Source organism: Berghia stephanieae, chromosome 5 (genome assembly GCF_034508935.2).
Source record: "Berghia stephanieae isolate SIO BIC M18660-M18661 chromosome 5, UCSD_Bste_1.3, whole genome shotgun sequence".
NCBI lineage: Eukaryota > Metazoa > Mollusca > Gastropoda > Nudibranchia > Aeolidiidae > Berghia > Berghia stephanieae.
The window spans coordinates 57,516,861-57,588,949 of record NC_088364.1 but is presented as its reverse complement, the minus strand read 5'-3'; the positions used below and the strand labels follow the sequence as shown (position 1 = coordinate 57,588,949).

The 72,089-nt window shown below is 36.7% G+C and overlaps 3 protein-coding genes across 7 annotated transcripts; 2 read left to right on the top strand and 1 right to left on the bottom strand.

Moving 5' to 3' along the window:
* Nucleotides 1-1,414: 1,414 nt before the first annotated feature.
* On the bottom strand, nt 1,415-18,551 carry LOC144973288 (centrosomal protein 20-like). Of its 2 annotated transcripts, none has more exons than XM_078915551.1 (5): nt 18,504-18,551; nt 12,099-12,293; nt 7,358-7,442; nt 6,017-6,141; nt 1,415-4,233 (listed from the first exon to the last, which is right to left on the bottom strand). In XM_078915551.1, exons 1-5 carry the CDS (start codon nt 18,529-18,531, stop codon nt 4,184-4,186), a joined length of 483 nt encoding a protein of 160 aa, XP_078771677.1. In that variant the 5' UTR covers nt 18,532-18,551; the 3' UTR covers nt 1,415-4,183. The 2 variants fall into 2 exon arrangements, with proteins under 2 accessions (XP_078771677.1, XP_078771678.1); XM_078915552.1 differs by having other exon boundaries at nt 4,042-4,233; nt 6,044-6,141.
* Nucleotides 18,552-33,703: 15,152 nt separating this feature from the next.
* On the top strand, nt 33,704-64,522 carry LOC144973292 (uncharacterized). 4 transcript variants are annotated; one of them, XM_078915562.1, is made up of 3 exons: nt 33,705-34,398; nt 45,573-46,394; nt 55,992-58,485. In XM_078915562.1, exons 1-2 carry the CDS (start codon nt 34,354-34,356, stop codon nt 46,380-46,382), a joined length of 855 nt encoding a protein of 284 aa, XP_078771688.1. In that variant the 5' UTR covers nt 33,705-34,353; the 3' UTR covers nt 46,383-46,394; nt 55,992-58,485. The 4 variants fall into 4 exon arrangements, with proteins under 4 accessions (XP_078771689.1, XP_078771688.1, XP_078771687.1 ...); XM_078915563.1 differs by lacking the exons at nt 45,573-46,394; nt 55,992-58,485 and adding an exon at nt 59,536-64,522 and having other exon boundaries at nt 33,704-34,398; XM_078915561.1 differs by lacking the exon at nt 55,992-58,485 and having other exon boundaries at nt 45,573-48,851.
* On the top strand, nt 61,220-64,522 carry LOC144973293 (uncharacterized). Its single transcript, XM_078915564.1, has one exon. The coding sequence runs from the start codon at nt 61,220-61,222 to the stop codon at nt 62,021-62,023; it is 804 nt and encodes a 267-aa protein (XP_078771690.1). The 3' UTR covers nt 62,024-64,522.
* Nucleotides 64,523-72,089: the final 7,567 nt, after the last annotated feature.

Below are 72,089 nucleotides of genomic sequence, written 5' to 3'. Positions count from 1 at the left end.
TTCAACACATTTGTCATCATTCCCTTTCATCCATATCCTATGACAGCTGCTCTCTGTGGTTTTAATAAGGGTTCTGATTTTTTTTTCCATCATCACTTGCCGGAGATATTTAGCTGGTAAAAGTAAAAGAGCTTCCTCGTGCTCCGACATCAACAGCAACGACTTTATAAACATTTCGAGTAAGTACTTTGGGCAAGTATGTGTAAACCTCAAGTCTGATTGATGTGAGAACCATCAATTCTGCTTTTATATGGCACTCTCAGTTCGATCATAATAAGTTTAATTTGTTTAGATGATTCAGAGTAAGTCACAATGCTTGTTTTCCTTCTTATGTGATTGATAATTTTGGGTGATCTTCCCGTGAAGGCAGATCAGCTGACCACGGATGCCCTTTGCTAACGTCAAAAAAGCCTTGTAATTTTTCTCGTAAAGAGCATGTATATATATGAAAGTATTTTGTGCAAAGCTTCCATTCATCAAATGGTATCACCTTTTAATCATAGAAAAGGATACCTATCCATCTGGTATCCCCTTAACAGTTGCCTTTAAACAGCGGATGTTTTCATCTCTTTAAAAAATCAACTCATCAATACCGAACAAGGCCAGCCGGAAATTTCAAAAAGTGGGTTCTCCGTCTTTAGCCGGAAAAGGGGCGTTCCTGGCTGACACCCCCCAGTCATGATGTCCATTCAGAAGCATTCTTTTCTCAACAGATACATTACTTTACCCAATCATTTCTTTGCAATCAAATAATTAATTGATTAAATATAATTTAAGGGTTTTACGGCGCTTGCAACCCATTTAGGTTATATCAGCGCCAGTAAATAGGAAGAAAATGAGATAGTAGAAAGTTCTAGAATTACAATTAAAGCACCCAAGAGAAAGTAAGACAAAGAGGAATCAGGAACACATAGGGATCAGACGTAGATTCCAAGAGCAAACCATCAATGTACTTAGTCTGATATCACCTATAAGTCTCACCCAGACACAAGCACAAGATCCGACAAAGAGGAATACACTCAAATGCTTCCATTTCATTTTACATTAAAAATAACAAATATAATAATACGTAACAGAGAGATGATTTACAAGGAAAAAAATATGCATTTGACTGTTTCCCTCCCAGCCAAGGACTCCGGTCAGGGTCGGGACAAAACCAAGCAATCTCATACCAAGACAAAGACAGAAAGCATGTTGGAAAACATATATAAGGGGATAGAAGACACTGTATGTACCTCCCTGCCCACTGTGGAGGTAGGGAACCCCACCCAGATTTCTTTGTACCAATTGTGGTACTAAAGAATGGGAGCTACTACTTTGCACATGTTGGTATTGCCTTGTGCTGCAGGATACATATTTTCATAGAATATTTCCTACTTCCGTTTTAATGAATGCGAACACTAAAGCATATATATTTTAATTTTGAATTTCTTGAGTTATATTTATTAAGGGTTAAATTTCTTGTCAATATTATACAAGGATCTTTCAAAATATTATTTCAATGAACTCTTGTCAATTTCAATTGGAAAAGTCAAAGAGTAGATATATTTTTGTTTACTACATTGTAAAACTACTAAGTTAATAACAAATTGAATAGGGAAAAAATAAAAAAAATAAAAAAGAAACAAAAAAGAAAAAACAAAAAAACAACAACCCCCCCCCCCCCCCCCCCCACTTACCACCCTAAAAAAAAACAATTCCCAAAAGAAAACAAAAACAAAAAAATCAAAAATCAAATAAACGTGATGGTAGGATTAAGGTACATCAAAATGATATTAACTATCTTTTTTTATTATTAAAATTTTAAGTTCAAACAGTTTCAACTGTACCATTTTAAATCTGAGAATTTGATTTTAGACTGGAGCAGCACTATAATTACACATGATAATATCCAGTGCATTGCACTACACAATATATTATGACATGCAACATCCAGGCGACTTTTGCAACCTTGGAAGCTATATAATCTTTCTAGTTTACTAGAATCGCTTTATATTTTGCTCAATTCTTCATACAGTTGAACCCCAGTATAACAGGTCCAACCCCCGGTTATAAGAGGAGTCTTTCAAATCCCCGTTTGTTTTCTCTACCTCTTTGCTATTAGTAAAATTTACCGGCTATAGAAGGATTTTTAAGAGCCTAATCGGTTATAACAGGGGTGTGGAATTCACTTAGTATCTCCATTGCATTAGCCTACTTATGCTCAGCTAAGCCTACATCTAAAGGCGACAGAGAGCTAGGCTAGACTTAGTTCATGACTGCTCTCTCTTTCTCTCTCTCTCTCTCTCTCTCTCTCTCTCTCTCTCTCTGTGTGTGTGTGTGTGTGCCTGTATAGGCTACATCATTTGAAATAGAGATTTAGGCCATTTGGGATATTTCCCTTAAACTTTGGCTATAAAAGGACTCGAATATGACAGGGATTTTAAGTTGGTCCCATCATCACTGTTACACCGAGGTTCGACTGTTATGGTGACCCTAATGTGTACAACACTGTTGGTAAATTCTAGGTAAAATACTTATCATTTTCCTAGAACATGAAAATTGATAGTCATGGTTCCCAGAAACCAAACATTCACTCTGATTTTTAAAAAAAAGATAAAATAAACTAACGTTTAGTCAGTTGTAGCTCAATTGACAGAGCGAGGCATTACCCTTATACCTGACTTCACTCTATCAGCCCATCTAATCCAATTGTACATAGAGTGGCTATGTGATCTAGGGGTATGACACTAACCTTCGGATCGGAAGGTCCTGGGTTCGAGTGCCACTCTGAGCAGTGCATAGTTGAGACCTTCAAAAAGGCTCTTTGCTCACATTCTCTCATCGTACTCAGGTGTAAAATGAGTACCTGGCAATTAGTAGTCTAACAGTAACAGGCGTCATATCTCGTCCTACATGTTAAGTGTTGCTGTTGGTTCAGGACTCCTTATAAAGCGTTTAGAAGATATCAGTGTTAAAATATTCAAGGCCTATAATTGGATTTTTACTAATTATTAAGTAGTTAAGGGGTCATGACATCCATGGAGTCCAGGTTTATTCAAGTGTCAGTAGCATTAAATCGACAATAGCAACTGCTTCTCAGCCTTTGGATTGGACGCTAGTCAAATGCAAAATACTTCCAGTCAGATCCATTATAGAAGGGTGGGGGGTGGGGGGGGGGGAGGGTGTCAGAACAAATATCGCTTGTACCCAAGATTGAGACTAGTCCTTTGCATATGAGACACAAGTTCTCCAATCAGGACTCTGATTCTATGTTTGCTTTGTTTTTAAGGGTTTTACAGCGCTTGCAACACATGTTGGTCATATCAGTAGCGCCAGTAAAAAGAAAAAAAAATGGAATAGTCAAAATATTTTAGATTTACAATTAAAACACCCAAGAAAAAGTAAGACAAAGGGATATTGGTTCAAATAGGGTACAGATGTAGATTCTAAGAGCATGCCATCAATGTACTTAGTTTGAGATCACCTTAAAGTCTCACCAAGTCACCAGAACAGGATCCCACTAAGATGAACACACTCAAAAGTTTACAGAATACATAACTAACAATACATAACAGAGAGATGATTTACAAGGAAAAAAATATCATCTCCCTAAACTATAACTATACATTTGACTGTTTCCCTCCCAGTCAAGGATTCCAGCCAGGGCTGGGACAAAACTTAGTAATCCCATTCCAAGACAAAGACAGAAAGCAACTCGGAAAACAGAAAAAAGGGGATAGAAGATACAACGTGGGAGATCAAAGACCCCGCCCAGAGGACTCTGATTAATTATCAAATGACACATTTGTGGAGAATGGGCAATATTGTCTTTAGCAGATCAATTACTTAAATCCTGTTTAAATAATACAGGTTGAAAAAAAAACAACAAGTATTTTGTTTTGATCTTTGGTTATATATAATTACAATCTGACAGTAAAAATGTAATGTCTTAATACATTCAATCAATATTACAGCTTATAAATAAGATGCTATATTTTGATATATACCTCAGAATCATAAATAACCTGACAACGAAATTAAAAATAGACAAGCTACAAACGGGTGCAAATTACATAAATACTGGTAGGAACTAAAAGCCATCTGTAGAAGTTTGTCTGATTTTAAATATGCTGCCTCCAAGGAGAAGCCATTTGTCTCTGGTAAGTAATCAAACGCAGTTTAAGTTGACATCTTGGATATTCTATAAGTGACCACCATTAACAATCACTGCTTTTGGACCATCCCCATTATCTGAAATAGATTGCGTTTTAGATTATTTATATAAAAGAATTGCACTAGAATCGTGAGATTTTATATTTTAACCTACGGAGGAAAAATTGGCTTAAATGAAAATGATAACAGTTATAAACTACAACAACAACAACAAAACAAGACGAAAAAAACCCAAAAAATAAGACAACAAAAAAACAACAAATAAACAACAAACAAAAAACAACACCCAAAACAAAACAAACAAAATACGTATCTTTAATGAAAATAATTCAAAATCTTGTCATTTTCAAAAATTGAAAATGAACTTTAAAAAATCTTAAAGGGATAAATCTTGTATTGTCAAGACTAAACCACAAAAGAACCGCGTCTTGCTCATTGTTTTAAAAAAAAGAAGAAATTGAACATTTACATAGCACAATTATCCACTAAACGTGCCAAAACGGTATCCCAAGCCAACAGCACAACATTTAACATCTAGGACGAGACATGACATCTTTGAGGGTTTATAACAATTTTTGTTTTAATTTGACAAGGCAAAAAGTTAAGAAAAAGAAGGGGAAAAAAGGAAACAAAAGAAAAAGAAAAGAAAAAAAAAAGAAAAGAAAAAAAGCAAACAAAAATAATAAATAAATAAGGATTGTTACCCAAGAACAAAAATACTTGGCTCTACTACTACTAACACATAATTATTTGCACTATTCAAGCCTGCAAAAAGTACTAATACCGGGTATAGTTTTTTGTTTTGTTGTTTTTTTTTTTCTTTTTAGTTTATCACAAAAAGGAGGCAACTCAATAATAATAAATTAAAGTAGCCTATTCATATATGAGAACTTTATTTTCTTCTGATTTTCAGTCACTACAACTCTTGAACCAACTGATATCTTGATCCAAATATTAGTCAAGGCCCTTAAGCGTCATTTTCTTTTTCACAGAAACATTTTCACAAAGTAAAAGTCACTGAGGCAACCTCCTTGAATTGGCACTCTTACAATGTCCGTCAATACACGAAGCCTACTAATCATTCTGGGGGTCCCAATAGCTCCTTTGGTAAAACACTCGCCTCACGAGCAAACCGGCTGAAGTCGAGATTTATTTTTCTGATCCACTTGTCCATCCAGCACTGATTGGGTAACTGGGTCTGTTAGCTCTGGTGAAAAGTACTTTGCGGTAGACTAGAATCCTATCCAAAGGGTAACAAGAACTTGCTATTGTCAAACTCAGGCAATAGAAACTGGGATAAATTCCGGTCCCATGAGCCTAATGGCTCTGAAGGAACGCTATTCATTCTCATTGAATCGAGTGGGAAATATAAGTTAAGTGACTTACTTGTGAACTTATTACTTGGTCCTAAGTTTGCTATCATTCATCCAATCAATAAGCTTACTCATTTTAGTTTGACCATAATAATATGATGGAAAGGTGGACTATTGAACAAAGCTATCTCACATTGCTTGAAGTGATCTTAATAATTCATGTGCTGGCGGGCACACTAAACAAAATTGATGAAAGAATTAGTTTTATAAAACCGAGCTCTGGCTGCTATTAGACATTTAGGCGATGTCACTATTCATAACCTACAGTTAGAGAGATATTTCACAATACAATAATTTGAATAAACGAAAGAGGCATTGAGAGGTTATTTAAGTAGCAAAGTGACAGCATTGTTCTTATATAAAATTTGTAGTATTTTAAAGACTAGCAGGTGGGGGGGGGGGGGGGCATATTTATTGAGAAGCCTGGTGTCTATATACAGTCATAATTAACATCCAACAAACATTCTGTTGTGTTAAAACATACACACCCTCATCTTTTTCACTTTGAAAAGCACCTCTGATGTTGCCTGGGATACCTAAGGATGGCTGATTCAGGTTTCCTTGTCTCTTGTGATTTTCTTTATAACTTGATATAAGGCTGTACAATAATGGCCTGGGGAACGAAAAACGAAAGATACAGACGTCTGACCGGTTAAAATCTATTACATATTCAACTACTTCAGCCACTACTACTACTACTACTTCTAATACACTACTACTACTACTACTACTACTACTACTACTACTACTACTACTACTACTACTACTACTACTACTACTACTACTACTACTACTGCTACTACTACTACTACTACTACTACTACTACTATACTACTACTATTATAATACTAAAATAATAATAATAATAATAATAATAATAATAATAATAATAATAATAATAATAATAATAATAATAATAATAATAATAATAATAATAATAATAATAATAATAATTCATAATAATAATAATAATATCATAATAATAATAATCATAATAATAATAATAATAATAATAATAATAATAATAATAATAATAATAATAATAATAATATTAATACTAATAAAAGCAATAATAATCACAACTACGATAATGATGATGATGATGATGATGATGATGATGATGATGATGATGATGATGATGATGATGATGAAGAATGATTTTCTGCACATTGATATCCACTTGTCTTGAAAGACAAAAACGAATGATGTTTACAATGAACATGTTCAAACTAATACATGTTGCTTCTCCAAATCATCAAGTCAAGTTAGATATTTAAAATTGTAGTAATATCACTGTTTTGTTACCCCTTGATATACAATAATCAGTATCCATCCGGTAAATCCAGTCGCTATTGAATTTGACTTTAAACATTGAGACACAATTAACCCCTAGGAAAATGAAAAGGTATTGTAGCAAACATTGATATAGCTCATAGTCGTTGACTGCCATACATCTGTGACGCACTAACCAAGCACTGGCGTGGCAGGTAGTGTGGCAACAACTTTCGACCAGGTGTTACTACTAGGTTTGTGTTGTTCATATGGTATTTTGATCTAAATAAATATAAATTGGAAAAGATTTCAATTAAATATTCAAAATACATTTCAGAATTAGAGCATTTCGGTTCAATAAGCTGAGGACCTTGTCCAAATCAGAGGGGACAATTGATCAGGTTGAGAAAATTATATTTCCTGGAATTTCACTACAATTAGCCAGGTTTTTTAAGAACAGATATTTCTGATTTTGAGATCCCACTAAAAACACAGATTATTTATTAATTTAAAAAGACAAATCTATTGATCAATACAGATATATGAAGGTAACTTACACTTGTTTGGAAGTTGAACTTTCTGTAATGTTAAGTTCATTGCGTAAAAACTCTCTGTCCAATGGGCTTCTTGACAACCCGGTTTCTGGAGAAAAAAATGAACAAAGTAAAGTGTTAAAACAAAGCAATCCTTTTTGCATCCACAGAATTACAACTCTTTCATTGAAGTAAAAATTAAAAAAAGATATTTTATGATTAAAAATTATAAAAGCTATCTTGTTAAAACAAAAGATATCTTTCATAATTTTACAATAACACTTTATTTAAATATAAACTTTAGTTGAAACAAAGTAATTAAAAAAAAGAATTGTTTACAAAGTTGCTGTAAAAGTAAGATAATTGCAAGCTTTGAGTATTTGTTGAAGAAAAATCTTATATTTAACCCACTTGAATCAGTGTCCGTTTCAATTGAACTTGAGCAATATCAATATTAATTTTAAAGTACTCAAAAGGCTTTACAAGGGGTCTAAAGCTAACAGCAACACTTCACTTGCCGGAAAGGACAAGACGCTATTACAATTTTTTAACAGATAACAATATTGCTACTGGCCTTTGATCATTTTTCACAACAGTATCGTGAGAGAATGTGAGTAAAGAGCCTTTTCCAAATAACTGAACTTTGCATAGATCAGAGCAGGACTTGAACAAGAGACTAACAGAGCTAAAGTGAGTGCCATACACAAAGCCAAACAGATTTTTAAAAAAAGACCGTGGGATCTCCTAGTTTAAGGGATGAATGCTGAATTTGAGTTATTAGGAAACAAATAAAAAACCAACACTTCAAAATGACTTTGTGGTACAGGACTGGGAATGAGTGTGGTTTTCCGATCCAAAACATACATAAATACACATGCACGTTTTAGGCTGTAAACTGAGTGCATTCATTTTTGTCTCCTGTTCGTGAATAACCAAAGTGTCATAGACACTACACATTTCTGTAATTTACTCACAACAAACTCATGAAACATACCAGTAAACAAAATGTTTATATTATTCAAACATCTATTTAGTGAGAACTGATAATCCAAAGGTGTTCTAAACACAATAACAAAGAAACTCTGAGTGTAGTGTCACTTTGTTGGGAGTAAACTGAAAGAAATTTTAATTCTGAGATAAAACATTTGCGTTTGGTTTCTGTTAGGTTTTGGTAACTAAAAACGAGTGAGTTGCACTCACTTTGCTACCGGATCAGCACGTTGCCGTTGTGCAGGAGCTTGCGTGACCCAATGACCCTGAAGGTGATACCGGGTTGGATGCAATCGTGCTGGAACAGCAACAGGATAGGGACCAGACGAAGGATGATCCAACCCGGCGTTCAGACAAGGCTTACCTTTTCCAGACCCACACTTCTAATCATGAAAGGTACAAGTAGGAAATTTATTCATACTGGCTCGGACGGCCCCCAGCATAAAAAGGTCTGCGTAGCTGCTGAACGAAGTCCTGCAGCCGCGAAAAATAAACAAGACTTCAACCACATATTACAAAACAACATCGTACTAGGAGAAAGATTGAGAATAATGTCTCTTAATGTGGAAGGCATTTCAATGCAAAAATGTGACTATCTCAGTAGACTTCTTAAAGACCATAGTATTGATATCCTGCTTCTGCAAGAAACACACTTGGATCATCAGTCAGCTCTATCCAGATCCAACATTGCGGGATATACAGGTCAACAAACAATCCCACCCAAAATATGGCATAAACACATACGCCAGAAACCCAGAACAAGTGTACGACTTTGGAGGTACAACTGATGACACTGGTACACAGAGAAGCACAATAAAAGTTGGGAACCTGGAGATCACAAACATCTACAAACCTCCATCGATCAAATGGTCTGAACCACCAAAACAACATCTGCAACATCCTGCATTGATTAGTGGATATTTTAATAGCCACCACAATAACTGCGGCTACAAAGAAGCCAACTCACCAGGCATCGAACTACAGGCACGGATAAACCAAGTCGATGCTCATCTTCTTTACACCCCAAATCGCTGTGGAACCTTCAGATCAGCTCGCTGGAAGAAAGAATACAGCCCTGACCTGGCACTTGTGACGAAAAACAAGAATCACAAACCACTTGAAGCAGCTAGAGAAGTCCTTGGAGCATTTCCAAATAGCCAGCATAGGCCTGTTGTCATAACAACTGGAATAGAAATCGCCAGAACTAAAGCTAATCCCAAACCAAGGTGGAACTTCAAAAAAGCAAACTGGGAGGAGTACACGTCATACATAGAGAAAGTATGCTCAAGAATTCCATCATCGGCTGATAACATACAGAGATTTAGCAAACTGATACTGACAAGTGCTAAAAAATACATCCCAAGAGGAGTCAGGCAGTGGCACATTCCATGCTGGTCAGACGCGAGTGAAAAACTTCTCAAACAATATGAAAAAACCCAAGACCAGGATGTAGTAGAACAGCTATTAAATACCCTTCAAGAGTACAGAAGACAAAGATGGATTGATACAGTAGAAAACTTGGATATGAGACGCTTAAGTCGACATGCTTGGCAACTGATTAGGAAACTTAACCCTGAAAACAACGGAACCAAAACCGCTCCACTCGTGTCCGCAGATATTGTGGCACAAGAAATTAAGCAATGCGGACAACACGTTCCAGATCAGATGTTCGAAAGAAATATCCGCAAGGAATACAGAAAAATTCTTGACTCTCTCCCATCATCTGGCTCAATGTGGACCTTCTCAATCAGTCATGAAGAAATACATGAAGGTATCAAAAGTATGAAGAATGGGAAAGCAGCAGGGATCGATGGCATATATCCAGATATGATAACACACCTTGGACACAACGCAAAGAACTGGTTGGCTGCCGTAATGTCTGACATACTTGACAAAGGAAGATACCCACAAACATGGAAACATGCTGAGTTATAGCCATCCTCAAACCAGGAAAACCAGCAACAGAGCCATCTAGCTATAGACCCATCTCTCTACCGTGTTGCCTCTACAAACTACTAAGAAAAATAATATTAACAAGAATAACCCCTTACTTGAATACTATACCCAATTGAACAGGCAGGGTTTCAACGAAATAGATGCACAACCGAGCAGGTCCTTGCCCTCACCTCCCTAACTGAAAATGGATTTGAAAAGAAATTCAAAACAGGCACAGTGTTTATTGATCTCTCTGCTGCGTATGACACAGTGTGGACTGGTGGCTTGATGCTGAAACTTGCAAAAATAATCCCATGCAGAAAAATCTTGAAACTGCTCTCATACATGACAGGACCTAGGAATATCCATGTGGTACTTGGTGGCAACACCAGCAAAGTCAGAAGAATAAAAAATGGAGTACCACAAGGCTCAGTCTTAGCACCAGCATTGTTTAACGTCTACATAAGCGACATGCCTCAAACAACTTCCACAAAACTAGGATATGCAGATGACTGGGCCTTAGCATACCAATAAAAAAACTGGGAAGATATAGAAACAACTCTTAGGAAAGACACCACTGCCATGAAAAGGTATTTTGACAGATGGTATTTAAAAATGTATACGACAAAAACAGTTGCAACTGCATTTCATCTTAACAGCAGGGAATCACAACGAAAAGTGATGATCAAGATTGATGACACAACACTACCAACTGATCAAAATCCAAAATACCTCGGAGTGACACTGGATAGATGGCTGAGCTATAGAACCCATCTTGAGGGTACAGCAAGAAAGATAGGGAAAAGAAATTGTCTACTCAGAAAACTGGCAGGAACAACATGGGGAGCATCGCAAACTCTTCTCAGAACATCAACCCTGGCCCTTTGCTACAGTGTGGCAGAATATTGTGCTCCTGTTTGGTTGAGAAGTGCCCATACAAACCTTGTTGATGTGAAATGAAGAGATTCGAAACGAATAATAACTGGATGCCTGAAATCAACCCCAACACAATGGCTGCCAGTCATGAGCGCTATAGCACCACCCCACTTGAGGAGAGAGGATGCAACACAGAAATGGATATCCAGAGCTGAAGAAGATAGTGGAACTCCTCTGCAAACCATATACAAAACTGCGCCCCCAACATCAAGACTAAAATCTCGTTCACCTCTCTACCTATCAAAGAGAGAAAACTACAACACGCAAGAAGCCTGGTGCGAGGAATGGAAAAGGAATAAGCCAACAGGAGGGCAACTAATTGAAGATCCCTGTAAAAGTCTCCCAGGTCTACAGGATCAACCAAAAAAATACTGGGTAGCTGCAAATAGACTACGGTCAAAACATACAAGAACAGCTGCCAACATGCACAAATGGGGGCTCCAAGAATCACCAACATGCCCAAAGTGCAACCAAGCACCACAAGATGCAAACCAGCTCGTACTAGATTGCCCAGAGACAAAACTGGAAGAGGGATTTGAAACCATCAACAAATGTGATGATGACTTCCGAACCTGGATTGATACCTTGAACATAGAAGTGTAGCCGAACGATACTACTACTACTACTACTACTTTGCTATGATAAAACAAGAAACCAACTGAGAGGGAAGGTCAATACGGACCGGAGAGGAAAATTAATACACTCAGTTTGCAGCCTTAGCATATGATATGCATTTATAACACATTCATTTTGTATTTAAAAAAAAAGATTTCTTATGTAGATTCTCACTGCTTTGATAATTGTACCCACTTTTATAAAGTTATTTAGTTTTGATACTTGAGACAATGTTTTAAACATTGCTCAATTAAGAAGAGCATTGCAACTTAGGCAAAAATTATCATACCTGAAACCATAACAGAAGATGTATACTTGCACATGTTAAAGTCCAAAAACTCTCGTACCAGCTCAAAAATTAGGACATTTTCATTGCTGAGTTGTGGTTTATCTGACTGTTCATCTAAAGCCGAGAAGACTTCAGCCCTTATCCTCGCTCTTATTTCAGAAAGACTTCCTCTGTTTTCAAGAGTTTCCTTCAAAACTGAAAAAAAGTACACAAAACAAAATTCCAGTATGTCTTAATTATAATAATCACGCGTCATGGTGTAGATTACTACACCAGTCTGACTAGCACTCACATTTACTGTCAGATCAATAAAAGTAATTAATCTAGAGTGGTAAAATTTTACCTGGACTACGGTATATTTATCTATCTATATTTTAAAATGTTTGTGTGCCGATTTCATTTTTTGTCATTAAAATCGGGATAAAACTCAAAACATAAGATATGTTTGCAGCTGAATCATGAGAGGTATATTTTCACCAAGATTGTAAAGTCACACATTAACTTTTATATGTCTAGAGATATCAATATGATAATACTCCAGCTGGAATATGTGACACATATGGAACATTTCCATAATCATGCAAGACCTCAAGGATTTAAACAATATATAACTTGAATAAAAATCTTAAATACTGAAAATAGAGAGAGCTAATCACTACATATACAAAACAAATTATCTATCAGCACATACTCTACACCAAAAATATAACCTTTCTAACTTTCTATATTAAGATGCTATGTGATGAGTTCGCAATACATAGTGGGAAGCTATGACAGTAGAAAAACCTGTAAAGCTTCCAGATAAAGCCAAAAATGAATCATTTATGTTGGCTGTCTTGTTAAAATCCGCAATGCATTGACCGTTTTGGAGAATCTTACTCAATGATTCCTTTTTTTTTTTTTTTTTTTAACCTCAGGAATGAGAGACATCCAATGTTTACTGTCACTTGCCAGTTTACTTTTATCTTCTTCATATATATTATACTACACACAGGTTTACCTTTAATATAAAAAGAGAAAATATAATTTAAACAATTATATAAATATATTTGAGTAAATAAGTAAAAGGAATAAAAAGGCATAATAAAATAAAATAAAATTAAAACTAAATAAATAAACCTAAAATACTAAATACTGATAACTGATGAAAGAAAAATAATTCAACACAGATTTAAAATGACTAATAACCCTTGTACACTCATAGATAGGGGGATTATTATTATTTTTATTATTATTAGTATTATTATCAATATTCTCCTTCTTCTTCTTCTTCTTCTTCTTCTTCTTCTTCTTCTTCTTCTTCTTCTTCTTCTTCTTCTTCTTCTTCTTCTTCTTCTTCTTATAATTATCATTATTATTATTATTATTATTATTATTATTATTATTATTATTATTATTATTATTATTATTATTATTATTATTTTTATCATTTTATTAGTTTATTATCATTCATATTATTGTAATTATTATTATTTTATTATCATTAATATTATTGTAATTATTATTATTATTATTATTATTATTATTATTATTATTATTATTATTATTATTATTATTATATTATTATTATTATTATTATTATTATTATTATTATTATTATTATTATTATTATTTTATTATTATTATTATTACTATTATTATTATCATTATCATCATCATCGTCATCATCATTATTATCATTATTATTATCAATACTATTTTTGTTATATTTTTCATTGACTGATTAACCCAAGTCGTTGCCGCAATGATTTATTGATATGACCTGGTCAGCTGATTGAAAACTTTGCTACCACTGGGGCGGTTGAGAAAGAGATTACCTCCATGGTGAAGACCGATGCAATTGGGTAGGTTTGAGATTGAGTGGACACATGCTATCCCATTGTGATTGTTCTGGATTAATCAGTCCTCCTCCTTCTCCTCCCCCCCCCCCCCCCCCCCCCCCCCCAAACAAAAACAAAAACAAAACAAGATTAAACATAAGCCAAATAAAAAAATAAAAAGAATCTAAGCGACTGAAATAAACACAGAAGAGGACAGGCCTCTTCTTAACTCTTCTCTTAGTTAAAAATCGAGGCGGGGAGGGGAGGGGGAACAATTCAATGATCATTTGGCTCCATAATTTCAGATAGTCAAATTTTGGGTTATGTCCCTTGGAAATGTACAAGCACGTTACAAATACAAATATCTGCATAGCGCCCTTTTAAACAATAAACAGGCTCTCGGCCTAAGTGCTTTAAAAAATAGACTAGGACAAGGAGACCATCCTTGACTGGAACATGCAATCACAAAATAATAAAAGCATGATTAGACATAAACAATATGCCTCAAGAAAAGTTGTCTGTGTAATATTTATTGTTATTGTTATTATTGTACAGTTGCAATCCAGACCACAACAACTTTTTACTTTGTCTTTACATAGATAATTCCTGAGTCATGAATAGATTTTTACACCTTGTTCATGACGATATAAAGCATAATAATAATTAAATCTCAACTGAAGTGGGCTGTCACTACCGAGGTGGGGTTCTCCATTTCGAGTAATTAAATAGGCGTTGCCACCTAATCTAAGACTAGGTGGAAATCTACAAAGACATATGTGACCCATCGTCTCAAAACGGTATTATGTCAGAACAAACTACATGCTTAAAAGCCGAATTTAATGTTAAACTGGTCAAAAATATAAAATGTTGGCATCAGCACCCTAAAATATGGTTGCCATTCTCCTCAATAAATTGTATAAACTCAACAAAAGTCTGATATTTCTGGCTATAAATTCAATTTTCAACAACTTTACGAACCCGACTTAATACCGTTTTGAAACGAAGGGTCATATATGAATACATTAATGAGCATCTCCATACTGAATTTATGGACACCTCCATAATGCCTCTATGACCATACTACCATGCATATTATGGGCATAACAATAGACTAAATCTGTTGACAATAACGCAAATCATTCTGGTCCCAGCCGGTAAGATTAAACAACCTAAGACCAAATGAAGTTAATACAGATGATGAATCTAGTAGTCCTTGCAGAAAGAGGAAGAATAAAAGCTGACAGAGGTTTTATACCCACATGATGTCACAGACTAACGTAAGAAGAAACAACACACGAGACTCAAAAATCCACAGTGCTTCACAGACATCAAACAGCTCACAACACAGTTGGGAATAACAACAAACCAGAACACACAACAAATATGTTTCCTACATTCCCCTTCCAAAATGTAGCTTCCACTCCTAAAAGATGGACATGACATGTATTTGATATTAATTGGAAAGCTTTTATCTTTGTTAAGGAGTCAAACCTGTCTGGTCCACCAGTGTAGCTAAAATGATTCACACTTGTGCATGGTACTTGTTAAAATAGGGGCTTCAAATAAGTATGACAAGAGGAGTGTAAAATATAAAATTTTGAATGATATCAGAGGTCGTAGAATTTAAGCTTAATAGAACATTCGGGTCTTGATTATTACTCTTGAAGTGGTGGATATTTAACATTATACTATGGTTATCAATGGGAGATTAATAGGCATTTCTTTAAAAGGAAAGTTACTTTACCTAAATTACCAGGTGGCACCGACTGGGGATTTTTAGAAAATAAATACACTCCAGTACGGTTTCCTCGAACTCATTCGAATGTCCTGAATTTTTTCTTTATTATTCTTTGTCATCATTCCATTCCTTCATCGAACAATTCTTTACCTCGAACACGGTTTCCTCGACTAATTTCACCCAGCCAATGTATAAAATAATTTTTTTTATTAAAGGTTGTTTTTTAAAAAAATGCGCCCCCTGTGATTTCAACTACTGATGACTTACTGTGATATTGACAGTTACTTATGGGTGAATCGTGTGTAATACACACAGAGACACAAACAGTCACTCACACACTATCGCCATCTCGATAAAATACACCTCTCTGCTATTCCTATCACTTCCCCATTAGTTCCAATTCCAATATCACGCACCATGATGTGCTCATAGTTGGCTATGGCGGTAAATGAATGTTGTGATGCAGCAATCTTCTCCCCCCCCCCCCCCCTCTCTGACACTCACACACACACACACACACACACACACACACACATACACACACACTTGTGATATATCAAAATAAGGTTTCCTATATTAATTCTCATGCAGAAATTTGTCTTAGGGTTTATTCAAATTGAAGACTAGAATTTCCCTGGTGTCAGTTGCAAATTGAGCAAGCCACCTACATAAGACGGTGGGTATTCAAGCTAGGTATCTTTCGGGTATGAAGCAAGGACCACACCAGTGAGCCACACTGCCCTCCTCCCCTCCCCATCAAACATCATGGCAATGTACGGTTTAAACCTTGAACTACGGTTTCTTCTAATGTTTTTGCTTGTCCAAAGGAGTTCGAGGAAACCATGCTGTAGTGTATATCTGTAGACATGACATTTACCAACCCATTGCATTGTGATCCATCATCTTCAATTGAAGTTTGCTTCTCGTCACCACATGGATCCCTACCTCGCCAGGTTGAAGTGGCATCCTTTGTGCTCTTCAATTCTTCATATATTTTGATGTAGAACACATACTTCTGTGTGTTCATGATATTGGATACTTAAGGGGTACCACTGCCATGGTTTCCTGCCTCCTATGGTCAAGGTGATATCCTCTCCATCCCATCTTCAGTCTATTCCTGAATCCATTAGGTTGGATTTTGCATCTTTATTTGGGATTTTAAGGGATGGTTCGTAAGGACTTGAGAGAATCCCTTCATCACTGAATTAGTTGGTGCCATGTTGACAGTGATGGTCTTGACCCTTTTGTCTGTTGGGTTGACAAGAGACTGCAGTACCACTCAATGCAAGTATCATATTTGAGGCAATATAATGTTACTTGCACAGTGGTCTCTTTCAATCGAATGCTATGCATTTTTTATCCACAGCAGTGGAGACGAGTCAATACAGAGTTTGTGGCTGTCCTATAGTGGACTATTCTTAAGCATGTTTCTCAATAACAGTACCCAAGAAAGGAAACTCAAAGAATACCAACAGGTCTGGTTCATATTGACTGCAGTTTTTCAAAACCTTGTTTTGTTTTGTTTTTCAACTTAACATTTCCATAAGGTACTGCTTCATATGTCAGCCATAATTTAAAATATTTAAATTCTGTCTTATATAGTTTATGAGCAAGTTTGTAAGCTCTTTTTTTATTTTTAAAAGTCGATGGATATCTAAGTCGGGGTGTCTGTTCATATATTTTTTGATGCCTCGCATATATATTTTTAACTGCACTAGAGATGGTAAAAGTAATTAGTGAAATTGAAACCACTCCTTTCAAGTGTATTTAGTTTTTGAACATCCGAGGCTTTTTACCGTTGCTATCAATATGTAGCTTTTCTTATTGGCTTCGTCAGTTGCAAGTTATCAGAAGGGTCTATTTTATTCAAATACCTATATAAAAACTGCTATATGTTAGTTCATTCTTAGAAGAAATTGTAAGTAATTTGTCTGAGGAAATTTAACTGCTGCTCACAATATCACTTCCCAGTATTCGTGGAAGTATTAAGAGGGCAATAAAATGATGGTTCATAATCATCAGGATGTATATATTTCCACTTGTGTCTTTGTCAAGAACCATAAACCACGTCTTTTACCTCATGAGATGCAGGTGGATACTGGCCCTTAAGATTCCCATTCATTCAATAACATGAGGAGCAGCTTTGAGAATTTCATTTGACATTGAGCAAGAGTCTCTAAAATATAAATATAAATATTTGCTCATCCTCTATCATATATTTCATTGCTTCTTGGTTAACAGTGCTGGATATGCATTTGCACAAATAATCCTTACAATTGAAGTCAAAGGTTGTGGTCATGTTCTCTTCCTCTACCAATTGTGCAGCATCTGCATGACTGATGTTTGATTGACAATCATCTTTGAGACCAAACGAAGTTGTAACACAACATGTTGATGAATCTCGTTTCCATGCAGAAAAGGAAAAATGATAGCTGACGACAGATGTTTTATACCCACACGACGTCACAAACACACACAAGAAGAAATAACACATAATACTAATGATAATGAACCCACAGTGCTTCACGGACATAAAACAGCTCAAAACAACAACCACAACACCAACCCGTTGGCGTTGGGAATATATAACAACCAGAACACACAACAAATTCAGTGATAGTAATAATAGTAGCTAGAATAATATTAAAATTAATATTATAATAATTCGAGCCTAATTCGAATTGTTTCCTACATCAGCTACCAATTGTCATTTCCATAAATAAAATGATTGATATAACGCCAGGATTTGTAAGGATGTTTCTATCACGTCTGCACTATTAATAAATCTAGTCAATGTGTATAATAGTATGATATATGATTTCTTCACTCCCACTACCATTGCTATACCTTCTTTCAAGTCTTGATTCGACGCCATTTTGATGCTTAAATTATACAAATAAAGAACTACATAGTAACTATGGAGAAACGAAACAATTGTTGCATCTTTGAAATTATTATTATTATTATTATTATTATTATTATTATTATTATTATATTATTATTATTATTATATTATTATTATTATTATTATTATTATTATTATTATTATTATTATTATTATTATTATTATTATTATTATTATTATTAAACATACTAAATTTTAAAAATTTTAATTGAGCTTTATATAGAGCAATATCCAATAAATGTGCTCAAAGCGCCTTACAAGGGGTCCCTGGTAAACAGCAACATGTAGGACGGGACATGACGCCTGTTAGGCGATATTACAGTTTTTCGGACAAAGACAACGCTGTTAACGACCAGGTACTCATTTTACACCTGAGTACGGTGAGAGAATGTGAGTAAAGAGCCTTTTCAAAGGAGTCAACTATGCGCCGGTCGCGAGGCTCGAACTCAGGACCTTCCGATCCGAAAGCGAGTGTCATACCACTAGACCACATAGCCGCACACTACTACTACTACTACTACTACTACTACTACTACTACTACTACTACTACTACTACTACTACTACTACTACTACTACTACTACTACTACTACTACAGTGTACTACTACACTACTACATGAAAGCGTGTAGTTCGCCTAACCGGCAGCCGTGTTGTTATTTCTCTCCCGAATTGTGTGATATTTATTGATTTCTAAAACAAAAGTCTGGAATATTTTTATACAGTCGTTTTAATAAAGTTTTATTCTACATTGTGATATATATTTCTCGGAAATTCATAAGAGGATTTTTAGATAAATTAACATTTTAGTGGTGTAGATCCCATTGTTTGAAGTATTGTACTAGCCATTTATTGTTTACACTTACGTTAAGATTTTTAGTCACGATGTGCCATATCTATTTTTATCCTTATTACGACAACATTTATTGGAATGACACAGAATCGTCTTGGTATCACGGTAACAATAATAGCAGTAATAGCCAGCGGCTACGACCAAGTCGTGGTGGTGTGCGGAAACGAAGAAAAATAAATATTCAAATAGGTCACAGACCACCGCCCTTTCATACTAATCTCATCTCATGTAGTTCCATATCTGAAGCAGACGTCGGAGGTCATCTTCCGCCAAGCTGATCTATCTCTTGCCAATTCTATTAAAGCAGCGCCACCTTTCTCAGCTTCATCTGTCCAAGTTCTTATCCCTTTCAAATACGTTATTCTTTGTCTTCCTCTTATTCTTTTTCCATTCATCTTTCCAGTCAAGGCGAGTATTTCCAAACCAGGGTGGCGGATAATGTGTCCTAAAAATTCCATTTGGCGTTTGATGATTTTTGTTATCAGTGATCTTTTTTTTTTTTGCCATTTCTAAAATTTCTTCATTTCTTTTCCTTTCCATCCATGACACCCTCATCATTCTTCTGTAAAACCACATTTCCACTGCCTCCAGTCTTTTAACCATGGTCTTGTTTATGGTCCAGCTCTCACAACCATATAGCAGCACAGACAGTACATAGCAATCCAGGACTTTGATTTTTGTTTTCATGCTAATATTCCTGTTTTTCATAATTGTATGCAGCTGGTTGAATGCATTCTTCGCCATACCTATTCTTTTCTTTATTTCACAATCTGATTTTCCATTGGATGTTACATTGAAGCCTAAATATTTGAAACATTCAACTTGTTGTATTGTTTGTCCTCTGCTTGTTATTACACAGGCTGGTGGGTTATTATTTTTAGATACCGTCATACATTCTGTTTTAGATATATTCAGTTCCAGTCCCATATTTTCACTACTCCTGACTACAACATCCAGTAATTCTTGTAGTTCATGTTCAGATTCTGCCAGTAGAACCGTATCATCTGCATACCTCAGATTTGTTACATTCTTTCCTCCAATACACACCCCCTTCTTATGTTCGATATCTCTTAATATCATTTCACTATAGAGGTTGAATAAATCTGGAGACAAAACACACCCCTGCCTAACTCCTCTTCTAATAGGTGTAAAACTGCTTAGTTCGTTGTCAACACGCATTGCTGCTTCTTGTTCCCAGTACAAATTCCGTAATATTCTTAAATCTTTACCATCAATGTCCAAGGATGATAGAATTTTGAATAGTTTTTCGTGTTGTACTTTATCAAAGGCTTTTGAATAGTCGATGAAACACATATACAGATCTTTATTTACTTCAATACATCTTTCCATCAGCATTGATAATGTGAATATTCCATTTCTGGTACCCTTGTCCTCAACAAAACCAAATTGCATCTCCCCAATTTCAGGTCGTATTTTATTTCTTATTCTTAGTAAAATTATCTTCAAAAGAATTTTTGTGAGGTGGCTCATTAGGCTAATAGTTCTGTGTTGTTCACAATCAACTGCCCCTGGCTTTTTTGGTAGTGCTATAAAAATGGATCGTTTCATATCAGTTGGCATTTTTCCTGTGTCATACACTTGATTTAGAAGGTTTGTGATGAATTCAATCCCCCATTCACCCAGGCCAGTCAAGGCTTCAATTGTTATGGCATCAGGTCCTGCAGCTTTTCCATTTTTCATGCTTTTCATGACGTTCCTAACTTCATCTTTCATTATAGAAGGCCCTTCCAGTTCTTTTATCATAGGCATTTCTCCTCGATTATCAAAAAAAAGTTCTTCAATATATTCTGACCATCTGTTTAGAATGCAGTCTTTGTCCATGATGGTGTTTCCACGCTTGTCTTTGATGCATCCACTTTTAGCACCTGATTTAGTTTTGTTTGTCACTTCTTTGATTTTCTGATGGAAGAATTTGCCATTTTTTTCTTTGCAGGACATTATATAGTGACATTGTTCATTTATCCAGTCTTCTTTAGCTTCGTTGCATTTTCTTTTTATCTGCCTGTTCAGAGTCTTGTATTTTTCTTCCTGATTTTTGGCCTTTCTTCTCTCATTCATTAATTCTAATATCTCTGGAGTAATCCATTTCTTCTTCTGCAACTTAAGTGTGGTTGGAACATTTTCTTCTAATGATGCAGCAACACTGTCTTTAAACTGCTCATATTTCTCTTCTATATCTGTTAGTTCTCCAAGCACTTCAAACTTGTTTCTTACTGATAGTTCAAATTTTTCTTGTATCTTCTGTTCCTCCCGGAGAATGTCTAGTTGGTATTTAGGTTTAGCCTTTGCTCTTTTGCAGATTTTCAATTTAACTCGTATGGGGCATAGCACAGGTATATGATCGCTGTTACAGTCAGCCCCCGGCATAGATTTGGCATACAAAACCGAGTTTCGGAAACGTTTGCTGATGAGTATGTAATCTATTTGGTTTCTCACTCCATCTCCAGGACTTTTCCATGTCCACTTCCTTCTATTGTGGTTTGTTGACCAAGTATTTGTGATTGTCAGATCATGTTGACGGCACCATTGAATAAGACGATCACCTCTGTCATTTTTGTCTCCCAGACCATGTGGGCCCACAATATCTTCTATTCTTTCTCGGCCCACCTTGGCATTAAAATCGCCCATGATGAGTTTTATGTCTGAAGACTTAAACTGATGCATTGCTTTATCTATTTGTTGATAGAAATTTTCCACTTCTTCATCATCGTGACTGGTGGTTGGGCGTATATTTGTAAAATATCAAAATCAAAAGGTTTTGCTTGTAGTTTGATTGCCATTACTCTGTCTGATATGGGCCAGAATCCTTTGACTGCTCGCGCCGTTTTATTATCTAGTATAATTCCAACTCCCCTTTGGTGTTCTCCTCCTCCTGAGTATATAATTTTACAGTCATCATAATTAAGTTCTCCTGCTCCTTTCCATCTAACTTCTGATAATCCTAAAACATTGATATTCAATCTCTTCATTTCCATAACTACATTTGCTAATTTTCCTTTCTGGTACAGACTTCTTACATTCCATGTTGCTGTTCGTAATGTTTGGTGGTGCACAGTAGCTGGATGACGGTCGAGAGTCACCTGTTCACCTGCATGACTATCTCTACCGGACGAGGCTGTAATCGAGTTGCTCGAAAAACATCCATTGACGTCGTTGACTAGATTCGCTTGGACGGACATCATGACGATCTTGGGATGATACGTCAGTGGTTTCCCGTTGCCTTCTGACGGATTTTTATCTGGTTTACTCCATAGCCTTTTGACTAATAGAGCACTCAAAGTACATAACACACAACGGTGCCCAAGGTCTCTGATCAACATACCACTCAACGACACTCACAACAACATGCCAATAGTAAACGACACATCAACATATCAACAAAACATAATGACAACACCTGATCATTTTGATGAGATGCATAAACATAATGAGAACGTGGCTTGTGAAAATAAGACAATAACAACAAAGGGGGGAAGAAGGGTCAATATGAGGCCAAATGAAATAAAAAGAATCAATCACCAAATCAACTCAAATCATAACACGCTTAAAATAGCAAACAGGCAAACTAACATTGACCGTAATGGTGAACCGAGAAACATGTTGAGAACTATGACCATAAACTTCCAAAGTTTAATTCCAAAACTACCGGAATTTTGGAAATTGATATCAGAAATAAAACCAGACATAATCATAGGTACGGAAACATGGCTACATTCCGAAATAAAGGACAGTGAAATATTTCCACCAGAGACATATTTCAACGTGTTCAGGAAAGACCGAGAAGATAGGTATGGTGGGGTGCTGGTTGCAACAACAACGAACCTCTCAGTAATAAAGCTTGACATTCAAACAAAATCAGAATCGGTGATCGTAAATTATATCAAAACAGAACAAGGCCTACTCACTGTGGGCGCTATGTATAGAACACCTTCAAACTCAACTATGGAACAAATGACTGAGATAACACGCTGTATTGATAGCCTAGACCCGAAAAATGTACTCTGGTTAAGCGGAGACCTGAACCTACCTGATATCAATTGGGAACAAGAAAAAATAATCAGTTACCAATATCCTTCATTTATAAACCAAGCATTTATTAACAAATTGCAAGATTTTGGCCTGAGTCAAATAAACAAAAATCCAACAAGGGGTACAAATATCCTCGACTTATTTATCACAAATCGACCAAATTTAATTGTCAAGTGTACAACCATTCCAGGCATTAGTGACCATGACATTCTCATCACGGAAAGCACTATCAAAGCAAACAAAATCACACAAAAATCACACCCTATTACAATTTGGAAAAAGGCAAATATCGCCGAAATGCGGACAGACACACGTCTTTTTAGTGAAAACATAATTAATCAACATCTAGAAAGCACTGAGGATGTTTGGACTGCCATCAACGACCACCTAAACAAAATGATGACCAAACATGTACCAACGAAGAAAAGCTCAAGGAAATTTCACCAACCATGGATAAACACCACCGTCAAACGATTATCTAGACGGAAACAAAAGGCATGGAGCAGAGCGAGAAAGTCCAACAGTAAGAAAGACTGGTACAATTATGCCCGACTGAAAAAAGAAACACAAAAAGAGAGTAGAAAGGCCTATCATAATCATGTTAAGGAACTTGTTAGTGAAGACTCAAACAAAAAGCTCTGGAAATTTATAAAAAGTAGGAGGTGCGATTCGGTTGGTATAGCGCCCCTTGAGCATGATCGTGTATTATACTCTGATGCAAAGGAAAAAGCAGACATACTTAATAACCAATTCTGCTCTGTTTTTGCTTCAAAAGCTCATACCAAAATTACCACTCAACAACTACAAGGCGAAGAAAACGATTCCAACACTATGGCCGAAATCAATGTGACAGTAGAGGGCGTTTCCAAACTCCTCGCCACTCTAGATCCAAAGAAAGCATGTGGCCCAGACAAAATACCATCCCGTCTCTTAAAGATATTGAGTAACGAATTTGCACCTGCCCTCACACATTTGTTCAAACTCTCTCTTGAAACGGGAGACATACCAATTGTTTGGAAGCACGCTCTTGTCCAACCCATCTACAAGAAAGGTGATAGAAGCAGGGCTCAAAACTACCGTCCAATTTCATTAACCTGCATTTGCTGCAAACTGTTGGAGCATATAGTGAGATCCTCAATAACTGAATATCTCGAAACTAACAGTATTTTTTGTGATGAACAGCACGGATTTAGGAAGCACCACTCATGTCAAACTCAACTTCTATCATTAACACATGATCTGTCAGCTGCTATTGATAAAGGTGGTCAAATTGATCTAGTACTACTGGACTTTGCCAAGGCCTTCGACAAGGTCCCTCACCATCGGTTAATCCAGAAATTGTATGACGTTGGTATCAGGAACAAAACCTTACAATGGATTGCACCTTTTCTGGACAATCGCACCCAACAAGTTCTTGTCGACGGCGAGACTTCCACTATCGGGATGGTGACATCGGGCGTACCTCAGGGCTCAGTCCTTGGGCCCATCCTATTTTTAGTGTACATAAACGATCTTCCACGAGGTATAAGGTCAAAAGTGCGCCTCTTTGCTGACGACACAGCATTATATAATCAGATAAAAACAACAGACGACTGTAAAACACTAAATGACGATCTAGCTAAATTACAAGAATGGGAAACAATAAATCAAATGGAATTTAACGTATCAAAGTGCACTGTTCTAACCATCACAAATAAGAAAGCACCTATAACATTTGAATACCAACTTCATGGTCAAAACCTGGAACATGTAAAGACAGCAAAATACCTTGGCATCGAGTTTGCTAAAAACCTCAAATGGAATGACCACATATGTCACCTGGCTTCAAAGGCAAATCAAACAAGCGCTTACATCACCCGCAATTTAAAAAGATGCCCAATCACAACTCAAACCCTTGCTTTTAAAACTATTGTTAGACCAATTTTGGAGTATGGCAGCTCAATTTGGGACCCATATACAAAGAAAAACATCGACACCTTAGAAAACATCCAAAGAAAAACAGCAAGACGCATCACAAACACATTCGATCCTTTCTCAAGTGCGTCTGAAATATCACAACGGATTGGCCTTGAACCTCTGGAAAAGAGAAGAAAGATAGATAAACTTAAATTGTTCAACAAGATCTACTACAAAAATTCGTGCCTTAAACTTCCAAACGACATCAAAGATATCGGCACAAGAAATACGAGGGGACACACAGCAAGAGTAACCATCCCAACATCAAAAACAGACGCCCACATGTATTCGTTTTCCCCTTCCACTGCCCGACTATGGAATAGCCTCCCAGCTGAAGTGGCTGAAAACGGTTGCCAACATGCCTTCACGCGATTGCTGGAGTTCACAACGTGACTTTTTAATCTATGTGGTTTTAGTATTATGTGCAGAGTTTTAGCAAGTTTAAAATGTAAAACACTACAAACTGTGGAGTGATCCTCGACAATATTGGAGGTTTCCACAAGACGAAGAAGAAGAAGAAGAAGAAGACTACTACTACTACTACTACTACTACTACTACTACTACTACTACTACTACTACAACAACAACAACAACAACAACAACAACAACAACAACTACTACTACTACTACTACTACTACTACTACTACTACTACTACTACTACTACATACTACTATTATTATTATTATCATTATTATTATTATTATTATTATTATTATTATTATTATTATTATTATTATTATTATTATTATTATTATTATTATTATTATTATTAATTATTATTATTATTATTATTATTATTATTATTATTATTATTATTATTATTATTATTATTATTATTATTATTATTATTATTATTATTATTATTATTATTATCATCATCATCATCATTATCATCATCATCATCATCATCATCATCATCATCATCATCATTTTTATTATACAAAAATAAACAAAAGCCGGGAAAGATTTCTGCACCAAAATACACATATTTTGTATATCAGTGGTACCTGTTGCCGCGTACCTGACGAAAATTTCTTTCCACTTAATAGCAAGAGAAGAATGCTTGACGGATGATCTATGAACAATGGCATGAATGGAGACAAGGGGTTTATAAACAGCTTGCACATAATAGAAAGCAATCAACGCTTCACGATTCTATTCTTACAAACTATGTCACATTTTGTTGTCGATAATACATAAAAAGAAAAGAAAAAAGAAACAATCCCCCCCCCCCCCAAAAAAAAAAAAAAAAAAAAAAATAGATAAATAAAATACCCCCCCCCCAAAAAAAAAAAAATAATAAAATAATACTAAACAAAACCAAAACCAAAACAAACAAACCTCTAATGCAGGAATGTCCCAAACCCGTAGAAAATTCAGAGGGACAGGTCCTATATGAATGAATGGCACATGAAAACTAGTGCTTAGACGCTATATTTTAGGCTTCTCCGCTTAATCGACACACTAACCCGAGCTTGCGAGGGTGTGCTATTAAACGATAGAATAAGTTGAAAAGGAGGGAGGACGGAATTATATATATATATATATATAATATATATATATATATATATATATATATATATATATATACATACAGTGTGTGCGCGTGCGCGTGCGCGCGCGCGTGTGTGTCTGTCTGTGTTATTTTATAAACATTAGAAAATTATTTTTGTATTTTTTGTTATAGATAGACCATAGAATTAAACGAATGAGAATACGTACGGAGCCTAAAAAGTGTCCACCAATGAAAGCATTCAGCGCCATTATATCTTGGGCTGGGAATGTACCATTACCATTCATTCGGTTTCTATGTCAACATAAAGACACAACAAAAACAACAACAATATCAAAAGCCACGATAAAATAGTTCAGAACTGTTGCGTATATTTATGCTTCAATAAAGCTGTCAAAAAATTAAGTTAGAGAATGTGTGTAATCGTGTATTATAATAACCTATAATGTGTTTTCCAACCACCACATCATCACTGTCACTACTACTACAACCACCATTACCACTTCGTCACTACCACAACTACTACAACAACCACCACTATATCATTATCACTTTCACTAGGGTTCACCACCTCTACATCATCATCAATATTACAACCACCACCACTCCATCATCATCACTACCACTACTACTACACCATCACTAGAAATTAACACGCACAATCGACACATCCTCCACATGATTGAGGCATCGTACTTATCATAGCCATACACTTTACAAAACCATTAGGTTATTCATACATTTATGTAATCAACACTACCATGCATGCTTAAATTATGTCAAAACCAGTAAATAAGATGCTCTCTTTCCAAACAGAATTATACATCTTGACGATAACCTCCCTTCTCATTCACCCATTGAACCTTCCTCTGGCCACACTGCTCTCAATGGCACCCATAACCAGCCAGTCGCCATTGGTGGTTTGGGAGTCCCTCCAACAGCCGGGGACCAGTCTGGAAGCGATCAATTCACCCCACCCACCAGCGAACCCACCCAGGTGATTGATAATGTTGGAGCTATCCCCCCCAGTAGGAACCACAACAACCACCGGCTGGTGGTTTATGTCCCCCCGACCATCCAGTTGAGCAGTGCAGAGGAATCGGTCTTAAGGAAAGGTCTCAAGTTCATCCCACTGCGAAGAACGTCCGACCAGTCCCGCATTGAGTCGGATGTACGTCGCTTCATGCGTATTTTACGCTTGAAGTATCACTTCAAAGATGATGAACGTGACCATGACTATGACCGTGACCCTGAGGATCCGTTTGCCGCTTTCTCACGACGTAAAAGAAACTGGACTCCTAGTCCTGGCAAGTCCCCTACACTCGACCTGTTTATCCAGACGTGTCTTAGACAGATCGAGGCACTACAACCCACACCTATCAAGAGGTCTAACCTCACCCGTCTTGAATGGGCTGCGTACGATCACTTAGATCACGTCGTGATATAGTGATCAAAGCGGCTGATAAAGGAGGGGCCGTAGTTGTTTGGGACGCTGAGCTCTATAGAGCTGAGGGCCACAGGCAATTGAGTGACCAGATATTTTATGAGAAAGTGACTTCGGACCCAACACTTGCTAACAACACCAGAGTCCACCAGACAATCCAGTCTTTGGTATCGCAGGGAGAAGTACCTAGTAGAGCAGAGGTCCTTAAACACGACCCCAGCGACCTAGGTAATCCATGTTTTTACATGCTCCCTAAGATACACAAGATCCGGGAATTGTCTGACACTCCACCTGGAAGGCCGATTGTGTCGGCTATCTCATGCCCCACTGAGAAGGTATCGCAGTTCCTCGATGCGGTATTTCAACGTATAGTTCCCACCCTGCCATCGTATATCAAGGACACTAACCATGCTCTTGGTGTCATTGACGAAATTCGATTCCAGGATGAACGTCCACGGCTGATTTTCACCATTGATGTGAAGGCACTGTACACATCCATACCGCATCCTGACGGACTGCGTGCCATCAGGCATTTCGTCGACCGTCATCCATTACCAGGGATTTCCAGCAACAGAATTGTGAGGCTCACCGAACTTGTGCTCACACTCAACACTTTTGAGTTCAATGATGTATTTTTCCATCAGATCTCAGGTGTTGCGATGGGCACCAAGATGGGTCCCTCATATGCTAACCTCATCATGGGCTACCTTGAGGAAACTTTCTTCCGTCAGTACAGTGGACCTGCCCCCGAGCTGTTCAAAAGGTACATTGACGACTGTTTCGGCATTACGTCATTGATCCACAGCCAGTTGAAAGGGTTCATCCTAGCGATGGACTCCTTCCACCCGTCCATAGAGTACACTTATGAGATTTCAACCTCTCAGGTGAACTGTTTGGACATCAAGGCTGTATTGACCAGCACGGGAGTACGGACCACTGTACACTACAAGGAAACGGACAGTCACAGCTACCTGCTCTATCGGTCATCCCATCCGGTGAAGTGCAAAGACTCCATCCCATTCAGTCAGATACTCCGCTTGCGGAAACTCTGTCTGGAAGATGATGAATTTGCGCTTCAACGTGATCGCATGCTCGATTTTTTTAGGGCACGGGAATATCCCGAAAGGGTTTTGCTTAAGGCTGTCCGGAAAGGCAGCCTCGTGTCGAGAGAAGCAGCAATGAGGCCTCGCAATGCCAGGAAGCAGGAGACACGGCGTCCCATTTTAGTCCTCACGCATCACCACCATGCCGATCAAGTGAGGAACATCCTATTGCAGAACTATGGGATCCTCCAGGCGGGCGAAGACACCCACAGAGTTTTCCCAGAACCCCCGTTGGTAGCATATCGACGGGATCGTAACCTGAGGGATCTCCTTGTCAGAAGCCGCCTGGAACCCATACCCAGGGATGGACCTAAAGCCAAATCGTGTATGCGACCCCGATGCAAGACTTGTGGGCACCTGTGTGAGTACGACAGAGTCAGCTTTCCAGACAAGATTTGGGACATCAGGCGGCCGTTTACTTGCACTGATCGTAATCTAGTCTATGCGATTACGTGCTCCCTGTGTGGGATTGCTTACGTTTGTGAGACCGGAAAGAGGCTGGGTGACAGATTCGTGCAGCACTTGCGTGACATATCGAACTGTGCAGACACAGCAGTGGCCAGACACTTCAATCTGCCAGACCACTGCGATGTACAGTTTGTGCGTGTGTGTGTGCTAAGTTTTTGCCATTCGGACACTTCCGCCCGTAGGGAAACTCACCTGATCAAGTTGTTGGGAACGCTGACTCCACGCGGACTCAACACCAGGATTGACCACCACTAGATGTCAACGTCACCCATATTCATCACCACTGCTGCTCTCACTACTGCCACTACAGCTACTGCTGCTGCTGCTACTACTACTACTACTACTACTACTACTACTACTACTACTACTACTACTACTACTACTACTACTACTACTACTACTACTACTACTACTACTACTACTACTACTACTACTACTACTACTACTAATACTGCTACTACTGCTATTATTATTACTACTACTACTGCTACCACTGCTACTACTACTACTACTACTACTACTACTACTGCTACTGCTGCTACTACTACTACTACTACTACTACTACTACTACTACTACTACTACTACTACTACTACTACTACTACTGTTCATACTACTAAAACTACAACTCTACCTATCTATCTATCTATCTATCTATATCTATCTATCTATCTATCTATCTATCTATCTATCTATCTATCTATCTATCTATCTATCTATCTACTGATTATCCACCAATTCATAGTCATCTACCTTCCTAGCTATCTCTCATTATGTCCACTCATCCACTTTTTTATCCATTAATATACATATAGACCCAGCTATCACTCGGCTGTTTACTCGCCCTCTCTCACCCCCCCCCTTTTCTCTCTCTCTCTCTCTCTCTCTCTCTCTCTCTCTCTCTCTCTCTCTCTTTCTTTCTTTCTTTGTCCTCCCCACCTCTCTCTCTTTCTCCCTCCCCACCTCTCTCTCTCTCTCTCTCTCTCTCTCTCTCTCTCTCTCTCTCTAATTCCCCCTCTCTACCGGTCCGCCTCAAACAACCCTCCCCCTTTCTCTCTCTCTCTCTCTCTCTCTCTCTCTCTCTCTCTCTCTCTCATCTCTCCCCTCTTTTCTATCTATCTACCTATCTATCTGTCTATCCATCAATCTATCTATCTATCTATTTATCGGTGTATTCCACTTTACTATCGCATCGCCACCCGTATTTCTTTCGCGAAGATTCGACCTTCGCTCATCCAACAAACCCCCCCACCCCCCCCCCCCACCTCCGCCGTGACCCTTTCACCTCGCCCCCTCCACCGCCCCCTACTGTTCCACTACAACTTTCTACTACTACTACTACTACTACTACTACTACTACTACTACTACTACTACTACTACTACTACTACTACTACTACTACTACTACTACTACTACTACTACTACTACTACTACCCATATGTCTTTTATCTTCCATTATAGTCTGGAAAGTTCTGTTCCCTGTCGATGACCTTTGCTTATCAATTAGATCACCCCCCTGGGGCACCCTATCCTCTACCCACGCCACGCTAACATTTCATTCATACTGCAACCACCATTGAGTACAGACGATACAAGTTATTTTTCATTATATTTTATTTGTTTTCCACGTTTATTTGTGTATTGTTGTGCTGACGAAGGGTTTGTACCCGAAACGTCCATTGTCTGTTTTGTTCCCATACGAAGCCTTTTCCATTTTCACTCTGTCGTTAGTATTTTACACCATCACTACCACCACTATTACAACAACCACCACCACATCATCATCACTACCTCTACTACTACAACCACCACCACAATATCATCACTACCACTACTACTACAACCACCAGCACCACATCATTATCACTACCACTACAACTATACCACCACTATCACATCATCATCACTACCACTACTACTACAACCACCACAACCACATCGTCATCACTACCACTACTACTGCAACCACCACCACCACCATATCATTATCATTACCACTACTACTTCAACCACCACAACCACATCGTCATCACTACCACAACTACTACAACCACCACCACTATATTATCATTATCACTACCACTACACCACAACTCCATCATCATCACTACCACTACTACTACACCATCACTACCACCACTATTACAACAACCACCACCACATCATCATCACTACCTCTACTACTACAACCACCACCACCACAATATCATCACTACCACTACTAATACAACCACCAGCACCACATCATTATCACTACCACTACAACTATACCACCACCAGCACATCATCATCACTACCACTACTACTGCAACCACCACCATCACCACCATATCATCATCATTACTACTACTACTACTATACTATACTACTACTACTACTACTACTACTACTACTACTACTACTACTACTACTACTACTACTACTACCACTACTACTACTACTACTACTACTACTACTACTACTACTACTACTACTACTACTACTACTACTACTACTACTACTACTACCACCACCACCATATCATTACCATTACCACTACTACTACAACCACCACAACCACATCGTCATCACGACCACTACTACTGCAACCACCACCACCACCATATCATCACCATTACAACTACTACTACAACCACCACATCATTATCACTACCACTACTACTACAACAACCACCACATCATCATCACTATCACTACTACTACAACTACAACCACCACCACCACAGCATCATCAACACCACTACTACTACAATCACCAATACCACATCATCCTCACTATCACCAGTACTACAATCACTACCATTAGGTTTTGGGGCTTTACTTCTTTTGAAATAAGGAAACTTCGGGATTGTATTTGGCATTGTGTTTATATATCATAATATAATTCTAATCAGTTATCTATTTAGAACTAGATACTATACAATATGTATGCCAAATACCATTCCAATTCCTTTTTCTTGTGTGCGGGAATTCCTCTTTCGGCATTGAAATTCCTACGAGTGGTGTCTGAAATTCCTGTGAGCCAAATTTAAAGTTGGCGTCTCTTTGCTATGATGATGCAGTGAGTGTGAGAGTCATCACTACACACATAATCAACAGAAACAATTTAAAAACATAACTATGACACGAAACCACCCACGCACGGGGCTATACTATTTATTCTTTTCTCTATATAGAACAGGACAAGACAAACAAGAGCTTGACTCTCTCTCCACTTAGCATTGATGTTTGTCGTCTGACGAGTTCAATTCTCGGTCGACCTGTCAATATTCCTTTTTGCCTATGACGTAATCATTAATATAATGTTGTGTGGTTTTGACCGTGAAGAAAACCTTAAGAAGTCACATTTATATCATTTTAGAGACATCGTTTTGAATAATTTTGAGTTAAACGAGCGAGCAGTAAGTTATTTTCTTAGATTTCATGAACGGCTGATCAGCGCTTGTTTACTATAGTAACGTGATTCCCAGCCCATGTCTCAATGGCGGATATTTTTCTCATCGAGGCCGCTGATTGATTAGCCAATAAGAGCACCGTACGGTTTCCATTGGGTAAATTCCTTGAGACAGACAGATAGATAGATAGATAGATAGATGGATAGATAGATGGATAGATGGATAGATGGATAGATAGATAGATAATATATAGATTGATGAATGGATAGATGGGTTGGTGGAAGGATGGCTAGGGGATGGATAAAGGAATACTGACATAATCCTTACGTTCTTACTGCGCGTTAATACAAGCGCAGGTAAATTAGTGGGGCGTTTGTCTTCTTTTGACCTCATCACTGCCTTCTGTATTATTCAAGGAAGTTAAGGCAATTTTTCTTTATTCAATTCTGTGGTGTCTGGCGTCAGTCTCTCTCTATTCTCGATTCATCCGATAACTGCTGACATCTTAAATACGATGGCGGCGATTAGCCACTAAAAAGTGGCTTTTGTCGGTTCTGCTCCTAGTAGTCTGTGATGTCAGGTTGCCACGTAGGTACCAATGATACTCGTTGCACGTACTCGTGTGAAACGATACTTAAATATTGCTTTTAGAGATTCAAAATCTTCAGAATTTTGCAGATAATAAAAGTGACAAATGAAATAAACGACTTTGAGAAATCTTTATTAGCAACTTTTCCATTTATGAACAAATGCTTTGAGAAAAAAGGAGAGAGAGAGAAAAAAAAATAAAGGAAAAATAACACATTTATCAGAATTCAGAATATCATTCATATCGATAAAAGTAAGAATTGTTGTGAAGAGGGGCGTAAAAAAAGTGAAGAGTTACACAATTTACGGGGAAGAAGAGATTCTGCCAATCGCTTTACCAACAATCGAGCATATCTCAGAAAACTAAACATTTGACGAAAACTTTCATAGCAGACTTTGTTTTTCTTCACCCGAAGAAAATGGAAGATCAATCTGAAAAAATAGATTCGGCAACCCGACTCCATGTAAGTAAATTCTGGTTTTTCTTGTCTTGTCCTAAGTTTTCATCGTCCTCGGTCCTCCTTGACTCTAGAATCTAAACTGAAACTTTTTTTTTGTTTTTTTTTATTTTAACCTACTGAAACTCGACTTAGACTCAACTAAACTCAAACTCAACTTTCTAGACTCATACTTATATCTACTCATACTTATACTAAACGTAAAAGTAAAAGAGTCTTCCAAAATTTCAAGAATGATCGTGGTGGTGGGTTGGTTGCCACTCCTTTACAGCCGACACTTGCTTTCGGTTCGGAAGAGGTCCTGGGTTCGAGCCTCGCGCTTGGCCCATAGTTGAGTCCTTGGAGAAGGCTCTTTACTTACATTCTCTCACCGTACTCAGGTGTAAAACGAGAAGATACCTGGCCGTTAACAGCGTTGTCTTAGTCCCCCCAAAAATACTGTAGGCCTAATCTCGCCTGCGTCATGTCCCGTACTAAATGTTATGTGTTGCTGTTGTCCAGAGACCCCTTGTAAAGCGCCTTGAGCGCGTTTAGTGGATATTGTGCTATATAAAAGCTCAAGTTTAAAAAAACAAAACAATTTTTTTTAGGAAATACTCATAGCCTACTATACTCAGAAAAGAACAAACTCTTTAAATTACAGTAAAATTACTTTAAACCGAAAAATACCTTAAACCGCAAAGAATTTAATAAATTGTACTAGTTTCTTCATTATCTTTGTACTAATTCTTACGATGAACCGAAATACTTCTAAGAAGGACTTTCTTTAAACCGAAACAACTTGAGAGCACCTTCCCTTTTTCTCTATCTATTTTTCTTCAAAAATTCGGGAAGGTGGCACCACATAATAATGCCCGGCGATATTAAAATAAAGAGCGTAAGTATAAGATGAGGGTGAGGGGTGGGGGTAGGCAAACACTTCGATCACTGCACTTGGGTTTGGCCAGCACCACTATTGAAGACTGGAAAAGGAAGACAACGGGTGGCTGGCAGGCAAAAAATGAGGAAAGAGGGGAGTTGGGGGGTAGAATCATGCAAGCGAGATGTTCTCGCTCGTGTGTTGATGCTTTGGAACTGACCATAAGGAGGGGGGTGGTAGACAACTTACCATTGACATGCCATTTCATTTCCACTTTGATTGAATGTGTGTGTGAGAGGGGGAGGGGGGGGGGGGGGGGTTCTATGTAATTAGGCATTTGAACCTAATGGCTTTTCAACAAAAGAGGGGTGTTTAGTAGACAGCTTAGCATTGACACGCCTTTTCATTTCCATTTCACTTCACCTCTGAGTAGCTGCGCATCATTCATTATCAATTATCGCACAAGAACTTTCGATCTTATTTTAGCTTTGCATTTTACTAAAAGAAAGCACTGTGCTTAAACGTTGAGTTTAAAATCAAAATACTATGTGAAGTCGATGAAAAAAAGGTTGATCAAGACGGAGGTATGTAAAATGCACGGCATCCCGAACTCAACTCTTTCAACAATTTTGAATTGAAAACGAAAACCGCCAAAAATATTTTTAAAACACACCAAAAAATTTTTTTATTAAAAAATAATAATTTTTAAAGGGGTTACAAAGACAGCATTTATTCAACAACTACATTTAAGGGGAAACCCATGATACGATTAAATGAGCAAATATCTTAAAAAGTTACTCCCCTTGAAAAACATCGAAAAACGGGAACTTGCTTTAAACCAAAATGTCTTTAAACCGAAATGGTTTAGAAGGTCCCCAAAATTTCGGTTTAAAGTAATTCTACTGTACTTTAAAAATCGATACTAAGACAAAGGTTCTTTTAATTTTAATGTTAATAGATAAAAAGCACATTCAATGAATTATGCCTAAAGTCTGATAACAAGAATTAATATTCCTGATAATAGCCATCACTTATTTCTTTTTTTCTTTACTTTGCTATCTAGGTCATAATGTAATATATCATAATATAGTTGGTGTTGTATTTGTATTGATTGCCATTATAATAATAAATATTTGAATATCGGCGTAAGGAAGTGTCAATTGCCAAGGTTCATCAACTGCCAAGGAGTCAAATTGGAACTCGTTCAGCTGCATGCTGTGATATCAGGCGAGCCTCGATTTGCACTCATACGAATCTTGAAGCCTGTAACTTTCCTCCAATCATGCATTCCTTGTCAATCGTTGTTGAAAGGTTTGAGTCTACACTCGTAAGCGTTTGTTTTTAATTTTTATAAATGTCTTTTCACAAATTCCAAGGTGAGTTAATATCATATCAAAACAAAAATTACTGTTGTTTTCGGATCCAAAATCGGATTCGGTGGAAAAAACAAACAGAAGAACGAAGTAGCAAATTCCTGTCGGATTAAAAATAAAAGTAGGATTTCCTTTGTTTTAAAGGAAAATATATAGCACAGCATCATGATGAGGAAAATTTCATGTAAAACTGTGGCAGTTAATATAGTAAAGTTGATGATTTACCAACTGGCATAGTCCGAGACAAAAAGAGGAGAGAGAGAGAGAGAGAGAGAGAGAGAGAGAGAGAGAGAGAGAGAGAGAGAGAGAGAGAGAGAGAGAGAGAGAGAGAGAGAGAGAGAGAGAGAGAGAGAGAATATCTGAGAAAATGAGAGTACTAATATTAACGTATCATTCCATACTCCTTGGCAGTTAAGAGTTAATGATTTACCAACTGGCAAGCGAGGCAAAAAGAAGAAATGAGAGAGAGAGAGAGAGAGAGAGAGAGAGAGAGAGAGAGAGAGAGAGAGAGAGAGAGAGAGAGAGAGAGAGAGAGAGAGAGAGAGAGAGAGAGAGAGAGAGAGAGAGAGAGAGAGAGAGAGAGAGAGAGTAAAAAGAATCTTGAGAAATAAAGAAAATGAGAGTAATTATTACTATTGATATCACTCTGTGGCAGTAAATAGTAGATAGTTGATGATTTACCAACTGGCACGATCCATGGAAGAGGAAATGAGTGAGAGAGAAGGGAGAAAATGGGAGAAAGAAAGAAAATAACAAGAGCATTATTAATATTAATAACAATGAGAGAAAGAGATAAGAACAGAGAAAGAGAGAAAAATAGAAAGGAGGACATGACAGAGAGAAAGAGAGAGAGAGAGAGAGAGAGAGAGAGAGAGAGAGAGAGAGAGAGAGAGAGAGAGAGAGAGAGAGAGAGAGAGAGAGAGAGAGAGTGAATGAGAGAGAAAAGAGAAAATGACAGAGAGACGAAAAAAAGAAGAGAAAATGATAGTATTATTAAATATTAATATTTTGTGACACTTTGTGCTTTGTGACACTAACATTACTCTGTGACACACATGTAGTTGATGAACTGACACAGTCCTTGGCAATTGACGATTTGTCAATTTTCATGGTCCTTGGCAATTGACGCTACCTAGGCGTAAATATATTTCCCTCTCAGACATGTGTGAATTAAAAGTTGTTTAAAGATACAACGCATACATTCTAAAAGAATAATTAAATTTCGAGGGTTTTAACATTCTGTTCATATTATTAATATATTGAAAGGGACAGTTGAGGCTAAAAAAAAAGAAAAGAAAAAAGAATAGAAATGAAAAAGAGAGGTTTGTGTTGAGTTATTTGCAAGATCATATCTACTCCTTCATCTTTGAAATCATTTAAGTAGCCTTGCCCCCCTACTCCCTCACCACCTCCATCAACATATTAAGATAATTGTGCTAATATTTTGCTTAAAGAAAAGAATGAATTTATAAATTTTCTTGATAAATTATAAAGAGAAACAAGAGAGTGGCTCGTTTCATTTCATGCTTTGTCAAATGGGTGTTTTCATTTCATGAATAATGAATGATATTAATAATAAAATTTAAAATATAATAATAATAATGATATGAATAAAAATCATTAAAAATATGACATTAATAATAATAACCGAGGAAATAGACCCAAAACAAACATAATACAATGATTGTTAACACTATTATATATTTTTTGATGCAGTAACATCGCTCGATGTTGCCAATAATGACAGACCAACAAAGGGAAATAACTCAGGAAATTTAATTCACAGAAATCATTAGATTATGTTTATTATGAACACATATATACGTTTCTGCATTAAAGACACTTAAGTCTCCTCTTGATGACTGTGTTTAAAGGCGGCATGGACTGTAATTTCATTTCTGGTTAATGTTCATCATAATGTTATCACATAATAATTTGCATAGATTTAGAGTTTTTTTATATGATTGATATTGATAACCCCAAGAAGTAGGACAATTTATAAATATTTGTTTTACATAGATGGGCCATTAGATTAAATGGTGAGGGAGAGAGGGGTGAGGGGGGGGGGGGGGGGGGGGGTTATACTAAACTGAATGGTTCGCATCAGAGAAATCTTTAAAAGATAACATAAAACAGCCAAAACAGGTTGATTCAAATGCTATTGAAACAATGACTGGGAATCTTATTCAGATACATGGACAAAACTTTCCTTTCCTTGCACCTAAAATTCTGAGTTTGAACCCCCACCCCCTCCTGCTGTATCCTTGCCCAATACCCCAATTCGGATAACAAGCGGGTAAAACATTTTACCCCTAGAGGTTGGTTATTATTAGGTGATGACCTCTGTATTAAATTATTTGAAATATAATTTTTGCTTTTGAAAACTATTGATATGCCTTAAATTTTAATTCTAATTCCTGCTTCAATTTTACCCTAAACCTTTTTGTTTCTCATTAAATGGCTAAATGTCTTTAAAGCCAGAAACTGATAATTGTTTATTTATTGTTATTTAACCCCTAATCTTTTAAGATTATACGATTTCACAATATTTCCACTTGTTTTATTGGTTTAAACTTAAATAAACGTTGAAAAGATTGCTGATTGGTCATTTGAAAAAATCTTTCAGTAGGGAATTTCAAATATCTTTTGATTATGAAACATATTTTCTAAAATGATCATTACAGATAACTTGAATTTATTGGAAATTAAAGCCTTTTACTGGTTGCGAAACATCAAAGACAGGAAATAATCCTATATTATTAGATGTTCATCTACGTTCAGCTTGTTCTCAAAGTTACTACAAATTGCCCTTTTTCTTATATAAGTTAAAATGTATGTTTGCATGAATTTCCAAATTATGGAACCATCTAGTAGATGTGTTTCTTTCAATCTGTAATTTCATACATATGGTTTGTTACCAGCTTTAATCTGTTCATGCTGTCAAATAGCTGTTTGGTGAAGGTCCTTTAAAGCGCGAAACTATATGTGAAATTATCCTTGTGCGAATTATTAAACAAATTTTCTTCATAAGGAAGTTGAGTTTTTAGATTTCACTATTTTGATTAAAGAAGCAGATTCATAATAATATAATTCACTTTTATTTTAAAGAATTTTAATATTATCATCTCGATTGATAATCTTCGTTTGTGAGCAATTTCAATTTAACAAGTTAGAGAAGGGAGGTTGATTGGAGTTCTTTTCTCCAATTTAGATGATAGAAAATAAAGGAAGTTATCTTCTGGTCTAACATACACTTGACTTCTAACTATCCAGTCACCAGAAGAGTGGGCAGAGGCACTTTATTAATGAAAAAAAAAAAAAGAAAGATAAGAAAACTGAGTATGAAATTTTGAGTTCTGTTAGCTTGTTGGTCATGTGATTTACAATCACATCCATTCTTTATAGATAGAAGATAACTGAGATCTGAGATAATTTTATCTTTTCGTTAGCTTCTTTTTATATAATTTGTTATCTGTTATTTATCGTTTAATTGTTACTTTTACCTACGTTTTCTTTTTCTTATATTTATTTATTTATTTTTAAAATAACCAACACACCTGACTGTGTTATCAGTTTACAAAATGCTTTATCATTCCATGTGACGTCGTGGTCCAGTAGTATGACAATCAATTTCTGACTTATAGGTCCATGGTTTGAGTCTGGCTATGAGTAGAGTAAACTTGAGTTTTGGAAAAGGCTTTTTAAATTCTTTTACCATGTCCCAATATATCTGGCTAATTAATGGATTGTCCCTATCATAAAAAAAAAAACTGATAAAAGTGCCTGATATCTCTCGTCTCTCCCAACACGTTTAGTATTGCTGTAAACTTGAGAACTATTATAAAGTACTTCAAATGCATTAAGTGAATATTGATTGCTCTAACGGAAAGCTGATTTTTTTTTTTTTTTTGTAAAGCTCACTCAATGTCAATACTTCTTCTTTTCTATGCAACTGAAAATCATCTCAATACCCATACCTAGTTCATTTCTTAGCTCATTTTAAAATTGATTTTCCGATCCATCGTTTACCAGATAATCATGCCTTCTTTTGAGTTGCTAGAGAGCATTTTAGTCGATTTCTTTCCCTTTACGTTCTCATCTCTGGGTTCTTCCTTCTCAATTGACTCCTTTTAAAATTACCAATTACTATTCTTCCACCGTTAATTTATGCATAAATGAGATTTTCTTGCTGCTACCATGATTACTTACATGGTCCCTCTCTCTATTTATCTCTCCCTCTCTTTCTCTCTCTCTCTCTCTCTCTCTCTCTCTCTCTCTCTCTCTCTCTTTCTCTCTCTCTTTCTCTCTCTCTCTCTCTCTCTCTCTCTCTCTCTCTCTCTCTCTCTCTCTCTCTCTCATGCATTCTTTTGAGTTGCTAGAGAGCATTTTAGTCTATTTCTTTCCCTTTACGTTCTCATCTCTGGGTTCTTCCTTCCCAATTTACTCCTTTTTAAATTACCAATTATTATTCTTCCACCGTTAATTTATGCATAAATGAAATTTTCTTGATGCTACCATGATTACTTACATTGTCCCTCTCTCTCTATTTCTCTCTCTCCCTCTCTTTCTCTCTCTCTCTCTCTCTCTCTCTCTCTCTCTCTCTCTCTCTCTCTCTCTCTCTCCTACCCAATCTTAACTTCACCCCCCCCCCTCTCATCCCTGTCCATTTGTGTGTGCGTTAATAGCTGAGTCATTGAGACCACATTCTCTCTCTCTCTCTCTCTCTCTCTCTCTCTCTCTCTCTCTCTCTCTCTCTCTTTCTCTCTTTCTCTCTCTCTCTTTCTCTCTTTCTCTCTCTCCCCCCCTCCCTCCCTACCTCCCTCTCTACTACCCTTTCTTCCTCCCCCAATCTCAACTTCACCCGTGATCGACCCCTATCTCCTCGCGCGTGAAACGAGTGCTCTAACAGATGGACCATCGGGCCCATCCAAGAGTATTTCAATTTATTTTTTTTGGTGACTGACCGGCAACCAGTGTGTAAGTGGGTGTATTATTAATACCCATCACTTATGCCTACCCAGTATGATGATAAAGGTAAGCTTCTCTTAGTATTACAGTTCTGACCATTCTAGTACTTAAGTACATTAATAAATATGCCATTTAAAGACATAAATTGGGCGTCCGCGCCGCACCGCGTATGATAATACGTTTTTGCATTTTGAAAAGTTGGCAGCAGTATTAATGAATTGGGCCTTGAGATTTCTAGTTACACTTTTAAAAAAAAGATTTTCTTGAACCCTTTTTGGCAAAGCTGTGTGTATGCCCTGCTTTTTGGTCATTGTCTATAAAAAATCCATTTCGAAAAGAAGGGTGCATAAATTGCAGTGGAATCTCAATAAAACCAACACCGCAGACTAGAAATATTGGTTGACTATGAGCAAGGTTGACTTTATCTATTGTCAACTAAGACAGTTAGATTTGGGACCAACAAGAGGTGTTGACTCTTTATGGATTCCTCTGTGTAATGCTAACTCTGCATGTGTGTGTATGTTTGACAAAAACCTGCTTTGGATCCCCAAATCTGTTTCATCATTATGCATTTATTAGCCCTTAGTTGGGCAATGAGCACCACGGGTAGATGTATGTTTTCCCATATGACCACTCCTGTAAAGACTGATTGCCTAAATAAGCTCAGAAGACACCAGCAAAGCATCATCTTTCAACTAAGAACACAACACATACCGCTCAACAACCATTTAAGCAAAATTACAAAAGACACATCCCCTTCCTGCCCCTATGTCAACACCCCAATGAAACAGTAACACACCACTTGCTTGAATGTCAACCTCTTGAAGACCTGAGATGCACATTCCTCCCACCAAATCCAAGCATCAGTAACACACTTTATAGTCACCTGGAACAACTACAAAAGACATCTAACTTCTACGTCATGGCACAAGACCGAAGGGCTAGAGCTCAGGTGGTCGCTGGTTCGGATAAGTAAGTAAGTAAGACAAAAACCTGCTTTGCATCCCCAAATCTATTTCATCATTATGCATTTATTAGCCCTCTTCATAATTATTGGCATGTATCCACCCATTAATTTTTCCTCCAACTCTTCCGAGGTGCTTGCTGTTTTAAGTCCTTTCAACAATACGTATTTAAAAAAAAAGAAACATATAAAACGAATACAAATAGTGTTTCAACTTTCCAGCTATAGTAACTTTTTATTTGCTATAAAGAGTCAAAGATGCATAAATTAATGTTCACAGATCTTCATATTTTCACTATAACTTCACACAGAACGTTCAACAAGTGGCACAAGTAGGATTTGGAAACAATGCAGCAGCGTATGACGAACACCGACCTGGTTATACAGGAAAAAGTATTGAAGAAATATTGAAAGAAATTGTTTTGCCGAAGGAAATTAGTCGTGATTCTTTGGAATATGAAATACTTGAACTTGGTGCTGGAACAGGAAAATTGACGGAACTGGTTGCCCCTAAAATAATACCTGGGTACAGGTATCTTGCTATAGAACCATCATTAAGTTTCATTGAAGTTCTAAGATTAAAAGGTTTGCCGATAGACACAAAAAATGCATCAGCTTCAATGATCCCCTTGCCAAATAATTCTGTTCAGAACATACTTTGTGGCACGTGCCTGCATTGGTTTTGTGATGAGGACAGTCTGAAAGAAATCCACCGAGTTCTTGTGCTGGGAGGTAAACTTTTTGCACTTTCAAATGTCAAGAGATATGAAGAAGAATGGATGGTAGAGCTTCATAAGCAACGTGTCGAAGTAATGGCGCGGACAGGGGCTTAAACTATGTTTATGGTCAGCTCAATGGAATGGAAGAAAGCCTTGGATGCCACTGGTCTCTTCACAGAGTATAGACATGAAACTCTTCCTGGCATTGAAAGCCAAAGAAATCTGGACTCTATTTTGGATCAATTGCGAACTGTTTCGTGGTACAATGCTCTCTCAGATGACGAGCGTGAGACATACTTGGAGCAGTTGAGGAAGAATATATTGGCTTATCCGAATATCGACCCAGATAATATAATAATGCCTTTCAAAAGTCTGATGTCTGTTTTTAAGGCTAATGATCATAGTGCCAGTCATAAAGGCTAAGTTCACAGTAGATAATATTTGCTGTCCCCCAATTACTACCATAGTTAACTCCGCTGCACATTGGTTAATTGCTACACATTCCTGAAAGACAGAATTGTTTTCTATATAACCGCTCCGCTTGACAATTGCCTTTGGACAAGAAGGTCGAAGGTTCAATTCCAACTTTAATCAGCGCAAAGTGAAGTCACTGGAAAATGCTTTTTACTCACATTCTCTCACCGGTCGCCGTACTCAGGTGTAAAATAAGTACCTGGCGGTTAACAGCGTGTTTAATGTTGCTGTTGGCTAGGGACCCCTTTGTAATGCGCTTTGAGCACGTTTAGTGCATATTGCCCTCTATATTTACTCACCACAACCCTGGTTTAGAATTAATAGATACTAACTGTCGACACCGTCATACAAGTTCAGTTTAGCTGTTTCAAAACGCCTTGACCATATTTAGATATACCCCGTCTAATAGCTCACTTTTTAAATTCTTGAACTTATCAAAGCTAAACCAAAGGCATCTACTTTTTTCCTTCATGTAGGCAACTATTTATTTGGTATTGAAATGAAATTTTGCCAGATTCACATTGTCTTTTTTCACATGCTTGTGTCTTTGCATTTTTGCCATTGCCTGGAGTGAGTTATAGTTATAGTTTTATAAGTTTTGAAAAAATTTTGCTGAGGCATTTCATATATTTTATGACGAGGAAATGGACGGTCAGATGAATGTAGCTTTTTTTTAGACATGATATTGTTTTTTTTTGTTTCTTTGTTTTTCTTTCTTGTTCATCATCTTTATATGATAGAAATAGATAAATAAAAGTAAACATTATTATAAATGTTGTTTGGTTGAAGTTTGTAATCATATAAATAGATCAGCCCCTGTTACCTTCTACATACATTGACTTTCTCATCATCTTCCTTTCTGTTGCTGCTTGATTGACTTAAATGTGACGCAATCGCCATATATTCGCCAAAAACTACCAAAACCATAACAACAACAAAAAGTTAATCTCTTTCCAAAAGTTGTAAGACCTCCCACCCATAACGTTTGCATGCATTTTGCACGAGTTAATCAAATCATTTTCACGCTTTTAACGAATTGTCCTAGACATTTGAAATTTCAGGAAGTTGACCTATAACATAAGTACATGTGTATCGAAATGTGGAAAGCTTCGTTTTTCTGGTAATACAGTATTTCAGCGGTGATGTACCATCTTTAGAATGGGTTTAAATGGACGTTACATTTGTTCACTCAATGACCTTGGACCATGGCATCTAAGGGGACTATTTTATTTTATTTTTATATTGTCAAGTTAAAGTTGAGGATGTGTGGATCTATCTGAATGATCCTGAGATGTAATAAGAAATATAAGTCAAAATAATGCAAAAATAATGTGTCGGCTGAGAGATCATGCTCGCCGTATTCTGGTTTGCAGAAAGTGTCATATTCATCGATTTTTTTTAGCTATTACAAGTAAAACTGTGAATATCAGTCTCAGAAAAGTATTTTCTTTTTCATGACGTCGTCGCGTCATCTCTTAGTGCCCATATCACTAAGGACACCGTTGATGATATGGGTTTGAGAATTTGTCGCATCCTGCACATTCGCCCAATTTGGCTTTATGATAACCACACTTTTTCATATTTCCAGAAATGAAGATAGGTGTAAAAAGCATCCGTTTCGAATATGCAAAGTGTTTCCAATATCAAGGCCAAAATCACAAATTTGTCACTTTGGATGGCGGCAAGGTTGGAAATCAAAATTGTGCGCGTGAAAAAGCAGACCTGTAGCATTACCCCTTCATACTTAGGGAGTTAATGACGACAGCCTTAGGTTTATTAGGTGTTACGTCTAATATTATATATTTATCGATGTTTCTATGCAGAGCCTTACTAAAGCTGCCCATGGAGGATTTGGAAAAAATGCAGCAGCTTACGACACATACCGCACAGGTTATGCTGACAATACCATCGAGTTGCTACTAGAAGAGATTGTGTTGCCAAAGGAAATTAACTCCAGTTCTTTGAAGTATGAAATTCTCGAACTAGGTGCCGGAACTGGAAAATTAACAGAGTTGGTTGTCCCTAAAGTTCCAACTGGATACAGATATTTGGCTACAGAACCATCAAGAGATTTTCTTGATCATCTTAAATCTAAATCTTTGTCTGTAGAAACGGCTAATGTGATTGCTTCCAACATTCCCCTACCAGATAGTTCGGTTCAGAATATACTCTGTGGTTCGTGTTTACACTGGTTTTGTGACGACGAAAGTCTGAACGAGATTCATCGTGTTCTGGTTCCTGGTGGTAAAGTCATCGCACTCACCCACGTTGAAAAGTTCAAAGAAGGATCATGGATGATGGAAATATACAAGCAACGCTTTGAAGTGATAGAGCGAGTTGGAAATCCAACTATTACTTGGGGGTTTTCAATGGAATGGGAGACAATTTTAGATGATTGTAGTTTATTTACTACGGTCAAGAAAGAGTGCCATCCCGGTCAGGGAATTACAGCTGACCTCGACTTTATATTGAAATATGTTGGTACCATTTCCTGCTATAATGCACTTCCAGATAATGTGTGCCAGGAGTATTTGGATCGTTTAAAGGAAAATATCATGGGCTACCCGGATCTCAACCCAGATAATATGACACTACCTTTCACAAATTTTCTATTTGTCTACACCGCCAATTAAGTTAATGAAATGGTGAGAACCTGAAGAATCAAGACTGGTTGTGCAGTCATTGTATTATTGAATTTATTCATTGTAATTGTAGTCAAGATAATGCTACTCCAGAATTTTCTTTTTAAAAATAGAGATTTCAGAGATACAAGCATTCAATTCAAAAACTGAAAAACTATCTAATAATGCATTGAAACGCTGAAGCTAACAGTTGGTTGACATTCAAAAGCTCCTAATTAAAAAAAAAAACAACAACAAAAAACAAATAAACACACAAAAAAAACCCCTCAAAAACAAACAGAAACAAACAAAAACAAACAAAACAAAACAACAAAAAATCCCAAATAAACGGCATGTTATGACATTTAAAGAATGGCATTTTAAGTTTAGTAAAATATGACTGATTTATCAAGATGCCAAAGTACGCGGTAACAGTATTACGGTGCGGTCAAGGTGAAGTCTAAAGAGAATCCTGCTGTTCCTACATGTTTTATAGAATGACAATTTCTGAACAGAAAACAAGGGAATTAATCGATTACGTTGCGCTGGGGCCACATTTTTATTTTCGATATGCCAACGGTTCTGCTTTACTTGTCGTGTCTACCACTAGTGCTTTTATTTTTGATAATGGACGTTTTGTCTCGCATAATCCAAGTGTGTCCGAAATTCATTGATAATTGAAATGGCACTTGTACAACGGCAACCTTCTCTGGGAATCTGAAGAAAAACTGCATTACCTTTCAGTCATATAAAATTGAGATGGTTAAAGTTTACTTATAATTATAAGCCGGAATTGAGATCATTTAGCCGATTTTCTTTTCTGTTTGTTAGTCTACATGTAAACTAAGATGGACTTGAGATATGTTTGTAACAGACTTCTCTGTTTCTATACAGAGTCTCATGATAGATGGCCAAGTGGGGTATGAAAAGAATGCAGCAGCTTATGACAAATACCGCATTGGTTACGCTGAAAAGACTGTCAATATTGTTCTGGAAGAAATCGCAATGCCAAATGAAACGCCTTCAAGTGCTTTGAAGTATGAAATTCTTGAACTAGGTGCCGGAACTGGAAAGTTGACAGAATTGGTTATACCTAAAGTTCCACCTGGATACAGATATCGGGCTACAGAACCATCAAGAGATTTTCTTGATCTTCTTAAATCAAAATCATTGCCAGTAGAAACGGCTAATGAGATTGCTTCAAGCATTCCCTTACCAGATAATTCGGTCCAAATCATACTGTGTGGTTCGTGTCTACACTGGTTTTGTGACGACGAAAGTCTGAAAGAGATTCATCGTGTTCTGGTTCCTGGTGGTAAACTCATCGAGGTCGTCTACAAGAACGTATTTGAAGAGGGTTCTTGGATGATGGAAATACAAAAGCAACGCGCTGAAGTATGCCAACGTGCTGAGAATCCAGTGGTAACCCGTGGATTTGCATTGAAGCACAGGGAAGTGCTGGAGACTTGCGGTTTGTTTACAGCCGCCAGGAAGGAATGTCATTCTGGTACGGGAATTACGGGTAACCTGGACTATGTCTTGAACTTTTATCGCACCCTTTCCTGCTACGAATATCTTCCAGAAGATGTGTGTCAGGAATATTTAGACCGTTTAAGGAGGAATATTGTCGGTTACTCAGGTGTCAATCCACATAATGTAACAATTCCTTTTTTTGAATTCGTTTTTGTGTTCACCGCTATCTAATTCAATGCAAATCATGAATGTTAGATCGACTAAAGGATGGAAATCATGTATCTTTAAATGTCTTTTTTTTGAAAGATGAGCATGCATTTGCTTTTATAAATAGGACCCTTATGTTCGTCGCTGCCATATTATTGTTTCTTTTTGGTCGCCTTGTTTGTTTTTGAAGAAGTTTATTTATTTGTAATTGATTTTTGTTGTGTATAAGTATAAGTAATTGTTTCGTACTTAAAAATTATCAAAATCAAAGCCTTAAATCCTCTATTTATCAATGTCAAGATTATTTCAAGTTAATGATATCCAAGTAGATAACGGAGGCTTGGCCAAAAGGTCGGTTTCTTTTGTTACCTATTTTTTTTTTTCGGCGGGGGGGGGGGGGGGGGGGGGGGGGGGGGGGGGGCGGCGGTTGAAACATTGAAGACACTTAGGCTACTTCGAAAAGTTATAAAAAAAATAGCCTTTATCATTTTCTTTGAAATGAATATTGATAAAACAAAATTCGAAAATTGACAGAGTAGCACCAAAAGGCGGAAATTTGTACTTTGTCCACACCTTTTCAACATTTAGAAAGCTATTGCTGGGAGTTGGGAGGTATACTTTTGATGGTGGATCCTCCATTTTTAAAATTAATTTTTATCCCAGAGAAGCTGATGAAATCTAAAAATTTCCCACAGCTTCTCAAAATGAATTAATTTTGATAAGGTTTTATCTCAAACGTTATAAAAAAATACAACCCCTCCAACGATACACAAAAAAAAAAAAACAAACAAACCAATACAAAACTGGCGACTTCTCGGCACAGTCTTAGTCTTATTTGTAGATAGTTGGTAGTGGTTGTGGAAAGGGAAATTTGTGTAGTATGTTCTAGATCTAGATTCACGATGACTATTTGTCATTATCATGAATCAAAGCGGAAAGTGTGTGGAGTCTGTGAGGTACATGAGTTATATCTTGCTTATTCTTCTTGATCATGACTTTGAGTTGTAATGTAAAACCCAGCATGGTTTCCTCATTCGAATGTCCCGAATTTTTTCCTTATTATTCTTTGTAGTCATTCCATTCCTTCCTCGAACAAATTTCACTCATCCAACGTTGAAAAAAAATAATTAATGTATTTTTTTTTTCAATGGGCCCCGTGATCTCGACCACTGGTGATTTACTGTGACATTGTCAGTTACGTATTTGTTTTATCTTGTGTGTTTATCTACTCTGCAGGTGTGTCTAAATACGTCGTACATGCAAACACACGCAGCCAATCACACACACTTCCGCCGTTTTGCATAACCGATACCTCAATTATTTTATTCTTATCACTTTGCCATTCGTTTTAGTTTCAATGTCACACGCCATGATTTGCCAATGATTGGCTACGACGGTAAATGAACAGCTTGTAACATGTCATGTATAAAGTTATCTCCCTCAACATATCAATAAAGTAAATAAAAAAAAAATTCCCTTTTTTCATCTTCAAAAGGAAATATGTCTTATGATCTATTCCAAGGGAAGACTGGAATATTCTAGGCTTCAGCCGTAGTACAGCACCGCAACTTGCATGAGAAGGCTTCATAAAGCGATGAATATTCGAACTAGGTATTTTTCGAGTACATGGCAAAGTCCACACCGCTGAGCCTCATTTATTCTCTTTAGAGGCAATGATTGAGATAAAATGTAATGAAATACATGAAATACAATTTCCATTTCATGCAGCATAAAAGAATATGTTGAATGGAGAGTGTTTATTTTCACTGGGCGATATGATGCTTTCCCCAACTAAATCATATTATTTCTGGTTGACTTTTTATTCCCGACCAGGTATGTTGTCCAAAAGAAACAAACAAATTAAAAACGTGTGTGTGTTTGTATGGGTTTGTTTGTTTGTGTGTGTGTGTGTGTGTGTGTGTGTGTGTGTTCATGCTCATCTATTTCATTTGAACTATGGCTTTTAAAGTTAGTTTTGGGAGATGATATTTTTTCCTTGTAAATCATCTCTCTGTTGTGTAATGTATTATGTTTTGTTTACATATTATATATGATTTGTAAACATTTGAGTGTATTCCTCTTAGCGGGGATCTGTGCTTGTGACTGGATGAGACTTTTAGGTGATCTCTGTACTTTGATAAGTCTGCTCTTGGAATCTATATCTGTTTCCTATTTGATCCAATTCCCCTTTTTCTTACTCTTTCTTGGGTGCTTTTAATTGTAATTCTAGAACTTATTACTATCCCATTTTCTTCCTTTTTACTGGCACTGATATGACCTTAATGTGTTGCATCATTGAAAAGTGCCAGAAGAAAGTTGGTCACCGCCATGAAAACTGGCTGAAGTCCGAAGTGCAAGCAATGCTAAGATTTGGAAACTATGACACAAAAATGCAATGCTGGTGCACTCTTGGCAATGATAAATTTTAATGTCCTCAGTGGTTCGTTGTTAGGAAGTGACACCTTGGCCATAAACACATGATTAAAGATTCCTCAGGTAATTCATTAATTTATGATCTTTTGTATGCACTGATGACAGAAATACAGTGCTCGCTTGATTCTAATTCTAGCACGCTGAATTCCAGCACGCTCTGCAATACGACACGCATGAGCATAGGATTTCAGCACGTTCGGATTATAGCAATAGCAGGATTTTTGGCTTCTTCCGAGAGCGTGTAAAATCCATCGAGTACTGTGCTTTGATATTCAAATCAGTTATGTTAAAGAAAAATATGCAGTGAAAAAGCCTTTAGGGTTGGTACCTACATTCCACACGTGGTACCTTCATTATTTTCTTATAAGTTCATAGAATATGAAGAATCCGTGTTTCCTCTTTTTGTTAGGATTAAATGATATATGTAATAAAATAGCAACATGTAACAGCGACTTATTTCGTTAAGGTTGCCTCTAGTTTTATTTAGTATTAGCTCACTTGCAGATATCTACATTCTAGAAATATTTGTCATGAAATGAAATAGTTGCATATGTATTTCTACCATTCGGATTAATCATATACTTATTACTATTGCATGAATCAGGCAGAGATTACAAAGATCTGCTGAACAAGTGTGTATGAAAGGTGCGACTATGTGGTCTGTTGGTATGACACTCGCTGTCGGATCTGGGTTCGAGCCTCGCTCGGCGCATAGTTGATCCTCACCGTACTCAACTGTAAAATGATTACCTGGCCGTTAACAGCGTTGTCTCTGTCCGGAAAAAAAAAATGTAATATCGCCTAACAGGCGTCATGTCTCATCCTACATGTTAAGTGTCGCTGTTGACCAGGGACCTCTTGTCAATCGCTTTGAATTTGCACTGAATAAAATCTCAATTTTAATTTTTATACAAAGCAAGAAAGAAAAATACAAGACAATAAAATATATGATTACAACCGACCTGAACATGTTTACATGTCTGATAACCGGACGGAATTTTGTGCTCGTTCTTTACATTGTTGTAATGGATAATAATTTGCGTTGGTTTGAGAGAATTTACAACTATGAGACCATAATAATTAGGGTCATCAGACCTGCAGATAAGTACATGTCGATTACAACGCTTGCTTCAGTATTTGATCATTATTGTTTTGTCATACTGATGCGTTCATAGTATCTGTTCTTCATTGCATAGAATCACATGTCTTTACTATTCAGATTTTTTACTTTTATATTATAATGATTTGAGGAGTGCTGTCTTACCCTAAAAATTATTTTATATTTTATTATTAATACTCTGAAATAAAGAAAAGCAGAACATGCTTCAATTTACAAACGAGGACTTCAGTCTAGTTGTACGTATATTTGGGATCGTTCTACACACATACGCACACACACACACACACACACACACACTATATATATATATATATATATATATATATATATATATATATATATATATATATATAATATATATATATATGTATATATATCTCTTTCAAATTATTGGACCAGCAGGTAATCACCAGTCTATTAACTGGATGGGGTCGCTTTCCCTCCCATGATGGGCAGGAGGTCATATGCTTTCTTCTACTTGGTTTTGCTCTGGACCATGCTGGAGTCCTTGGCTGGAAGGGAAACAGTCAAATGTGTAATATTAGCTTTGGGAAATGATATACTTTCCTTGTAAATAAATCTCCCTCTTATGTATTGATCGTTATATGTTTGTTTTGAATATGTTTTGTAAACATTTGAGTGTATTTCTCTTAGTGGTACCCTGTGCTGGTGTCTGGATGAGACTTTTAATATGTGATCTATAACTGAGTATATTGATGTTATGCTCTTGGAATCAACACCTATTCCCTATTTGAACCAATTTCCCCTTGTCTTACTTTTTCTTTGATCTTTGGTTCTTTAATTGTAATTCTAGAATATTATTTGACTATCCCTAAACTGTCGATGAAATTATCCCAAGTGTCGCAAGCGCCGTAGGCCTCCCTAATACAAGGGGGGAAAATGGCTAATTTGTTTCAAAACCACATCGAACGAAGACGGGACGACGACCGACTGGCTGTAAAAATAAACCAGTAGTAAATCTGGATTAAAAGATTACAATAAAAGCTTCAAATTAATATAAATAATGGGTGTTCAGTCACGAGAATTATATGAAACTGATCCCCCTCCCTTTATTTTGGCTTTAAAAAAAGTGTTGACGGAAATCCCTTTTTTGGTTTTATAGTTTTAGGTCGCATGGGTGTACGATCCGATAGTGATGTCGTTTCTTCTTCTCGTTACTAGCCTATCCTGCTTCTTTGGTTTGTGATTGTATTTTTGACAGGGGATTTTTTTCTTTTCTGTAAATCTTCTGCCTGTTTGTTCTTGGTTATTTATAGTTTAGCTTATGATATCTTTAGGTTATGATTTTGATTTACATTTGTACTATTTTTGTTAGATTGCTTGTTTTTTTTGTTTCAGCGGTCTCTCATATAACCTCAATTGTGTTGGAAGAGACCTAAAGCAACAAACAAACAAAATAGTTTTAGGGTTATACTTAACTAAATGGTTCGCATCAGAAAAATATTTAAAAGATAACATAAAACAGCCAAAACAGGTTGATTCAAATGCTATTGAAACAATGACTTGGAATCTTATTCAGATACATGGACAAAACTTTCCTTTCCTTGTACCTAAAATTCTGAGTTTGAACCTCCACCCCCTCCTGTATCCTTGCCCAATACCCCAATTCGGAGAACAACCGGGTAAAACATTTTGCCCCCAGAGGTTGGTTATTATTAGGTGATGACCTCTGTATTAAATTATTTGAAATATAATTTTTGCTTTTGAAAACTATTGGTTATGCCTTAAATTTTGATTTTAATTCCTGCTTCACTTTTACCCTAAACCTCTTTGTTTTCATTTTCATTTAATATCTGCACCAGCTAAATGTCTTCAAAGCCAGAAACTGATAATTGTTTATTTATTGTTATTTAACCCCTAATCTTTTAAGATTCTACGATTTCACAATATTTCCACTTGTTTTATTGGTTTAAACTTAAATAAATGTTGTAAAGATTGCTGATTGGTCATTTGAAACAATCTTTCAGTAGGGAATTTCAAATATGTTTTGATTATGAAACAAATATTTTCTAAAATGATCATTACAGATAAATTGAATGTATTGGAAATTATGTTTCTTTCAATCCGTAATTTCATACATATTGTTTGTTACCAGCTTAAATCTGTTCATGCTGTCAAATAGGCGTTTGGTGAAGGTCCTTTAAACAAATTTCCTTCATAAGGAAGTTGAGTTTTTAGATTTCACTATTTTGATTAAAGAAGCAGATTCATAATAATATAATTCACTTTTATTTTAAAGAATTTTATTATTGTCATCCCGATTGATAATCTTCGTTTGTGAGCAATTTTAATTTAACAAGTTAGAGAAGGGAGGTTGATTGGAGTTCTTTTCTCCAATTTAGATGATAGAAAATAAAGGAAGTTATCATCTGGCCTAACATACACTTGACTTCTAACTATCTAGTCACCAGAAGAGTGGGCAGAGGCACTGTATTAAAGAAAAAAAGAAAGAAAGATAAGAAATCTGAGTATGAAATTTCGAGTTCTGATAGCTTGTTGGTCATGTGATTTACAATCACATCCATTCTTTATAGATAGAAGATAACTGAGATCTGAGATAATTTTATCTTTTCGTTAGCTTCTTTTATATATTTTGTTATCTGTTATTTATCGTTTAATTGTTACTTTTACCTACGTTTTCTTTTTCTTATATTTATTTTTTTTTTTTTTTTATAACCAACACACCTGACTGTGTCATCAGTTTACAAAATGCTTTATCATTCCATGTGACGTCGTGGTCCGGTAGTATGATAATCAATTTCTGACTTATAGGTCCATGGTTTGAGTCTGGCTATGAGTAGAGTAAACTTGAGTCTTGGAAAAGGCTTTTTAAATTCTTTTACCATGTCCCGATATATTTGGCCTGTTAATGGATTATCCCTGTCATAAAAAAACACAAAAAAAAAAAAACTGATAAAAGTGCCTCATATCTCTCGTCTCTCCCAACACGTTTAGTATTGCTGTAAACTTGAGAACTATTATAAAGTGCTTCAAATGCATTTAGTGAATATTGATTGCTCTAACGGAAAGCTGATTTTATTTGTTGTAAAGCTCACTCAATGTCAATACTTCTTTTTTTCTATGCACCTGAAAATATATCAATACCCATACCGTAGTTCGTTTCTTAGCTCATTTTAAAATTGATTTTCCGATCCATCGTTTATCATGCATAATCATGCGTTCTTTAGAGTTGCTAAAGAGCATTTTAGTCGATTTCTTTCCCTTTACATTCTCGTCTCTAGGTTCTTCCTTACCAATTTCTATTATTTACTCCTTTTTAAAAATTATTATTCTTCCACCGTTTATTTATGCATAAATGAGATTTTCTTGCTGCTACCATGCTTACTTACGTTCTCTCTCTCTCTCTCTCTCTCTCTCTCTCTCTCTCTCTCTCTCTCTCTGTCCCTACTTCTCCCCCCTCTCTGTCTCTCTCCTACCCCCCACCTCTTCCAAATCTCAACTTCACAGGCACCCCCATCCCCCCCCCCCCCTCCATCCCTGTCCATTTGTGTGTGCGTTAATAGCCGAGCCATTGAGACCACATTCTCTCTCTCTCTCTCTCTCTCTCTCTCTCTCTCTCTCTCTCTCTCTCTCTCTCTCTCTCTCTCCTCCCTCCCTCCCCCCTTCTACTTTTACTTCCTCCCCCAATCTCAACTTCATCTGTGATCGACCCCTATCTCCTCGCGCATGAAACGAGTGCTCTAACAGATGAACCATCGGGCCCATCCAAGAGTATTTCAATTTATTTCTTTTGGTGACTGACCGGCAACCAGTGTGTAAGTGGGTGTATTAATGAATTGGGCCTTGAGATTTCTAGTTACACTTAAAAAAAAAAAAAGATTTTCTTGAACCCTTTTTGGTCATTGCCTATAAAAAAATCCATTTCGAAAAGAAGGATGGATAAATTGCAGTGGAATCCCTAATAAAACCAACACCACAGACTAGAAATATTGGTTGACTATGAGCAAGGTTGACTTTATCTATTGTCAACTAAGACAGTTAGATTTGGGACCAACAAGAGGTGTTGACTCTTTATGGATTCCTCTGTGTAATGCTAACACTGCATGTGTGTACATGTGTGACAAATACCTGCTTTGCATCCCCAAATCTGTTTCATCATTATGCATTTATTAGCCCTCTTCATAATTCTTGGCATGTATCCACCCATTAATTTTTCCTCCAACTCTTCCGAGGTGCTTGCTGTTTTAAATCCCTTTAACAATACGTATACAAAAAGAAACATATAAAACGAATACAAATAGTGTTTCAACTTTCCAGCTATGGTAACTTTTTATTTGCTATAAAGAGTCAAAGATGCATAAATTAATGTTCACAGATCTTCTTATTTTCACTATAACCTCACACAGAACGTTCAACAAGTGGCACAAGTAGGATTTGGAAACAATGCAGCAGCGTATGATGAACACCGCCCTGGTTATACAGGAAAGAGTATTGAAGAAATATTGAAAGAAATTGTTTTGCCGAAGGAAATTAGTCGCGATTCTTTGGAATATGAAATACTTGAACTTGGTGCTGGAACAGGAAAATTGACGGAACTGGTTGCCCCTAAAATAATACCTGGGTACAGGTATCTTGCTACAGAACCATCATTAAGTTTCATTGAAGTTCTAAGATTAAAAGGTTTGCCGATAGACACAAAAAATGCTTCAGCTTCAATGATCCCCTTGCCAAATAATTCTGTTCAGAACATACTTTGTGGCCAGTGCCTGCATTGGTTTTGTGATGAGGACAGTCTGAAAGAAATCCACCGAGTTCTTGTGCCGGGAGGTAAACTTATTGCACTTTCAAATGTCAAGAGGTATGAAGAAGAATGGATGGTAGAACTTTATAAGCAACGTTTCGAAGTAATGGCGCGGACAGGGTCTTCAACTATGTTTATGGTCAGCACAATGGAATGGAAGAAAGCCGTGGATGCCACTGGTCTCTTCACAGAGTCTAGACATGAAACTCTTCCTGGCATTGAAAGCCAAAGAAATCTGGACTCTATTTTGGATCATTTGAGAACTGTTTCGTGCTACAATGCTCTCTCAGATGACGAGCGTGAGACATACTTGGAGCAGTTGAGGAAGAATATATTGGCTTATCCGAATATCGACCCAGATAATATGATAATGCCTTTCAAAAGTCTGTTGTATGTTTTTAAGGCTAATGATCATAGTGCCAGTCATAAAGGCTAAGTTCACAGTAGATAATATATGCTGTACCCCAATTACCACTATAGTTAACTCCGCTGCACATTGGTTAATCGCTACACATTCCTGAAGGACATAATTTTTTTCTTTATAACCGCTCCGCTTAATCGCAAAGCATCTCCGCTTAATCGCTACACCTTGATTGAAGTACCAACCAACAGCCATATGAAATTAACGATGCTATTCCCGTTCCACACAACTTTTCGACCAAAGCATTCGATCAATTCGTGACAATGGACAACAATATAACCATCTGCAGTGAACCACTGGACTCCGTTCAGCCACACAAACGACAACGCCTAGATAATGAGGCTGGGGATGAGTCATTGGAATTTGACACACGACTCCTGACAAACACTGAAAAACTTGACATGGTAGACAAACTAAGCCACTTCATCCAAGAAGAACGCTTGACAGTTGATCTACGTTGGCAAGATTGGAGACAAAGGTTTATAAACAGCTTGCACAGAATAGAAAGCAATCAACACTTTGCGATTACTGTTCTAGCAAACAATAATGTCACAATTTGTTGTCGATAATATTTTTTAAAAAAGAAAAAAAACCCAACCAAATAAATAAACAATACAAAAACATTCTAATTAGATCATGTCTAGAATGTGATGGTCCCAAGCCCGTAGAAAACTCAGAAGTGAAGGTCCTCAATAGGCATACTAGGGGAATCTTCTTTTATTCATTCTTTGAATTAATCACCACTATTTTTTTTGTTTTTGTTTTTGTTTTTTTTTTGGTTGTTGCCTGTACTGAGCCAAAATATTACCGGTGCTAGTAACCTCTAAATCGATTTTTAGCCGACTAGTGTGTTGTGGACTATCTTCTATTTCATAGCCTCTGAGTTGACATCAAAGTGCAGAGAGCGCCTTTGTAAAGCTTTGCGGCTGTATAGTTTAGTGGTATGACAATTGCCTTCGGACCAGAAGGTCGAAGGTTCAATTCCAACTTTAATCAGCGCATAGTGAAGTCACTGGAAAATGCTTTTTACTCACGACTCACATTCTCTCACCGGTCGCCGTACTCAGGTGTAAAATAAGTACCCGACCGTTAACAGCGTGTTTAATGTTGCTGTTGGCTAGGGACCCCTTGTAATGCGCTTTGAGCACGTTTAGTGCATATTGTCCTCTATATTTACTCACCACAACCCTGGTTTATAATGAGTAGATACTAACTGTCGACACCGTCATACAAGTTCAGTTTAGCTGTTTCAAAACGCCTTGAGCATATTTAGATATACCCCGTCTAATAGCTCACTTTTTAAATTCTTGAACTTATCAAAGCTAAACCAAAGGAATCTACTTTCTCTCCTTCATGTAGGTACTTTCTCTCCTTCATGTAGGCAACTATTTATTTGGTATTGAAATGAATTTTGCCAGATTCGCATTGTCTTTTTTCACATACTTGTGTCTTGGCATTTTTTGCCACTGCCCTGGAGTGAGTTATAGTTATAGTTTTATAAGTTTTTTGAATATTTTGCTGAGGCATTTCATATATTTTATGACGAGGAAATGGACGGTCAGATGAATGTAGCTTTTTGTTAGACATGATATTGTCTTTTTTGTTTGTTTGTTTTTCTTTCTTATTCATCATCTTTATATGATAGAAATGAATAAATAAAAGTATACATTATTATAAATGTTGTTTGATTGAAGTTTGTAATCATATAAATAGATCAGCCCCTGTTACCTTCTACATACATTGACTTTCTCATCATCTTCCTTTCTGTTGCTGCTTGATTGACTTAAATGTGACGCAATCGCCATATATTCGCCAAAAACTACCAAAACAATAACAACAACAAAAAGTTAATCTCTTTCCAAAAGTTGTAAGACCTCCCACCCATAACGTTTGCATGCATTTTGCACGAGTTAATCAAATCATTTTCACGCTTTTAACGAATTGTCCTAGACATTTGAAATTTCAGGAAGTTGACCTATAACATAAGTACATGTGTATCGAAATGTGGAAAGCTTCGTTTTTCTGGTAATACAGTATTTCAGCGGTGATGTACCATCTTTAGAATGGGTTTAAATGGACGTTACATTTGTTCACTGAATGACATTGGACCATGGCGTCTAAGGGGACCATTTTATTTTATTTTTATATTGTCAAGTTAAAGTTGAGGATGTGTGGATCTATCTGAATGATCCTGAGATGTAATAAGAAATATAAGTCAAAATAATGCAAAAATAATGTGTCGGCTGAGAGATCATGCTCGCCGTATTCTGGTTTGCAGAAAGTGTCATATTCATCGATTTTTTTTAGCTATTACAAGTAAAACTGTGAATATCAGACTCAGAAAAGTATTTTCTTTTTCATGACGTCGTCGCGTCATCTCTTAGTGCCCATATCACTAAGGACACCGTTGATGATATGGGTTTGAGAATTTGTCGCATCCTGCACATTCGCCCAATTTGGCTTTATGATAACCACACTTTTTCATATTTCCAGAAATGAAGAGAGGTGTAAAAAGCATACGTTTCGAATATGCAAAGTGTTTTCAATATCAAGGCCAAAATCACAAATTTGTCACTTTGGATTGCGGCAAGGTTGGAAATCAAAATTGTGCGCGTGAAAAAGCAGACCTGTAGCATTACCCCTTCATACTTAGGGAGTTAATGACGACAGCCTTAGGTTTATTAGATGTTACGTCTAATATTATATATTTATCGATGTTTCTATGCAGAGCCTTACTAAAGCTGCCCATGGAGGATTTGGAAAAAACGCAGCAGCTTACGACACATACCGCACAGGTTATGCTGACAATACCATCGAGTTGCTACTAGAAGAGATTGTGTTGCCAAAGGAAATTAACTCCAGTTCTTTGAAGTATGAAATTCTCGAACTAGGTGCCGGAACTGGAAAATTAACAGAGTTGGTTGTCCCTAAAGTTCCAACTGGATACAGATATTTGGCTACAGAACCATCAAGAGATTTTCTTGATCATCTTAAATCTAAATCTTTGTCTGTAGAAACGGCTAATGTGATTGCTTCCAACATTCCCCTACCAGATAGTTCGGTTCAGAATATAGTCTGTGGTTCGTGTTTACACTGGTTTTGTGACGAGGAAAGTCTGAACGAGATTCATCGTGTTCTGGTTCCTGGTGGTAAAGTCATCGCACTTAAATGCGTTGAAAAGTTCAAAGAAGGGTCATGGATGATGGAAATATACAAGCAACGCTTTGAAGTGATAGAGCGAGTTGGAAATCCAACTTTTACTTGGGGTTTTTCAATGGAATGGGAGACAATTTTAGATGATTGTAGTTTATTTACTACGGTCAAGAAAGAGTGCCATCCCGGTCAGGGAATTACAGCTGACCTCGACTTTATTTTGAAATATGTTGGTACCATTTCCTGCTATAATGCACTTCCAGATAATGTGTGCCAGGAGTATTTGGATCTTTTAAAGGAAAATATCATGGGCTACCCGGATCTTAACCCAGATAATATGACACTACCTTTCAGACAGTTTCTTTTTGTCTACACCGCCAATTAAGTTAATGGTGAGAACCTGAATAATTAAGACTGGTTGTGCACAGTCATTGTATTATTGAGTTTATTTATTCTAGTCAAGATAATACTACTCCAGAATTTCCTTTTAAAATAGAGATTTCAGAGATACAAGAATTCAATTCAAGAACTGAAAAACTATCTAATAATTCACTGAAACGTTAAAGCTAACGGTTAGTTGACATTCAAAAGCTCCTTATTAAAAAAACAAAACAAAAACAAAAACAAAACAAACAGAAACAAGCAAACAAAAAAGAACAAAAAACAAAAGCAAACAAACAACAAAACAAAACAACAACAAAAAATCCCAAACAAACGGCATGTTATGAAATTTAAACATTAACATTTTAAGATTAGTAGAATATGACATATCAAGATGCCAAAGTACGCGGTAACAGTATTACGGTACGGTCAAGGTGAAGTCTAAAGAGAATCCTGCTGTTCTTACATGTTTTATAGAATGACAATTTCTGAACAGAAAACAAGGGAATTAATCGATTACGTTGCGCTGGGGCCACATTTTTATTTTCGATATGCCAACGGTTCTGCTTTATTTGTCGTGTCTACTACAAGTGCGTTTATTTTTGATAATGGACGTTTTGTCTCGCATAATCCAAGTGTGTCCGAAATTCATTGATAATTGAAATGGCACTTGTACAACGGCAACCTTCTCTGAGAATCTGAAGAAAAACTGCATTATTTTTCAGTCATATAAAATTGAGATGGTTAAAATTTACTTATAATTATAAGCCGGAATTGAGATCATTTAGCCGATTTTCTTTTCTGTTTGTTAGTCTACATGTAAACTAAGATGACTTGAGATATGTTTTTAACAGACTTCTCTGTTTATATACAGTCTCATGGTAGATGGCCAAGTGGGGTATGAAAAGAATGCAGCAGCTTATGACAAATACCGCATTGGTTACGCTGAAAAGACTGTCAATATTGTTCTGGAAGAAATTGCAATACTAAATGAAACGCCTTCAAGTGCTTTGAAGTATGAAATTCTTGAACTAGGTGCCGGAACTGGAAAGTTGACAGAATTGGTTATACCTAAAGTTCCACCTGGATACAGATATCTGGCTACAGAACCATCAAGAGATTTTCTTGATCTTCTTAAATCAAAATCATTGCCAGTAGAAACGGCTAATGTGATTGCTTCAAGCATTCCCTTACCAGATAGTTCGGTCCAGAACATACTGTGTGGTTCGTGTCTACACTGGTTTTGTGACGACGAAAGTCTGAAAGAGATTCATCGTGTTCTGGTTCCTGGTGGTAAACTCATCGAGGTCGCCTACAATGACGTATTTGAAGAGGGTTCTTGGATGATGGAAATACAAAAGCAACGCGCTGAAGTATGCCAACGTGTTGGGAATCAACTGGTGACCCGTGGATTTGCATTGAAGCACAGGGAAGTGCTGGAGACTTGTGGTTTGTTTACAACCACCAGGAAGGAATGTCATTCTGGTACGGGAATTACGGGTAACCTGGACTATGTCTTGAACTTTTATCGCACCCTTTCCTGCTACGAATCTCTTCCAGAAGATGTGTGTCAGGAATATTTAGACCGTTTAAGGAGGAATATTGTCGGTTACTCAGGTGTCAATCCACATAATGTAACAATTCCTTTTGTTGAATATGTTTTTGTGTTCACCGCTATCTAATTCAATGCAAATCATGCATGTTAGATCGACTCAAGGATGGAAATCCTGTATCTTTAAATGTCTTTTTTTGAAAGATGAGCATGCATTTGCTTTTATAAATATGACCCTTATGTTCGTCGTTGCCATATTATTGTTTCTTTTTGGTCGCCTTGTTTGTTTTTGAAGAAGTTTATTTATTTGTAATAGATTGTTTGTTGTTGTGTATAAGTAATTGTCTCGTACTTAAAAATTGTCAAAATCAAAGCCTTAAATCCTCTATTTGTCAATGTCAAGATTATTTCGTCAATTGTGAATTGATCTAATTTCCTTGGATTGTGTCTGGTGACATTCAATTGAAACTGCTACATTAAGTTAATGATATCCAAGTAGATAATGGAGACTTGGCCAAAAGGTCGGTTTCTTTTGTTTGTTTCTTTTTTTTTTTTTAAAGGGGGTTGGGGGGGGGGGGGGGGGGTTTAAACAGTGAAGACACTAAGGCTGCTTCGAAAATTTATAAAAAATAGTCTTTATCATTTTCTTTGAAATGAATATTGATAACACAAAATTCAAAAATTGACAGAGTAGCACCAAAAAGGTCGAAAGTTTCTCGTTTGACCACACCTTTTCAACATTTAGAAAGCTATTGCAGGGAGGTATACTTTTGATGGTGGACCCTCCCTTTTAAAAAAAAATCATATTTATCCCAGAGAAACTGATGGAATCTAAAAATTTCCCACTGGTTCTCAAAAGGAATTAATTTCGATAAGGTTTTATCTCAAACGTTATAAAAAAAATACAACCTCCCAACAAAACACTAAAGAAAAAAAAAAACAAACCAATACAAAACTGGCGACTTCTCTGCACAGTGTTAGTCTTTGTAGATAGTTGGTAGTGGTTGTGGAAAGGGAAATTTGTGTAGTATGTTCTAGATTCACGATGACTATTTGTCATTATCATGAATCAAAGCGGAAAGTGTGTGGAGTGTGTGAGGTACATGAGTAATGTCTTGCATATTCTTCTTGATCATGACTTTGAGTTGTAATGTTTCCTCATTCGAATATCCCGATTTTTTTCCTTATTATTCTTTGTAGTCATTCCATTCCTTCCTCGAACTAATTTTTACCTCGTACACGGTTTCCTCGAACAAGTACATTCACTTATCCAACGTTGAAAAAAAAAAAATTAATGACATGTTTTTTTAAAATGGACCCTGTGATCTCGACCACTGGTGATTTACTGTGACATTGTTAGTTACATTAAAAAAAAAAAATATCTTGTTTATATATCTACACTGCAGGTGTGTCTAAATACGTCGTACATGCAGACACACGCAGCCAATCACACACTCTTCCGCCGTTTTGCATAACCGACACCTCAATTATTTTATTCTTATCACTTCGCCATTCGTTTTAGTTTCAATGTCATATGCCATGATTTGCCAATGATTGGCTACGACGGTAAATGAACAGCTTGTAACAAGTCATGTATAAAGTTATCTCCCTCAACATATCAATACAGTAAATAAACAACAAAAAAAGTCCCCTTTTTTTTCATTCTCCTTTTTGTTAGGATTAAATGATATAATAAAATAGCAACAGCGACCTATTTCGTTAAGGTTGCCTCTAGTTTTATTTAGTATTAGCTCACTTGCGGATATCTACATTCTAGAAAAATTGTCATGAAATAAAATGGTTGCACATATGTATTTCTACCATTCGGATTAATCAGATAATAATTACTATTGCATGAATCAGGCAGGGATTACAAAGATCTGCTGAACAAATGTGTATGAAAGGTGCGACTATTAGGTCTAGTGGTATGACACTCGCTTTCGGATCGGAAGGTCCTGGGTTCGAGCCTCGCTCGGCGTGTAGTTGAGTCCTCTTGAACGGCTCTCTACTCACGTTCTCTCACCGTACTCAGCTGTTAATTGAGTACCTGGCCGTTAACAGCGTTGTCTGTCCGAAAAAAAGAAAAGAAATATCGCCTAACAGGCGTCATGTCTCGTCCTACATGTTAAGTGTCGCTGTTGACTAGGGACCTCTTGTAAAGCGCTTTGAATTTGCACTGAATAAAATCTCAATTTTAATTTTTTTTTAACAAAGCAAGAAAGAAAAATACAAGACAATAAAATATATGATTACAACCGACCTGAACATGTTTACATGTCTGATAACCGGACGGAATTTTGTGCTCGTTCTTTACATTGTTGTAATGGATAATAATTTGCGTTGGTTTGAGAGAATTTACAACTATGAGACCATAATAATTAGGGTCATCAGACCTGCAGATAAGTACATGTCGATTACAACGCTTGCTTCAGTATTTGATCATTATTGTTTTGTCATACTGATGCGTTCATAGTATCTGTTCTTCATTGCATAGAATCACATGTCTTTACTATTCCGATTTTTTACTTTTATATTATAATGATTTGAGGAGTGCTGTCTTACCCTAAAAATTATTTTAGATTTTGTTATTAACTGAAATAAAGAAAAGCAGAACATGCTTCAATTTACACATGAAGACTTCAGTTTATTTGTACTCTACACACACACATACGCACACACACACACACATATATATACACATACACATAAATACATACACCTACATGTATATCGCTCAACCCCCCCCCCCCCATAACTCTCTCTCTCTCTCTCTCTCTCTCTCTCTCTCTCTTTTCTCTCTCTCTCTCTCTCTTTCTTTCTCTCTCTTTCAAATTATTGGACCAGCAGGTAATCACCAGTCTATTAACTGGATGGGGTCACTTGGCCTCCCATGGTGGGCAGGAGGTCATATGCTATGTCTTCTACTTGGTTTTGCTCTGGACCATGCTGGAGTCCTTGGCTGGAAGGGAAGCAGTCAAATGTGTAATATTAGTTTTGGGAAATGATATACTTTCCTTGTAAATAATCTCCCTCTTATGTATTGATCGTTATATGTTTGTTTTGAATATATTTTGTAAACATTTGAGTGTACTTCTCTTAGTGGGACCCTGTGCTGGTTTCTGGATGAGACTTTTAATAGGTGATCTAAGCGCCGTAAAACCTTTAAAAACAAAAAAAAAAAAAAAAAAAAAACCAGTCTGTTATTATTTTGTTTTTGTTGGAAGACAATCCCTTTCTCGGATTGTCCTCCTTTTGAAGACTAACCCCCCCCCCCCTCCCGCGCCTATCCCCACCTTCCAATACCCGCTGTCCCTTTCAATAAGACCCTCTGCTGTTGCCATTGAGTGAGGCGACTTACATATGACCCTGGCATGTGACCTGTCTTTGGGGGCATTATTGATATTATTATGGCACATTAGATGCTCTGCGTCTTCGGAACATAACTACTGTATAACGAATGCAAGTGTGCTGCGACTTTTAATGAAGCTTATAGGTTCAGCGTGGACGTAAAGGAAAGGACAAAGTGGGCGTGGTCCTCTTCTCGTTTGTTAAAATACGATGACTTCCGCTATGCGCAGAGCCATTTCCATTTTAATGGAGTACTGGATTAAATCAATAGACCTTTATGAATAAAGGTCTACTGTTAAATCTCAAGTGTTTGCCTTAGATACCTCTTAATAAAATACTCTCGGGAGTCTTTGCGATTTAAGCAATCATAACTGTTGTTATGATATAAATCATTGTCTTACTACTTTTCCCTTATAAACGCCAAATTAGTTTAAAACTTGATTTAAAAATTCATGTTGAACGACACACACCCTTTTATTGCAGACATTTAAGCAAGTCGCTGTTAAAAGTTTCATTTCAAATTTATATTATTTATGATATGTGCGATTTTTCCAAATAATAATTGTCACGAAAAAATATCTATTTTTGTTTCGAACTAACATAAAATATTTATTTTATAGCAAATAAAAGCACGCTATTTACAGTGAAACAGTTCCGATGTTGCTTCCGCTTTGTTTTTAAACTAGTGTTGGCGATATCAATTAATAGAGCAGTAAAGTTAGGTGCCCCAAACGTAAACAATAACAAGTTGCTAGTGATTTCCGTTAGGGACCGGAATAATTTACGCACAATATAGGTCTCCCAATTTTGTAGTTTGAGTTGTAGGCTTTCAGTATTGAAAATACGTTTACATAAAATCTAACAGTTGCAGAAATAATAATATAAGGCTAAATTATTATGAAAATCAGGCTCCGAATAATTCTCGTTTTGTTCACACCAGCGCAATAATTTGCTCTGGTCTAAAAATAGATAGACTGTAACTTTTGATAAATTTTAGAAAATTTTACCTTTTGTTCCATAAAATATCCATATCTAGACATTATTTGATGCATGATCGAGTATTTATGAATATGTGTTTCTTTTGCCACCTAACAGCCAAATTTTAAAGGTTATTTTTTTCTATTATTTACATTGGAACGTGAGCTGTCAAGACAGGAACATGTGGTTTGCCACGTGCTTCTCGACCTTTGTTTACGTTTGGGGCACCTAACTTTACTGCTCTATATCAATCAGATACATTTTCGATATCGATACGATACGATATAGCAGCAATACTGATATTTTAACAAGAAATAATGATTGTCACTTCCCTCGTTTAATCTATCTATGGAAACGGCGACTGTTATCATTCGCTTCTGGATTGTTGCGTTTATAAACGCAACATGCATGAAACGTGATGGATTTGTAAATATATGTCAATGACTCCGTGAGAAATGTCTTGAAAATGTCGATTAATTTTATACCGAAGCGAGGGAAAATAGCGAAAAATAGCGCCTCGCTTAACTTTTCATCAGACAAGAAGAGTGTATTGATAATCCGAGCTTCCTGTTCATCAAACGAAAAGAGCCTCTTCCGGTATGACACAATAATAACAGCTGATCGACCCATGGGAAATTCCTCTTCGTTGGCCATCTAGTCAAATCTATGGGTACAGCATATAGTCTTATTTGCAGCCACCCAGTAAGTGTCACTCTTTGATCTTCCTCTTGTGTGTTTCCAGCTAAACGCCTTAGCTTGTTTCTCGGAGCTTTAAACTCAAGCCTATGTTTTTTAAAATATATCCCTTCATACCTTTTTTTTATACTGTCGATGAAATTACCCCAAATGTCCCAAGCGCCGTAGGTCTCCCTAATACAAGGAAAAAAATGCCTAGTTTGTTTCAAAACCACTTCGAACGAGACGGGACGACGACCATTTGATACTGGCTGTAAAAATAAATCAGTAGTAAATCTGGATTAAAAGATTACGATAGAGGCTTCAAATTAATTAATATACATAATGGGTGTTCAGTCACGAGAATCATATGAAACTGATCCCCCTCCCTTTGTTTCAGCTTTAAAAACTGTTGACGGAAATCCTTTTTTTTTGGTTTTATAGTTTTAGGGATCATTCCATATAATATTTTTAAAAAGTATGATCATTTAAGGAGCATATTATTTCCTGCCCCATCAATGTTTTTGTTTATTCACATTATCAACTTCACTATTACATTATCTCATTCGTCTGTAGTGTTGCATTCATCCTGTTTTGTTGATAAAGGGGGAACCCGAAACATCCGCAGTATGTTTTCGTATAATAAATTGAAGCTTACAATTTAATACTTATCGTTATTTTGTCCTTTGAGCTTCAAGCAGCAACATCTTCATTATTCTTTATGATATATAACGCGTGTCCACGATTACTCTAATCTGAATGCGCTTCTACAGTTTGATATTTCCCCAGCAAGTCATTAAAAATCCAATTGAAATCTACCCAAGAAAAAATTCGCCGTTTATATTATTATGTCTTTTTATAAATAACAATGTGAAATTGAATACAAGCTTCATTTTGATGTACGAAAACAGATAAAATGGACGTTACGTGCCACTACCACATTATCTCATTCGTCTATAGTGTTTCATTCATCCTGTCTTGTTGATGAAGGGGAAACCCGAAACTTCCATTTTATCTCTTTTTCGTATATTAAATTGAAGCTTACATTCAATTTCATATTGTTATTTATTTCTTCGAGCTTCGAGCAGCAACATTTACATATCGACGGCTCCGTGCAAGAAATGATTATCTACACTTTTTATCTTTCTGAGAAAATGGTAAAAGAAAAATTTCTCAACTTTCATCCTCCCACCAAAATTTTATTTTTCTACCAAAAGCAATGAAACTTGCCTATGTTATGAGGTTGACTATGATAATCAATTACAAATACTAAAATTAGATATATTTTAAGCATATTTGATGAAAATTCATAAAATTGGAGATAATAAATTCTTGCAGTCACATGTTCGGTCACATGATATGAGTGCAATTCCATTCAATCAAATGCAACTTCGTCAGTGTCTTCAGTTCCAGGTTCAGGGACCAAATCATTTATATTGTCTGCAGTAGGGAGCGTCTTATACCAGGGGTGAACTTCTTTTTGTATGACAAGTTCAGAGCAAAGTTTGAGTAAGTTGTTTTTCTTTGCTCTTGATATAGGGAGCTGCTTTTTGTAAGCAGGAACAAGCACACTCTCCTCAGTATTGATGGGCTTCGCGCGGGCGCCATTTATTCTCATACACTTGAGATCATCATCGTAGAGTACCGGTACAAAAGTGTTTGAGGCAAATCTCTCCTGAATTGAAATGACTTGACAAGTAACCAAGTCACACTGTCGCCGTTCTCATCTATCTTCCTGTTTGTTATCATTATATCAGCAGCTGTTTTGAAGTCGACGAAATCGGTGTGTTCAAGAACCTTCACTTTGTAAGATTTTTTCTCCTTGACGACACAAAAATCGACTGCCAGTCCGTCATAGTGAACGTTTTGATGATTATTTTTTTCATTCTCGATTGCAGAATGCATGCAATCCACCTCCATCATTGAATATTCACTCTCAAGGAAATTGTGAGTGATGCATTTCAAATTTTTGGTTGCGTCCTGCACCATCATCATCATCATTGCTGCCATCAGTAGGTTCCCATTTTGCCCAGAACAGGTTACGATTATAATGACACCACCTCTATGTGTCTTGGCAATTGCTGTAACCAGTGATGGACGCAACTGGCAATTTCATTTGGCTGTAGACACATAGTTTCCTTGATTAATATGTCAATGATACATTACTGAACTGGAAGGAAGTTGAAGCACACTTTGCAGGTCGAAGGAAGCGCCCATACTGCTTTTGTCTTTATCCAACTGTTTGGCAATCATCGAGTCTTTGTATCTTTTAAAGTGAGCTTGGTGCTCCTATTCTTTTCGGTGTTTTTCTTATGAGGTAAGTTGATTAAATCTGTAACAGTTGGCACAAATTAAATATCTTTTTTTTTGGGTTTAAAGAAAGAGAGATTGAATTCCTCACAAAATATCAGAACCAGGCACCTCCTCTTTAGATTTAGTATACTGTTCTGCAAACAGGTTATACATTTTGGTTATGGTCAAATTGGTATCCAGGTATTTCCTTTTGGTGTTCTTTCTGGAATAGTGGCTTTCTACACAGGGGAAGGATTTGATGTGATTGTGATTCCTGACAGCCTGTCTCTTATCTTCTGGAGTTTTGTTCCATGTCTCCGCAGCACCTCTTTTATCAGACCCATTGAATGCTCTGCCCTCGCCTTTGTAACGGATTGCCGTGTCAATTGGTCCTTGACTAATATTTAATGTGGTCTTGAAAAATTATTGGCAAACACAATAGCGAGAATCATTATGCATGAAATAGTATGCTTTTGAATTTGATCTTTTCCTTTTTCTGTTCTCGTTGTCCACCGTTATTCGTTCAGTATACATGCTGTCGATGTTTGAAATTAAGAAGCTCTTTTTTCTGTTGTAATCCACCAATGACCAGTACTCTTTGTTTAATATATTCCTCTGTTCTTCACTTATCAGAACATTTAAATTTGCACAAACTACAATCAACCAGTGTAGGATCTTTCTTTGGCTTGATCTTTCCTGTTGAATCTCTATGTTCTAGCTCCTTGGCCTTTGGGGTTTTTCTTACATTCCTCTTCCATCCATCTGGATTATGCCGTCTTTTGCGATAATTACCATCGCTCTCAACGGTTGTAGCTTCCTGTGGTGACAATGGTCCAATTTCGAGTGTAGGATCAACGCTAGGTTTCTTTTGAATGACACTAGTGATTCTGTTGACATTCATTTTATTGATGATAGAGATGGCCTGTCTTCTTTAATTTCTTCTTTTCGATGGAATCAGGATCCTTGGTAACATCTAAGCTTGGATCATTCACACTGTCATCAATATCAGACAAACTGGTGCCAGAGTCCCGTTTCCAAATAATGGCTCGTCTTGAACCTAAAAATATACATTACAAAAAGATTAAATCTTTACAAAAGTGAGTTAGAAAGTAATATCATAATATGAAATCAAAGATCCTCTCTGTCGTAATAATCAGAGACCCATTGTGGCAGCTTTTACTGAGACATTCTTGCGATAATCCATTTTCAGTGCCACAAGTGGCAGCGTATGACTCAATAGCTAGGGGAATTAGGGACACAAAACCCCCGAATTGTGCAAATTAGTGATGATAGCATGAATTTTTTATGAAAAATAGTTCGTGCTCTCAGATTTAAATTGTGATATAGAACCACTTTCTCATCACTCCAAGAGCTAAGATATCAGCAATTTAAATCGTGTAAAAATTCACGGTGGTGATGAAACTTGCCGCCTTCACAACGACATTTTGCTTTGGTGTCAAAAGGTCACAGACTACGTCATCGGTACCGTGTACACATGTACACTGATGGTTAAATCGAAATCGGAAGTATAACTTATCATTTATTCATAACATACAACTTATCAAATTCATTCATTTACCAAGAGAGTAACATAATTTTTAAAAGTATTTGTTTTTAACCCAAAAGTATACCAATTTGGTTATTTCAAATTTTACCGACATTGGAACGCGGAACATGAGATTGTGAAATCGAAGATATCAAAGTTTTGGTGGTCGAATACGAATACGAAAAAAAAAAAAAACATGATTTTTTCCCCCTCTCATATCTTTGGTATATTCCGATAGCTTTCAAAGAGTATAATCTTTATTTTCTTAATGTCTTATTGAATTAAAATTATTTAAAAATAATATACTCCCGCTCATGTGAAGATATCTATAAACAATGAATCGCATACTGCGGTTGCTAGTTGTGTCGTCCGCTTTCGGGTCGGCGAGGTCACGAAACGGTGTCTACTTGAACTCTGTCGCCTTTTACCCACCTCATATAATAATAATAATAATAATAATAATAATAATAATAATAATAATAATAATAATAATAATAATAATAATAATAATAATAATAATAATAATAATGATGATGATGATGATGATGATGATGATGATGATGATGACGATGATGACGATGACGATGACGATGATATCATCATCATCATCATCATCATCATCATCATCATCATCATCATCATCATCATCATCATCATCATCATCATCATCGTCATCATCATTAGCAGCATACCGAGCACCTAGATATCGCCTAAGCATCAATGTTTATGTGTCACACTAATTCAATACAGTTATATTATTATTGTGGTTTGCGTAATAATATGGTTCAAATCAAATATCAGGTTGAAAAATTTTTATTCTCTATTGTCTTCTGGCACTTTTCTATTCACTTCATATCTTGTTGTTACCAACATAAGTGCCTGCTCCACTCACTTTTCTGAATTAAAAGTTCACCCCATACACCGGAGCATACTCAATGTCTCAATCGTTTCTATGTTATATGTTTGTGTTGAGAATATTGGCTATTAAGCTTAACTGCTGGTCAAAATTATTCGCGATGGTGGTGTACGAACGAATCAGCGGTCTCAAGAAGTGGGTGAGAGAGGGATCTAGTAATGACTTTGAGTTTGAAACGAATATTTTTTGTGTTCGTGGATAGCTCACACGGTAGAGCCACGCTCTCACCTGCCAGGCGGAGTTGTCGTACCAATAAGGTCGCAGGTTCAAACCCCACCACCGCCGCGAAAAATTTTTATTCTCTATTGTCTTCTGGCACTTTTCTATTCACTTCATATCTTGTTGTTACCAACATAAGTGCCTGCTCCACTCACTTTTCTGAATTAAAAATTCACCCCATACACCGGAGCATACTCAATGTCTCAATCGTTTCTATGTTAT

Excerpts from the sequence above, each read along its gene's own strand:
- LOC144973288 (XM_078915551.1), bottom strand. The coding sequence starts at position 18,531 with ATGGCGTCGAATCAAGACTTGAAAGAAG. Across the intron at positions 12,294-18,503 it reads GAATCAAGACTTGAAAGAAG|TTTTGAAGGAAACTCTTGAA; the intron begins GTATAGCAATGG and ends ACTTTTTTTCAG. Across the intron at positions 4,234-6,016 it reads TCAAAGTGAAAAAGATGAGG|ATAATGGGGATGGTCCAAAA; the intron begins GTGTGTATGTTT and ends AATCTATTTCAG.
- LOC144973292 (XM_078915560.1), top strand. The coding sequence starts at position 34,354 with ATGGAAGATCAATCTGAAAAAATAGATTCGGCAACCCGACTCCAT. Across the intron at positions 34,399-55,991 it reads ATTCGGCAACCCGACTCCAT|AACGTTCAACAAGTGGCACA; the intron begins GTAAGTAAATTC and ends AACCTCACACAG.
- LOC144973293 (XM_078915564.1), top strand. The coding sequence starts at position 61,220 with ATGGTAGATGGCCAAGTGGGGTATGAAAAGAATGCAGCAGCTTATGAC.